Source organism: Achroia grisella, unplaced genomic scaffold (genome assembly GCF_030625045.1).
Source record: "Achroia grisella isolate CSIRO2021 unplaced genomic scaffold, CSIRO_AGI_Agris_v1 utg149, whole genome shotgun sequence".
Classification (NCBI taxonomy): Eukaryota; Metazoa; Arthropoda; class Insecta; order Lepidoptera; family Pyralidae; genus Achroia; species Achroia grisella.
Genome location: NW_026712644.1, coordinates 1,563,580 through 1,635,668, shown reverse-complemented (window position 1 = coordinate 1,635,668; position 72,089 = coordinate 1,563,580). Strand labels below are relative to the sequence as shown.

Here is a 72,089-nt window from a genome sequence, read left to right as displayed (position 1 = left end):
TGGGACTTGTACCCACTAAAAAACCACACGGTATACCTCGAGGTGCCGTGGGCCGAAGTCCGGGGTTCGCACTTGGCACTCTACCCAGACTTCGGCGGATTGGCCTGTCCTGTAGATGTTGTAGGACAGGCCCCCTCTCTCTGGTTAGGGTGCTATGACTTGCACCCTACCTTCTCGTGGAGGCGCGTGGGTACACGCGCACGCCTCCAGGGGCCTGGTTGTGGGGTGATGCCTCCCTCAAGGCATGCACCCCGGCCCCCGGGGGGGGTAGACTCGGGACGGAGTTGGGCTCGTCCCGACGTCTACGCGTGTTCCTCCGGCGGCGGATCATTGGGGCGGAAGGATCATACTCCCGGTCCCTCTCCGCCGCCTCCTTCTGCGAAATAACTTCATCGCAGAAGGTGAGTACTGCCAGCCACGACTCCTCGCTCCTAACCATTGCCCGAACTATATTCGGCAGCGAGAGGTCGGCCCCCACTTCCGCGACCAAGACGCGGCGCTCCTCTGCGAATGCAGGGCACTCCTCCAGAACATGCTGCGCCGTGTCTTGGTCGCATCCGCACTGGTGACACATTGTCGTCGGCTCCCTCCGAGCGACATTACACAGGTACCGCCCGAAACACCCATGTCCGGACAGCACCTGCGTAAGTCGATAGGTCAGCGGCCATCGTCGCCTGCCCATCCATTCTTTGAGAACTGGACGGACAGCCTCGACGGTCCTCAGGCCGGCCGTAGGGTTGGCCAGCCTTTCTTCCCATTTCTCCCTGAGGACACGTCGGAGGTGGGATCTCCGTTCCCCGAGTTCCACTCCGGAGGGCTCCCTTCCTTGGGCCCTCTCATCCGCACGCCATTGGTATAATGACGCGCGGGATTCCGCTACTAGGTCCCAAGGTGGGGAGCCCGCTAACAGACACGCCGCCTCTCTCGAGACGGTGCGGTACCCTCTGATGACCCTTATGGCCATTGCTCGCTGCGGACGCAGGAGCAAGGCCATATTTTCCCTGGACAGGGCCCCATGCCATATAGGGGCCCCGTATAGGGCCATCGATTGTACCACACCCATGTAGAGGCGGCGACAATTGTCCCCCGGCCCCCCGATGTTAGGCAGCAGCCAGCTTAAAGCGCCAGCCGCCGCCATAAGACGGGGAGCCAGGTTCTTGAAGTGGAACCGGAAACCCCAGCGACTATCGAGGTCAAGCCCTAAGTACCTAATATGTGGCTTGACCTCGAGCCTATGACCGCTGACCACTGGGCTCCTGGTGGCGGCGCTCGTCGGGGCCCATGGAAACAAAGGACCTCTGACTTCTCGAGCGCCACCTGGAGCCCTAACCTCCTGATCCTGCCGACGACAAGTGCCACACTGGCGGTAGCAAGACGGGCAGCCTCCCTGTAGTCCCGCCCGCGGGACGTTACCAGCGTGTCGTCCGCATAGCAGACTACGCTGGTCCCGTCGAGCAAGGCGCCCCGCAGATTCCAGTCATACCCGATGTTCCACAGGACCGGACCCAGAACCGATCCCTGTGGAACACCGCGCTGCATCTCCCTCTCAATCACCGTGCCGTTCCGCCCGATACAAACCACTTTTCGGTCCTGGAAGTAGGCCCCGACCACCTCCCGGAGGTAGGGAGGCACTTGATGGTACTTGAGTGCCTCCCTAACACAGTCAAAGGGAAGGGTGTTGAAGGCATTTTTGATGTCAAGAGACACCGCCAACAACACCCCTCCCCGGGAGACCACTTCGTCCGAGAGGGCACGAACCTGTGCGATCGCATCGATCGTGGAACGGCCCTCCCGGAACCCGAATTGATTCGGGGATAGGTCGGGACCCACCTGAACCAGGTGCTCGACGAGGCGGCGCACTATTATTCTCTCGAATAGTTTGCCGACCTCGTCAAGCAGAACTATCGGGCGGAACGCCGAGGGAGATATGGAATCCGCAGGGCGCCCCTCCTTGCGGAGCAGGACTACTCTGCCCGTCTTCCACTTCTTGGGAAATCGCCCCGACTCCATGCACTCATTGAAGAGGCGAAGGAGCCGGTCCCCAAGGGCACCTAGGGCCAAATACAGAGCCCGGCCGGGAACACCATCAGGCCCCGGAGCAGTTTTCTTGCCCCGGAGCTTGTCCACGGCCGTGGAGAACTCTTCCGTCGTTATCGACGGAACCCCAACTTCCCCTTGGATGCCGCCGCCGTCTTCCTCTGTTTGACGGCTGCGCGGCACCATAGGAGGGGGTGTGAACTCTGACTGCTCAGGGAATAGAGCTGTCAACACCCCCTCCAATTGTTGGGGCTGGAGACTCTCTGCCGCGGGAGGCGCCCAGGGGCAAAGTTTGCCCCTTGCACTCCTATATGGGCGCCCCCATGGATCTCTTTTAAGAGTCTCCAGGAGTTCCTCCCTGGCTCTTTCTTTGGCCCTGCTGATGGCGAGCTGGAGCGCTTTCTTCTTCTCACTGTAGTGCGCCCGCAGCTCTGCTTCCACAGCGGCGTCACGGCCCCGCCTGAGTCGGCGGTGCCTGGTGTACTGGCGTCTAGCGGCCATGCTTTCTACTCGCAAGGCCGCTATCTCTTCAGACCACCAGTACACCTGACGCCTAGGAGGGGGGGGGCGGGCCCGGGGCATGGCCGCATCGCATATGCGGGTCATGGCATCCCCGAGCCAATTGGCCTCCTCCTCAACCTCCACAGGCCTGGATGGTATTTGAAACCAGGCCATAAATCATTAAATTAAAAGGAGTACGAAAGCGCGAAAAGGCACGTGAGTACGGAACACAACTCCGGAGCACACTTCTTTAACATCAATGCCGGTATGCCGTCTAGCCCATTCGACTTGTGGACGTCAAGAGACAGTTACTCTCGTCGGACTCGCCGTTGCGTTACGGATATTTCCGGCATAGACAGTAGCAGTCCTGATCGTACTCCTATTGACAAACTAGAGCTCCAATACGGGAAATATTTGAAAAAATGATTGCCAAATTTCAGGAATATTTTACGCCAAGTGCTGAACTGACTTTAGATTAAAGCTTTTAGCATTTAGAGGACGCTGCCCATTTCGTCAATATATTCCGAGTAAACCCTCAAAATATGGCATAAAAGTATTCGCTCTTGTAGATGTTCATTACCCATATACACATAATTTGGAGATTTACGCCAGCAGCCTATGGGCCCCTTTCGATTGAGTAATGAACGAGCTAATGTAGTGATGAGAGTCCTCCAATCTATCTTTGGAAAAAACCGTAACGTCCATAGGTTTTCGTCTCTGCAGGTTGCTAAGCAACTTTTTGACAACAAACTACTGTTGGTACTGTCAGAAAAGATAAAAGGGAAGTTCCTTTGGAGTTTCGTATGGCATTCCACAAAATTTGGATTTCACACACCTTACACATTATTGTCTTATGTTGCAAAACCTACAAAAGTTGTAATTGTTATGTCCACAATTTGAATTATGTCCGCGATTTGAATAAACCAGTAATTATAACGTATTATAATCGAAGAAATAATGGCGTAGATTTGGTTAGACAAAATGTGCTCACTATACGATGTCTCAAGAAATTCTAGGCGATGGCCTTTGGCAATATTTTTCGATTTGCTGAATTTGAGCGTCTTAAATGCGTTGTGCATATATACGACAAATAAAAATTATGAAAAAGTTTCACGAAATTTTGTTTTATGTCTCTTGCATTGGCATGGATGAAGCCCTTAGACAAATTTAGCTAGTCTAGATGTCAAAATTAAAATATTTCTTAACCTTAATAATTACCTTAAATTAAATAAAATTTCACTGTATCACTTCATTGACGGCAAAGAATTACTTAAAGTTGGTGGCAGATTACAGGAATCTGAAATTCCGTATTATCAAAGACATCCCATTATTTTCCAAAAAATTCTCATATTACTCATTTAATTATCATGAATTAACATTTAAAATTGCATCATGCTTACCGAACTCATACAATGTTAACGACTTATCAGTATTTGTCAACATGTATATATCCAAGTTGAATATGTAGTATGAATGTATCCAAGTTGGTGGCAGATTAAAAAATAGCGTTCGATGCTATAATTAAAAGTGTAAAAAATAACAATTTTTTTTGGATGCGCCTGGCGGAACAGGTTTAACCTTTTTTGCCAGTTTATTATTGGCCAAAGTAGGACAATCTGGAAGAAAAGCATTGATCTTGAATGGATATACAGTGGAGTGTATTTCAAGGTCAACTTGTCTATCAACTGTCTGCTCTTTATTTGTTATTCCTATAATAGTTGTGTGACTTCTTTTTGTTGTATTAATATTTAATAAATCGACAACCTTTTGATTGACGAAAGAAGTCTGTGATGCACTATCCAATAAAGCCCTGGCATAAATCGTGGTAACTGAGTGTGAATATATTTTAATGCGTGCGTAAGTAGGTAACAATACCTGGGCCTGTGGAGTGCTCGATAGTAGTGATACAGATTGAGTTCCTTGCTGAGTTTCATCATAATGCAGCAGAGAATTGTGTTCCTTTTTGCATTCTGTACACCTAAAGTGGTATCTACATTTAGACTTGTGTTGCGACAAGCAAATCTTACATAATTTGTTTTGTGATGCAAACTCAACTCGTTTGTATGGTGCTGCCATTTTAAAAGACGGACATTGGAATAATTTGTATGACAACTTACATACTGTAAGTTACAGGACATGTTGGTGAAGCACTTGTATATGGCTGCACTGCTACAGCATGACTTGCAAGACGCTGTAGAGGTTGCTTCTGCATGCTGTAATCTGTGTTTTCCAGTGCAAGAGCAAGGCGTTTCAGATACCCAAGTAATTCATGAATTGTTGGACATATCTTGTTGTTATGTGCGAACGAGAGAAAAAACGATGCAGTCTGCTGCCAACATAATAAAGCGTTTCACTCACTTTTTCAGTCACTCCGCTTACCGTGATTGGCCTGGCGACGAGAACAAAATTGACGCGATGTTCGAATACGAACCAATCGGTGAACTCGATGTTTCTGGCGGCAAAGACCCGATGATCGCGACGAAAAAGATGGCTGCTGGCTCGAAATCGATCCTCGAAGGACCAACTTTTATGTTGGAGTTGTGGACTGTGGGTTTCCTCTTTATCGTCGTTCGTGTCGTTGTGGCAATGTTGCAAATGTTGCCAACAGGTACGATATCCATTTCCATGACAATGGACCCCCACCACCCGCACTGCGCCTCAGGGGAACTCCACGTTTGTGGACTAGTCGTCACTTGCTTGCGTAAACAACACTCGTTTATTGCATTGATGATTTTAATATTGTAATTAAATAGTAATTGAATTATTGAAGTGTGCGAATAATTCAAGCACCAGCAGAGTCCAATAGAGACAAACAAATTACCTACTTATCTTGAATCACAGTTAAGCGCTCACATCCCGTTATAGTGGATAGGCATATATGTATAAGATTTCTGATCTTATTTTAAATTATGACATCGATATGAATCCTAATATACGAATTTTTTTATGTATTATGGCTACACTATCTGTCAGTGTAGCGTCAGCAGAAAGGTCTTTCTCTACGTTGCGCAAAATTAAATCGTGTCTAAGATCTTTAATGGCTGAAGATCGCCTAACCGGATTGGCACTTCTCCACGTTCCTAAAAACATACCCATTGACGTAAATGACGCAAAAAAGCGTTTTGGAAGAAGACGTAAAAGAAAAATTGATTGTGTTATTTAAATATATGTATTTTGTCTGTTTCAAACCCTTGTCTCTTCACTTTTGCGGAATTTTGCGTCATACACCTCGACATACCTCTAGCTGTTATGACAAATCGTTCACCACGGTTATGGAATATAAACAGGCTGCCTCATTCCGTGCGTGATAGTGCTTGTCTGGATGTCTTCAAGACAAGATGGCAATATGTACTTGTATATGCACAAGTTATTATGTTTTAAGTTTTCCAAGTGTACAATAAAAAATAAATATTTTTAATTACAGTACTTAGTACATTAATACATTATGTACCTACTTTTTACTTATATCTATTGTTATCGAAATTAAATTATACGTTCTTGACTTGACCACGACTATGTGATCCGCCCTTGGCATATATACAGATAAAAGATAAAACTCGTAAAATCTGAATTAGAAATGGAGAAGAAAATAATTATTTCTTAAAAACGAAAAGCTGATTACCAATCGAAGTATAGGAAAAAGCAAAAATTTTGCTATTTTAATGGATATAAATGTACTAATTGGTTCAGACTACCTAGGCTCTATATTACAAAAATAACATTATTCTTTACCTTCTTTTGCAGAATATCTATCTTCACTCTTCTCCTGCTTACTTACTACCACCAGACAACCTGCTGTTGGAACCACCTCAGACGAATCATTTTGGCTATAATTACCCTACTCTCTGCCTCACTTCGGTCTTTAGGTAGTGCAGTAAATTACAGATTCTCCCACTTTATTTGGACCCCTTCTACAACTCTTCTACACTTTCTATAATACCTTACTTTTCCCATTCTGTAAAGATGTTATGATAGTCATTAAGCTTTCCTGTCGACCACAATTTTATTGTGCAACTGTTTAATCGTTTTTGTGCTACTACATAGTTTGACATTAGTTTAGGATGTCTTTCCACAGCAATGGCACATCATAACGTCCTTCTTGATTAACTGAAATGTTAGTACAAGTATCATTTTTCTTTTTATTATAAGGATCTGTTATATCTAATCTTCCTAATATAAGAACTCTCAAGAATTATCCATATCTATCACAAAATTTGTCATATTGCTATCACAAAATTTGTGTAGACTACATTTTCTATAAGTTCGCTATAAGTATTTACAACAACTTAGACAAGGTTTCAAAACGAGTATTCAGCCCTAGAAAAAGGCAAATAGTCGCGAACCAAAGGTTTAGTAAGGAGAGAAAAAGGAGAAAATATACTTATAGAAACAGATAAAAGCATAAGTCTAAAAGTCTAGAAACAGATATAAGTCTAAAAGTGCTTATAGACTTAACTGGCATTTAGATTTAATAAAGGAAATTTACAAGGGTAAAGATGGGTTAACCCGAGTGGCTAGTGTTCAGACTGCATCGGAAATAAAGAGCTTATCAAACATTATATCCTCTAGAGCTCTCTACTATCTCACAAGATTGGATGTACAACATTCCTACAGCTAGAGGTGATAAGCAGAATGCTCAAAAGGAAATAAGTAACTCAGTGTTGGTATAATATAGCTATATTATACCAACACCTCTGCCTTCAACTACTAGGTCAAGTTGCGCAATAAAAACACCATTTAGATTTATGGAATATTTTATTTTGTTGTGAATTTCTAATACTGTTAATGATTGAATATTATAAGAACTATTATATGACACTTATGTCATAAGCACAATGAATACATTGTATTCATTATGCTTTTATTTGTTATTAAAATAAATTGATTAATTGCTTAAAATGTGAAACAAATGTTTGAAAGTACAGAATGTTTTCCTTTGTCGATTTCTTGATATATCAATTATTTGTAGAAATAGCCGTAATAGCTTCCATTTTATAAATATTCTTTATTGCACTTAAATACATTTATAAGTAAATTAATTACAGCTAATGTTAACAAAGGAGGACTTATCTCTAAAAGAGATCTCTTCCAGTCAACCCAATAGAGCGTGGCATAGGAAGTGTTGAGTGGGTTAAAATGTGCAAATTATATTTTTTATGAAAAATATAATTTGCACATTTCAAATGTCAAAGTAAAGCAATAATTATTTCACAATTTTGAGGTTAAAATGCCGCTAAAGTAGCGAGTCGGCTCTATCAACTTTACAGGCGTTTATTTGACGCTTTGACTTTATCGAACCCCGTTACGAATAACGTTTTTCACTATCAGAGGTTTATCATTCATAGGGTTATAGAACTGATTGCTATTGAACAGTTATAAGAGCTTTATAGCGCATTTATGAACAGAGATTTTTATAAAGACTTTATAGCATAACTATAGTGGACTTATAAAGGCTTCGTAAGTTTTATGAATAAGACCGTAAGATTCTTGGGTTTTAATAAAAGGTTGCATCTAATATTTTTATAGTTGTTTTCATATAGCTTATCAATGTGTATATTTTTGTTGTATTATTTTTAGTTAAACCCATATTTGTGAATTTCGTTTTTAGTTGGCTCTCTTTTGTAGGAGCAATATATGCCTAAAATATTATAGCATTTAATATTATTTATAACTAGCTATAATCCGCCCCAGTACGGTCCTTCGTACGGTGTACATATTACACATATACCTTCCCCTTGAATCGCTATTGCTAAACACTGCATTAAAATCCGTTATTAAAATATTTAAGCGAACAGGCTTAACAGACTTAATTTTATACTATGTAGATATTTCATTGTTTTAAAAGAAGATTCATATTAAACATCTCAAACTGGGCGTTGGTGAAATAATAAGAAATATTAGTTGAGGGGATTTAAGCCCACAATTCCGTAATAATGATAGTGATTGGTTGATAGATAAGGAGTATTTGCTAAATCATGTCGTGAAATTGCTGATATAATTTACTTGATTAAAATAGCCTCCGGTGTCATAGACTGTCCTGACTTACTTTCAAAGCTTAATTTTAATGTACCAGCTAAACGTACCAGAATTACTCCTTCTATCTCTATACCTTCTGTATCATCTAACTGTAGGCAAAACAGTTATATGTGGCGAGCAAGTAACAACTTCAATAGATTAACTAGGGTATTAGATATTGATTTGTTTTCTGATAGAATATCTTTAACGAAGGCCATGATGAGCAGGTAATTCTTTGATTTATATGTATCTAATTTAACGTTACTTAAAAAACACATTATATAAAATATTTGTTTTTTATTGTTTCAGCATGTTTTAATTTAGTAGATTGTTATTATTTTTGATATCTTGTGTGCTCGAGTATTGATATTTAGGTGTTATTTGTTGTGAGGGTCGAACTACAAAATCTCTTTGCCTCTCAATATTGCTGAGTTCCCAAATTGCATCAAAAAGTTAAAATTGCCTTAAAATTTCAGGAATCTCTTTGCATTTTAGGCGACATGGGGGTCCAACTATTCTCTCTGAAATTTGTTTTTTTTTAATTCCAATTTTGATAATTACATTCTAAATTCACATTTCCAAAGACTGGTAGGTTTTCCGGAATTCCTTAGCTTTTTTGCAATATTTGATTTCCACTTTGTTTGCATACTCTCCTCTTACCCTTTTTTTTCTATCTCGGTCTCCTGGACAGGATTTTGTGAGCCTATCTACTCATCTACGGTGTCCGATGAACTACTAGATTTCGAAAAACTCGAGCTGCCACCATTGGTGCTGCATGAAGTCGAAGACGGGGGTACGACCTTAGGAGTAGGCTTGTTTTTGGAAATCAATTGGAAATTGGGATCCTCATCGGAGTCGTCAATATCACTTTCATAGCTTCGAAATGGCGAAATATAATTATCCGGTACACCTGTCCTCCATTGTCAAGATGCGTTGGTCAGCGGAATGAAGCCCTTCGTCGCTCACCGAGTTGCTGAAATTATGGAAGACACGAAAACGAACGAGTGGATATGGGTGCCGACGGGCGACGCCGTCGCGGATGACGCCACACGCGACGTACCACACCACTTCACTTCAAAACACAGATGGTTCCGGGGGCCGCAGTTCCTAAAGCGACCAGAAGAAGAGTGGCCTCATGAAGACGATTCTCACCAGACGGAAGATACAAGCGAAGAGCGCGCCCACACAATACAAGATACAACGCTATTATCTCGAACGTTGCCCGATCCCGCGCGATTCTCTCCGACTGGATAAAAATCGTACGCAGTACGGCCCGCGTATTGCAATTTATAGACAAGTTACGACTACTCAAGCATCACTGCGCCGTCGCTACCTACTCTCGAAATTCGAATTTAATACAGCTTAGCTGCGGCGGGAGATATGTTCGCGACTGTTCGCGACAATTGTAAATATTCTTTGTTGATAGTTTAATAAAATTTATTATTCGTAGTAGTATTAATTCCCCAATAAGTAGATCATAAGAGTTTATTTATTTTTATTTATTTATTTTTTTTTTTTTTTTTTTCGGAAAACCAAGGCTATTTACAAACATAGTTATAAACATAATTAATGATAACGGCCACTTATAGGTTTCCACGGATAGAAACGTAATATAAAAAAAAAATTACAGTGCCAACACGAGAGGCGTGTTTGTGTTATAAATACATACTCATAAAATCATATATCAAACAATAACAATCTACTAAATTAAAACATATGCTGAAATTAACAAACAAACATTTTTGAATAATGGAAATGCATATAAGTAACATTAAATTTAATACCTATAACTCAAAGAATTGCCTGCTCATCACGGCCTTCGCTAAAGATATTCCATCGGAAAACAAATCAATATCTAACACCCTACTTAATCTATTGAAGTTATTACTTGCTCGCCACATATAACTGTTTTGCCTATAGTTAGATGATACAGAAGGTATAAAAATAGAAGAAGTAAATCTGGTACGTTTAGCTGGTACATTAAAATTAAATTTTGAAAGTAACTCAGGACAGTCTATGACACCGGAGGCTACTTTGATCAAGTAAATGATATCAGCAATTTCACGGCGTTTCTCAAGGGTAAGTAAGTGGTGTTTTTTACACATACTAATATAATGTTTAGTCATATTGCTGTTTGATACGGTAGGCAAGAAAACGGGACAAATTTTTTCTGCACATTTTCGATACGTGCAATGTACGTATCATATCTGGGGTTCCAAATCTGAGATGCATACTCCAACTTACTGCGCACCAGTGTACAGTAAAGTATTTTTAAAGTTTTAGCTTGTACGAAGCAGCTGGAGTTACGCATAACAAATCCCAGGGCGCGCATTGCATTATTAACAATATTGTTAATATGTGTGTCGAATATTAATTTAGAATCGAGTGTTATTCCTAAATCATTTATCTGCGATACTTTTTTTAGCTGTTGACCCTTAAGCAAATAATTATTATGAATAGAGTTAAGTTTGCGTGTAAATGTAACCGAAAAACACTTCGAAGGGTTCAAATCTAACTTGTTAGTGACGCAGTAGTTGTCTAGTCTATGTAAGTCAGACTGAATAGCTGCATTATCAGATAGATTTGATATTTTAGAAAAAATTTTCATGTCATCAGCAAAACACAGGAGTTTAGAGAAATGAAAGCATTTACTGATGTCATTGACGAAAATAATAAATAATAAAGGACCCAATAATGAACCCTGAGGAATGCCGCTGGAGATAGAAACCCAGCTTGAAACATAATTATTGACTACAACAGCTTGAGAACGATTATCAATGTATGACGAGAACCATCTAAGAAGATCGCCCCTAATTCCTACATACTGAAGCTTAGATAAAAGCAAACAATGATCAATGCGATCGAATGCTTTACTATAATCTGTATAAATAACGTCTACTTGGTGTCCATCATCCATGGCTTCTGTCAAATAGTCATTAAATAGAACAAGATTAGACACTGTAGACCGTCCACTGATAAACCCGTGTTGAAAGTGATGTAGGGAATTTTTTACCGCTGGATAGAGTTGATTATATATTAATCTTTCAAATATTTTAGCTATGTGACATAATTTAGAAATAGGCCTATAATTTTCAACTCTATTCTTTGGGCCTTTTTTGTGAACAGGGGTTATAAAGGCAGATTTCCAAATTTTTGGGACTATTCCATCGGCCAGAGAACGTTGGAATAATAAACAAATGGGAATGGATAAATTTTTAGAACAAGCTTTTAAAAAATATGCTGACATATAATCTGGGCCAGCCGATTTATATATATCGATTATATATATATATATATATATATATATATATATATATATTATTTATATTATATATATATTAAATAGAATTAGCTTAATTATAGATAACTAGCTTTTGCCCGCGGCTTCGCTCGCGTTAATTTATCCCCTTAGGGGTGGAATTTATCAAAATCCTTTCTTAGGGGATGCCTACGTCATAGTAGTGCTTTATGCATGCAAAGTCTCAGCCCGATCGGTTTAAAATTGACAAAGTTTCATACAAACTTTCATCCCCTATTTTATCCCCTTGGGGGTAGAATTAATCAAAATCCTTTCTTAGCGGATGCCTACGTCATAACATCTACCTGCATGCCAAATTTCAACCCGATCCGTCCAGTGATTTAGGCTGTGCGTTGATAGATCACTATGTCAGTCACCTTTGAGTTATATATATTTAGATAATAATGTTTAAATTAGTAATAAATAAAGAAGCTAGTAGAGGCGGTCCTTTTCGCGCAATCCGTCCCGCTCGCGCCAATATGCGTAACACAATCGTTACCTAGTACGTAACAAGGTGCGAGCGGGCGGTGTATAAATAGAGGTGCCGAACACGGCACAATTCTCCGATCGAACCCCGATCCAATTCAAACGGGGATCGAAATTACGACTCAGACTAAAGACTTATCCGTCAGGCAGGAGTTGGCCTTCAGCCGCTCCATAAGTCCTTCCGCGGGTTTGAAGTGCCATCTGCACTCGCCCCCTAACGTCCGGTGAAGCTGTAAAGGCCAGCTGCGGCCAACAGCATTAGAGTAGTCCGGAAAAAAAAATAGGCACAATTCTCATTCCGCTGACCGACGCGCTACCGAATGCGTATGTGCTCGCTAGACCCGCCGCAACGGCTTGATTTACAAGCTTCATCAGTTAGGTGACCCCGACAGGCTAGTACTCATTGTACGAGACTTCCTGTCGAATCGTTCTTATCGCTACCGTATAAACGGAGCGTTATCCGACCCGCACCCCATACGAGCCGGCGTCCCTCAGGGCGCCGTTCTCTCTCCGATGCTCTACTCGTTGTACACCAGCGATATTCCCAAATTCTCCGACTTAAAAGTCGAAATATCGCTGTTTGCTGATGACACGGCTCTCTTTACATCCGCCAAGTCCCGTGCGACAATAGCTAGACGGCTTCAGAAAACCGTAACCATACTGGGCGAATGGTTCCGTCGGTGGCGCATAGAAGTCAATCCCGAAAAAAGTGCAGCAGTGTACTTTAGCAGGGAATTCGACCCTATGAATCACCCGATCGAACTATTCGGCCAAAACATCCCGTGGGTTTCGAAAACGAAGTACCTCGGCGTCACCCTAGATAGGAAACTAACGTTTCGTCCTCATATCAAGCGTGTCCGCGACCAAGCCGCCTTTATATTAGGGCGACTCTATCCTTTTATTAACAAGCACAGTAAAATGTCGCTTCGTAACAAGCTGACATTATACAAGGCTTGCGTCCGTCCCATCATGATATACGCCAGTCCCATATTCCCAAGCAGTTTATGAAGGAAGCGTCTCGACGCTACTTCGACTCTGCCCAATCCCACCCTAACCCGCTTGTAGTCAGTGCGGTCGACTCGCACTGAGGAGTAATATCCGACATACGCGACAACGTCGCCCGAGGCACATTCTCATTAACCCCGACAACCCCATAACGGCAGGTAATCGCTATTACCGACCACCTCTACTCGAGACGATATTTCGAATATTGTTTTTTCTTGTTTCCACCTGCACCAGCAATCAAGTACGGGACTATAGAAGACTCCCGTACATATACGAAAGACTAAATATATATATATCTTGGTCAGAAGAAACAATGTGGAAGGCCATGGATGAAGCACAAATATCAAAAATAAGTTCAGCTTCAAACAAGTATAGAATTCCCATTGGTACTTTATATAATGTAATAACACATAAAAAAATGTGATGCTTCCAAAAATTAAGTAGATTTCTGCCGGTTTTCTCAAAAGAGCTTGAGCAGAAGATTTGTGCTATAATATAATACAGAATATGACACTGTTTTATGGGTTAAAGAAAAATAGCCTGCAAGAATTAGCATACGATGTGGCAATTAAATAATATTTCGTATCCTTTTTCGAACGAAAAGGCTGTAAGAGCATGGATGACTTTATGAAAAGACATTCCCAATTAACGTACCGAACGCCAAAACCCACTGCTTTTACTCGCTGCTCTGCTTTTAATCGCACTCAGGTAGAACACTTCTATGACAACCTATGGGACGCTATGTCACAACATCAATTTCTGATGAGACCTGACTATGACCTGAATATGGTCATACCATATTGTATATGTCGTCAGGTCTCATAGGTTGAGGGACAGAGACTAGTATCAAAACGAGCGCATCTCGACCACCAGTGTAATTTCTGTAAAAGGCAAGTAGGGGTTATTGCTACTGCAGAAAAGGGGCAACTTACAGGTATTGATACTTTGCATTCGAACGAATTCAATAGTTAATTGTAAAACTGTAATGAAAGCTTAGTAATCAGGTTTCATATAAAAATAAATATTGAATTCTCTATTTTTGTTTATATTAAATTGAATACCAATCACAATCAAAATGGTGGCCAGAACAGCTCCTGAAGTGGAACATCAGGTTTTGGCCTTTTTAAGTATTAAGTGGTCATACTCTCGAATAATAAAACACTTTAAAGGTCTGAAAATCAAATTGCTTAAGAGTACCATAACTGAGATCAAGAAGAGAAGTGAAAATGTTAACCAAATCAAGCCAAAGGGTAAACCGCCGGGTCGTAAACCACCACTAACGGAACGCCAATTCAAACAACTGGAAACTATGGTTAATAACCCAAACCCTCCGACACAAGAAGCGATGGCCGATATCTTGAAAGTGAAGAGACATGTTGTGAGGTATCAAATAGACAAAAAACTTAATAAAAAGTTGGCCCAAAAACCGAAAGTACAAGCATTGAGTCCGGGTTCGGTGCAAAAGAGATACTGCCGTTCTTGGCCTATGTATATGAAATTGAGATGTAATCGTTGGAAAAAGTTCATCACTACTGATGAAGCATGGTTTTACCTTGCTAACTGTAATCGTCAAACACGTGTCCAGTACAAATCCAGAGGACAAACTCGCAAAGACCTAGACGTATACCAACAACAGTCACATCCTAAGGGTGTTATGGTATGGTTGGGCATTTCGGCAAATGACTGTACTTCTCTCAGATTTGTGACACCCGGTGCAAAGATCAATACAGACTACTACATAAAGTAGATCTTAAAGCCATTTATTCAACACGATATACCAAAGTTGTACCCAAATAAGGACTGTGTCTTCCATCAAGACTCAGCCCCAAGTCATATGTCAAAAAAGACGCAAAAGTTCCTTAAGACAAGCAGAATTACTTTCATTCCATCTCATCAATGGCTACCAAACAGTCCTGATTGTGCTCCTATGGACTACTTTTGTTGGGGATATCTGAAGAGGCGAATGAACAAGCGAAAAGTGAAGACAATATTGTCGCTTAAAAAGATTTTACGGGAAGAGGTCAAGAAAATCCCACAAATAATGATCAACCGAGCTTTAAAGACATGGCCAAGAAGATGCCGTATGATCTACTATAATAAAGACTTTCATATTGAAAAAGATAATTAAAATTTATTTTAAAGTAATAAAGTTATTTAACTTTGAATTCGTTCGAATGCAAAGTATCAATGCCTGTACTACTGTCATTTACGCATGCAGTGCTACCAGTCGATACCAATCGATTTATTCCACCATGTTTTATTTTTAGACAAACAAAAAGGTAATAAGTGTCTTTTGGACAGCGAACCGCTCTCAAGCATGGTGCTTTGATTCCGGCTGGATAAATAATAGCACTTTTAACAATTGCATACAAATGTTTATTCAGAAAACAAAACCAATAGCAGATAAACCAATTTTTTTGTTTTTAGATATACACACACATTAGAACTTGGAAATCTTGAACTTAGCAAGGAAAAAATGTGATTAAGATTAGGTTTCCTCCACAAATAAGCCACAATCTCCAACCATTAAACGTGTTAGTCTATCGCTCATTTAAAATAGCTTTTGAACAGACGATTGATACTTTCCAAAAAAAATCATCCTGGAAGAAGCGTAACCCAGTTTGATGTTGCCAGGTTGGTATGCAAATCAGTGGGCTAATTATGTAACACGATATGAAGTTGTGATGCAATATAAAAACATTTCAATTTAAAAAATGCGATCAAGTAATCGGTCGAATGACGGCAGCATAAATCGTTTCTATCAATTAAATAGTCGAATGTTGTTAATCCGACCAATTTAAAAAGTGAGTGCAATGCCGTAGATGGGGAATATTAGTATGGTCCTAGATAGCTTATACATTTAGTAGGGTACCTTTTAATTTGATGGTATGATAGACTTCTTGACTGTTTTGAAACGATTTTTAGTCCTTCGAATAACAAACAAAGTGCCTACTTATTTACTTACTTGTCGTTTATGTATTAATTGATATTTAATAAAAAGTGTGATATTTCTAAATACAGGTATATTTTATACAAATAATCTACTTTTTTTTTTTTGTAATATACGCAGAATTTGTGTATAATATGCCGCCAAACCGCCAAATTTCGGGTCGCCAATATGAGTTGTTGGTACAATTTGCCGAAATCCATCGCGATGTCGCGATGGGTAATCTCGGCAAAGGTTTCCTTGGCCAACAAGAAGCCAATAAAGCGTGGGAAGGTTTAGCCGATAAGCTAAACTCTATTGGTGGAGGAGTAATGAAAACTGAAAATGGAACGTGTAAGTAGGGGAGGTAGGGGAGGGATGGGCAGTCGGGAGACATGGGCACCCCCCTTTTATTCTGATCCTGACATAGGTTTTTCTTTTTTCTTAATTTGGTAGTTTACTTTACCGTCTGGCAAAACTGTTCATCCATAGAATATCTGTTATTTCCGTCAGTTAAACACAGGTGCGTTTGAAGGTTATGCGCTCGTCAAGTGAATATTTTGTTGTGATTTTGTATCGTTATTAGGAACAAATTAATGAAAGATATGTCTCTTTTTTATTATATATCTATTGTATATTTACTAACTTATAAATGAAAGTGAAAAATACGTTAAAATACATGAATAAAAAAAAATACTGGTAACTTATGCTAAAAATGTGTACAGAGGGAGCAATGGGCATTCGGATGTGAGGGAGGTTTGGGCATGTCCAATGCTCCCTTCGACATGTTGAATATAGGAGGATTTCTTAAAATTCAAATTACCTAATGTAATATTAAAATTATTTTTAATTACAGAAAAATGCCGTTCAAATACAAAAAGAAAGGTTTGTGACGGGAAATTCGTAAAAATTTAATATTACGAGTCATAGAGGTATCAAAAGGATCAAAAATAAAAACAACAGCTCAACACCTATCAAATACCTCGTTCAAGTTTGCAACGGTACCTTAAACAAGATTTTGTAAAGGATTCTTCGCACAAATTTATAACCTCACAAATTTTCACCGACGAAGAAGAACAAAAATTGTCAAATTATATGATAGTTTGTTCTAAACATAATTATGGATTAACAAAAATACAAGCACGTAAATTGGCCTATGACTATGCAGTAGCCATAAAGAAAACTAATATTCCTGATAATTGGATCAAGAAACAAATCGCATCTAAGGACTGGATAAGGGGATTTTTAAATAGGCAATCTCACTTATCAATACGGACACCAGAAGCTACATCGTTGTCACGTGCGACAAGTTTTAACAAAACAAACGTGGATAATTTTTTTGAAAATTAAAAACAGTCTTTCAGCGACATCAATTTGGTTTCGAAGCTATATATAACATAGATGAAACAGGACTGACAACTGTTCAGCGTACACAAAGAGTGATTGCTTCAAAAGGCTCGTTGGCCCAAAAGTTGGGCAAGCAACATCTGCAGAGAGAGGCTCACTTGTCACAGTGTGCTGTGGAATTAATGCCATTGGAAATACAATACCTCCGTATTTCATATTCCCTAGAGTAAATGTTCAACCCTACATGTTTCATGATGCCCCCATTGGGTCAGATGGCTCCCGTCTGGATGGATGACAGCTTCAAAATTCGTAAAATATATGCATTATTTTGCGAAACATGCCAAACCGACGCCTGAAAGTACAGTATTGTTACTCCTTGATAATCATGAGAGCCATATTTCTGTGGAAGTCTTAGACTTTTGTAAAGAAGTTGGCATTGTTCTGATGACTTTTCCACCACACTGTAGCCACAAGCTACAGCCACTAGACTTAACAGTGTATGGACCATTAAAAAATTACTACAATCAAGCTTTAACAGACCGGATGGTCAGCAATCTTGGAAAAACTGTAACTATATATGATATCCCCAAACTAGCAGCCATTGCAAGACCTTTAGCTTTCAAACCACAAAACATACAAAAAGGATTTGAAAAACCTGGGATATGGCCTTTAAATTCAAATACATTCTCAGATACAGATTTTCTTTGTTCTTTTGTCACTGATCGCGATGCACCCGTAATTGATGAAGCGTTATCGTCTACACATGGCCCCAATCCAGCCAACTACAGCTCAAGTCTTTCCAGAACAGCCTGAGAGAGAAAATCAAAGTGAAGCAGATCCTGTTAATTTGAATAACATTACTATCGCTGATTCTTCTTCATGTTTTGCTACAGATCAAATAACAATTAAAGTCGCTGAAGTAGCCAGTCCCTGAAACAGTCAGACCTTACCCAAAGGCTTCACCAAGAAAACTAATAAAAAATGCAAGGAAGAAAGGAAAAACAAGGATTTTAACAGACACACCTGAAAAGAGACTGATAGAATTAGCAGAACAAGAAAAACAAACTAAGAACACGGCTAAAAGAAAAGGCAGGAAAAAAATATTTTATAAAATGCAGGAAAGAAACAAATTCCTAAACTTCAACCAGAACTAACATTGAAGAGAGTAAAGAAAAGACAAATGAGCAGCAGTGATAGTGATGAAGAAAATGTTCTACTCGCTGATAGTTCTGAAGGATCATTTGTAGAAGAAACCTTAGAGGATGAGGAGTTAGATGAAGATGATGTGATAATGATTGACAGAAATTTTCAAATTAACGATTTTGTGCTCGTTAAATTTGACACAAAAAAGAATGTTGTGTACTATGTCGGCCGAATCGAAGACATTAGTCAAACCATGGCTACAATAAAATTTATGAGGCTGAGTAAGATAAGGAACACCTTTTTTTTTCCTGAAGTAGATGACATAGCTAGTGTCCTACTAAACGACATTAAAACTAAATTGCCAGGACCAAAGACATGCAATAAATCCAAACGTGGTAGCTCTAAGTACACATTTGATAAACCTTTATGGGCAATACCTAATCTTAGATAAATTAAGATACTATTTATGATGTTTTTTTATTTGTTGTTAACTTTTATTTGTGGTTTCTATTATGAATACAAAGTGTTATATTGGCCATGCTCAAGCCTCCCCCAAATCTCCCTGCCATAGGGAGCATTGAGCACTTTTGTCAATTTTTTTTGAAAAATTCGTAATGTTGAGACTGATTATTATTATAAGAAAGTTCTTTATAAGATATCTAGCCAAAAGTATGGAGCAATAGGAAGTGGCAATAAATGTTGATTATCTACAAAATCTGATGTTTTATGCATTAAATTGTGAAAAAGTGCCCATCCCTCCCCTACCTCCCCTATATTTCCCTTTTATAGCATGGCTAAGGAGTGTTTTACTATTATACATCAAAAACCTTTTTGTTTGCCTCATTAACCTAAAACTGCTTGCATGATTTTTGTTTTTAAACTAATAAGTACTGGCATCTCATAAAATGCCGCACGAAAGGGAAAGCAGCCGATATTCGGAGAAAAAGAATGGCCACAGGTGGCGAACCTAACACCATAAATCCTCTCTCCGATTTGGAGGAGAGAATTGCAGCTGTTATCGGGAAAGTGGCCATAGAAGGCATCGCTGATGTTCAAATACCTGTTGATGTTAGTATTCTTATTTTAACAACTAACAATCATTGTATAATGCTAATTGCAAGGTACAAAAACAATAAGTTATTGTACCTAATCTATACTCATTATCATGCTACAGTAACTATACTACTATTACTATTTGCCAAGCAGCATGGTGTTGGCATGGCATTCATTACTTGTGTGTTTTCTTTACACTTATTGCAAATAAATATTTGTATAAAAAATAGTAATTACTTTGTTTTTCCATGTATTAGTACATATAACTTGGTTTTTTCTTGATTGTGAACATGTAGAAATTAGATCAAAGTACATTTGCTGTAAATTTATAGTTTCCTTTTATTTTACTCTCAAATTAAGAGTGTTGTAATAATATATTGCAGCTGTCAGATGAACTACCTCCTACCACCAGTGCTGCAGGTGAAGAGGCCAACCTAAATTAATAATGTAGGTGCTTAATAATTGTTAGACAAATATACATATTTTATGCATGAATAGATATTTAAAAAATTCTTACATAATGTTTAACTTATTTACTAAACTAACTTAACTTACATAATGCTTGTACCTGTAACAAATATAATTTTCCTTTTTCAGCCATAGCATATGAGGTAGAAGTCGAACTAGAACGTAATTGTAAGTTTTTTCATGACATAGTATAATAAATACATTATTAATAATTGTAACTTTTGATCACTATGTGTAGTATTTATAGACAAATCCAAAATAAACCACTCTAATATTAAAGCTACAATTCTAAAGTCCTCACCTTTTTTAGCTCACCATTTAGTTTTAAATAAATAAAAAGTATTTCAGGTGAAGTAATTGTTACCTAATTTAATTTTCATACTTTTCAGCTGAGGAACAGTCCAATCAGATACCGGACATATCATCTGTGGGATTCTTCCCTCCACAAGGTAAACCTCTACTATTTCCTGCGAAGACTTGTTCATCTTTATTACATATTTTTTTCTTTGTCATGTAAGTTACCATTACATATATTTTTTTTAATGCACCTAGAGTTACAATCGAGCTGATAACCTACCTGATGCAAAGGATAAGCACCTTGGTTATCACATGAAACCTGTGGTACCTCACAAAGGACATAGGACTTTTGCCTACATACTTTATTTCACCTTTTTAAATAATTATTTGGTTTTAATATGTTTGGATCCACATGTAATATATAATAAAATTAAAATATGTCTCTAAGGGTTCATATAGTACTTATTATTTTAAACATCACTGCAGAGCAACATCACCATGTCCCAAACCACGAGCCACCACAACATCGATCATCAACTGGATTTATTTATTAGGACCATATGCATAATGAACTTCCATTCAGTGTAATCCTTGAGGACTTGTGGGAATGCATAGAGCGTACAGATGCTGGAAAACCTCAATGCAATGACAAGAAAAAACAACAGAAGGCGTTGGCGAGAATATGCTTGAGCTTGAATCCTGTGGCGTTTGTACATGTGCGGAACGTCGATACTGCGCATGAAGCTTGGACGAATTTGGAAAAAGCATACGAGGACAAAGGTCTCACCAGGAGGCTGGGTTTGTTGCGTACACTTTTTAGTCTGAAGCTAGAATATTTTGCAGGTATGGAGGAATATTTGACTAAAATATGTTGCATAGCTTAACAACTGACAAATTTATAAAGAACAATGCCATGCTGTCACTTCACACAACATATTACCTCTTAACTTACAATGACCCATAAAGATACGAAAGAGACTATTATCAAGATGAAACGAAGGTATCGTTGATCCAGCTTTCATCTTGTTAATAAATACACCTTCCTTCCATTCTATACTCTTTAATTTTTCGAAGGTATCACTGTCGCTATTACAAGTTACTACAATTACTTACATACATACTTCATTACAATTTTCTGTTTTCTTTACTTTCTTTTAATTGTGTTGAAATATAATGTAGTCTATGATCGTACTGAAACATATATCATTGTCAAAGTAATTGTCAACTGAGTGCTGTACAAAATGTCATGTATATGTAACGAGTACTAACGAGTGCTGTGTGTTTCGTTCTCCATGATGTGTAAATGAAAGTCTACGGAAATAACTCTAATATTACTACCTTTGTCTTTATAAGTTAATAAGTTTAGTTGCTGCAATAAAGTGATTGTACAATAAACTGGCCTTTATTATAACATGGTAGCAATGCACGTGGTTTATGTTTAAAAAGTTTGAAAGTAAAAAATGGCCGGTAAAGACAAAGAAGAATTCAATCTCGTAATCTTCGATGGGACCTGCTATGATAAATGGAGGTACAGATTAAAATTATATTTGGACATGAAAGGATGCAGTCAGGCTATAGAAAAAAACTCAAAACCGGAAGATATTCCAGAGTGTGACTGGAAGAGAATGGAATTGCGTGCCAAGAATTATATAGTTAATAGCGTGAATAACAACCAGTTAGAAATAATAATATCGGAGGATAGCGCAAGAAAAATGATACAGAAATTCGATTCTATTTATTTGACAAAGTCAAGTGCGAACAAATTGCTATGCAAGAGAAAATTGTTAAAATTAAAAATGGCGGATAATGAGAACCCCGCAGAATTTTTAAACACGTTTGAGAAAAACATAAATGAGTTAAGAAACGCTGGTGAAAATATATCAGAAGAGGACAAGTTAAATCACTTATTATTATGTTTACCTGAAAGTTTCTCACATATAGTGGATATTGTAGATGCCCTGCCGGATAAAGAAAAATCAGTGGAATATATAAAGTCGAATTTATTATTAGAATATAAAAAGAAAGAGGAAACAGAAGAAGGAAATATTCAATCGTTTACAGTGAAAAAGAAAGCAAAGTTATGTTATGAATGCAAACAACCTGGTGACTATCAAAGGGATTGCCCGAATAAAATAAAACAATCAAATTGGAAAGGAAATGTTTCTCAGTCAACAAGAATATATAACAAATATGGCAGAAAAATATGATATTATTTATTCTAAAAAAAATATGAAACACCTTGGAGATAAACTTAAAAATTGAACAAGCTGAGAATATAAATGAAAAGATACAGTATAGGAATCTTATTGGAATTTTATGGTATATTGCAAATGGGACACGTCCAGATATTTCATATGCAGTAAACTATTTAAGTCGTTTTATTATATATATACAAAATTCATATGATGATACTCATTACAAGTATGCACTGAGAGTGCTGAAGTATTACACAAAGAATTTAAAGTTAAAATTTCAGTCAAGTTTTGATGAGGTAATGAATGCTTATGTGGATGCAGATTGGGCAGCAGATATAACTGATAGGAAGTCTACAAGTGGAATTATAATAAAAGTATTTGGAAATACAGTTATGTGGAAGTTTTGAAACAAAAAATAGTGTCTAGAGCGTCTACCCATGCAGAGTATTATGCGTTGGCTGATTGTGTTGAAGAAATTTTACCAATTAAAGGTGTATTAAGTGATATGGATGTTATTATAAGTGAAAGTGAACTATTTATGAAGATAATTGTGGTGCAATTTCATTAGCTAAAGATAGTAAATTTTGTAAAAATTCTAAACATATAGATACAAATTATCACTTTGTGCATGATTATGAGAAAAATAGTGTTATTAATGTTCAGAAAATATCGACTGAAGACCAAATTGCTGATATATTAACTAAGTCTTTAAGTAGAATTAAATTTCAAAAGTTTAGATATATGTTAGGTATTACAGATTGTTAAGTAATACTGATTGGGAAAATAAATAAAACAAGTTTTTTGATATTAAAATTTATTGAGTTAAAGTTGTGTTATATTTAGAGATTAAAAAGGATGTTTATAAATGAATAAGAAGTTTTTTGTTAATTAGAAGTATTCAAATATGATGGTATTATGTGTCAGAATATGTTAGTGTAGTTAATGATAAAAATAAAATTTGTTAAAGAATATTGTACAAGCATTGCTGGTGTAAACTGTTAAAGATTTTCAGTAGTATTGTATGTGTTTGAACATGTTGTGTTAATTGTAATTGATAATAAGGATATTAGATAGACTAAATTAAGATCGTACTGAAACATATGTCATTGTCAAAGTAATTGTCAACTGAGTGCTGTACAAAATGTCATGTATATGTAACGAGTACTAACGAGTGCTGTGTGTTTCGTTCTCCATGATGTGTAAATGAAAGTCTACGAAAATAACTCTAATATTACTGCCTTTGTCCTTATAAGTTAATAAGTTTAGTTGTTGCAATAAAGTGATTGTACAATAAACTGGCCTTTATTATAACAAATTGTACTTTCAATAATTAATTGATATTTTTCAATATCTTGAAGGTCATGCACCAAAGAAGGGATTGATCAGACAAACCCTTCAACCAACCCATGGCCATTCCAACCTCACGGTTATACTGGCCGAATCGCGGGAGGTGCGCTTTCGCGCATATCTCTTGACTCCCTACAAGTTATTTAATAGATTGCCCAGACAGTGTTATCGTCCCGCCAGGCCTTCCTAGATTCCTTGACCACTGGCTTGAAACAGCATTCAGGAAAGTGCAAACGATTAATTATCGGCCATACGGGCGGGCAAGAAGGATTCGTAGAAGACAGCTTATAACATTCGAAGCCAAAAAAATTAAAAAGACCATTATAGGCGGGGAAGAAGGATTCGTATAATACAGCTTATTAACATTCGAAGCCAAAAAAATTAAGAAGATTATCATCAAGAGATAAATGCCGATTCCTTTGAAAACAGGTTTAGGGGGGTCTTCCCAAAACTAAAACCAAATTCCGTAGTAGTGATGGAATGCCCCTTACCATTCCAGGAAACTAGAATCGCTGCCTACATTGTCTTGGATTAAACCATATAATATAATATAAGAGTGGCTAACGAGCAAAAATATTTCATTCGAAGCAACAGCGGTTAAAGCTACTCTTATAGACATTGTACGGCAGCAAAAACAAGAACATTGCGTTTTACGTCTGCCTGCCCCCATACCACTGTGAGCTCAATCATTGAGTTGGTATGGGCGCAGGCTAAAGGATATGTTGCAAGAAACAACAAAACACAGAAGAACAAATGACAGAAGTAAAAAAACTTTTTGAAGAAGGACTTCAACATATCAAACCTAAAAAATGGAGTAGCTGCATGTCTCATATAATTAAAGAAGAAGACAAAAAGTATGGTCTCGACCACATGGTCGACAATGTTTCAGACAGATTTATAATTAATGTCACTGAAAGCGATAGTGACGATTTTTTATCTGATGATAAATAAAAACAAATTATGTAATAAGCGATGTTTTTTATTTTCATTACCTACCTATAATTGTTATATTTTATACATCAATAATTTCAACTACATGATGTATTGAAAATGGCAATGTTTTCCTTAATGTTTAAAACACTCGCTATTCAGTATTGGTAGATACTATAGGAAAATAGTCGTCGAAATCTCGTTGGTATGTACATACAAAGCACGACTATAATATTCGAACCCCGTACCCGCTATCGGCAGGCAGGCACACTATCTATTCACTAGACAATCGAGGCAATTTCATTGATTCAGGAGTTTTTTCAATCATTCCCTTTGTAATAACGAATAGAATGTATTGACTATCGTCGGACATATATATTGGATGACGTTACACTTTTTATATTTAATTAAAACAGCCTATTCATAATTAAACGACAGCTGTCTGTTCTTGTTTAAAGCAGGTTCAAAATAAGTATATACGGTTACAAGAATAAGTACTTTATTGCTATGAAATTAGCTGTTTTACATTACGCCATCAACATCATTCCATTATCACTAACAAAATTTGAACCAGTAATGCCTTTTGCTTTTTCACTTGATAAATATAAAATTAAATCGGCTATTTCTTCTGATTCTGTTACTCTAGGAAGAGGTAGTTCTTTAACAAATGCATCTATAGAAATTTGAACGCCCGCGTTTTCAACGAAATCAGTATCAACTGGTCCAGGACTCACGACGTTCACTCTAACTCCTGATTTTGCCAATTCCAGAGCTGCACCTCGAGAGAAATGGTTCAATGCTGCTTTTGACGTAGCATATATTTGCAAAATTGAAGTAGGTGTTAAAGATCCTCCTACACTAGACACATTAACAATGGATCCTTTCGTTTTTGTAAGGTACGGTGCAGCCAAAGCTGTCAAATGAACAACGGCCTTTAGGTTTACATTCATAATTTCATCATACGTATCCATTATTTTTCCGTCAGCTATTGAACCCACTCTACCAAGTCCTGCATTGTTGATTAATATATCTAGTTTACCATACTTTTTTATAGTGTGATCAATTATTATTTTAACATCTGCATCTTTTGAAACATCTGCTTTAATTACGAGAGGTGCTTTTCCGATCTTCCCGCAGGCTGAAGAGACATTCTGGAGTTTGGTCGCGTTTCTTCCTACCATAACGACATTAGCACCTTCCTTAGTAAATAGTTTAGCAGTCGCTGCTCCAATTCCGGAACTAGCGCCTGTCACAATAACCACTTTATTATCGAAACTCATTTTTGTCCGTTGTATCCAAACTTAATATTAATCATTTCCACTTGTAATTCAGTTCAATATATATGTTCTATATTTCGTATATCAAAATAATTTCTCCTGATAAGATTACATTTTAGTTTTTTGTTGCAGATATTCTTGTAGTGTTCTGTCAGCATTGAGATTTATCAAATCTCCGATATGATACTTATGTATCTTATCATATAAGTGTTTGCTGGTTTTAGTTTTAGATTTTTCATTTACTTTTTAACGATAAAGATTCTAGATAGTACATTATATATATATATATATATATATATATATATATATATATATATATATATATATATATATATATAAGTTTTTATATTACTATACTATTGGTGAACAATATCATATGGCATAGAATAATTATAATAAAATTAAACCGGCATAACAATGTATGTATATTTTAGTAAATATATTATATTTATTATATAAATCGGGCGTGGATTGGCTGTCTATGTGTTAAATATTATAGTATAAACTTTAATTTGTATTTCTCCCATTTCTTATTTCTGAAAATAAAGTATAAGTGAAAAGATGGTATTGATATTAAATAAGCCCAAGTTTGTTGCGGACACAGAAAGTGTGTATTCTGTGTCAGAAAATATTGTAGAAATTTAGGGCTAGAACCGTTCAATAAAAATAATTATCGCTCCATAACCTCCGCCTGACTAGGACCAGCTTATAATTGGTTAAAAAGTTATTTAACAGACAGGAACAGACAGACAACATGTTGTAAGCGAATAAACAAAAATTATTTCTTGTATTACCCGCGATATACAAGAAATGCAAACAGACTGGAGGTAGATAGATTTTATATATATAGAAAATAAATAGGTTTTATATGTGTAGGTATACAGACTTATAATAGACTTCCAGAAGCCTTTTATGAACGAAAACATTGTGACTATTTTAAATTACTGTATTCAAATTGCTTCTGGATAAATGTTTCTGTTCAAGACAATTTTAACATAAAATAATTATAAATAGTTTTCTTTGTAATGGCTGTTGAATGAACATAGAGGTTCATATACATAATTTAGTTGGAGTTGTAGTGATTTAAAAAACCGGCATAACAAAGCGTCTATTGAAAACTTTGTGAATGACCCAATCAATTTGGCGTCGTCTCCAGAGATGTTTACAGCGAGAAGAGATCCACTAGCAAGCATATTTCGAGAATATTAGGAGGTATAATTGAATATATTATGACGATAAAGCTGTGGAAGATGTGGGCATAGAAGACAGATACTATGTGTACGCAATAATTTTACTTGTTATTATGTTAATAAATATTAAGAGTTTTTTGTAGTTTTACTAGTTCCCAAATAGAATATGTATAGAAATAAATATGTTCATAATATATATATTATATATATATATATATTGTTATAGCTGTTGCTAATACGGAAATTGCTGATTGGAGCCCGGCCTTGTACTTTGTGTCCGTACTTCGAAATGACAAATCAGCGCCCCATATCTTCGTTGACCCAACGCGCTGGGCAACTGCTAACTCGACATCTTAACTAGTGTTTCCGCGTCTCAGTATTTGTCTATTAAAATCAATTCGGTACCAACTTCGTCCGAAGATAGTCATAAGATAGTTATAGTCATATTTTATTTTTAATTAAATATATTAAAATAATTTTGGTTTTCTTTTAACTCCTCCTGCGACGCACGTAATTGGCGCAGCCGGTAGGATACTCGGGTTAGTGCGCGAAAAGACTTTTATCGCAATCGTTATACGTGTCGCTAATCGATTCCCAAACCGTAGCCGAGTATCCAGAACTACGAGTCCAGCCCCAGGAAGTATCCAGACATCGATGCTGCACAAAGAAAAACCGGAAATATATATGTGAGTTGCACAGAATTATCTCGTGTTGCTTTCCTTTTAGTTCCTAGATATTTTTCACAATTTTCCATCCCAGAACCTCGGGGACCCCGAAGGCTGTATCGCAACAGTCTCATCGGGCCAGTGTAGTCGATAAATTACGTAATATAAGTTTTTTAGAAATGGAATACGATCCAGAAAAGATTTTTAAAGCCTTACGTGTAGTGCCTGATTTTGACGGCAACCCTAATGTACTTCCGCGTTTTATCAAGTTATGCGATCAGTTGGTGTCGTCTTACCTAGTCCAAGGGCCAGGCAGCGACCTAAATAATTTATCGTTGCTTAACGGCATATTAAATAAAATAATAGGTAATGCAGCTAGACTTATAAACTCAAATGGTATTCCTGAAAATTGGTTAGGTATCAGGAATGCACTTATTAATAATTTTTCTGACCAGCGCGACGAGACTGCGTTATATAATGATATTGCATTACAGTCCCAAGGCCAGAATACGCCTCAGGAATTTTATGATAGATGTCAAACCCTTTTTAGCACCGTGATGACCTATATAACTTTACACGAGTCCATAGAAACTACTATCATGGCTAAACGTGACTTATATAAAAAATTAACTCTACAAGCTTTTCTCCGTGGTCTTAAGGAGCCACTAGGATCTCGTATAAGGTGTATGAGACCAGATACGACAGAAAAAGCCTTACAGTATGTTCAAGAGGAATTAAATATTATATATACCCAGCAACGTAATGACACTTCACAGAAACCGCATACAAGTACTAACCCTAGCTCTAAGACTATGTTTATTAATTATAATACATCGCCAAGTTTTATGCCTATGTTACAAAGACCCGCGCAGTTCAATTCATTTAAATAATAACCAACAACCTTCTCATGGCAATGTAACTAATTTACCACCTCCGATTAAGATGCATAATCAATCACAGTTCAGAATGCCGTCGCGTACGCACCAAATGTTCCGTGCGCCACCGCCTAATTATAACCAGAATAGTAACATGTTTAGATTACCACCACGTAATCTGCCACAAGCCATGTCTACCCCGAAACCTATGAGCGGCGTGAGTAATTTCGCACCGAAAATATTGCCACCAACCGGTCATGATTGGCGTAAGTTCGGCAACCCTCCACCGTCAAACTATTTTAAATCGCGCGACGTTAATTTTAATGAGTGTGCAAATTTTTATGATAATAATTATTGTTTCCCAGAATATTATGAAAGTGATTATAGTTATTCTGATCCATACGATTATTTTAATGAATACCCTATTTATTCAGACTATTCACATCGGTTTGACATGCCTATTGAGATAAATGAGATAGACCAACAGGATGAGCCTGAGCCGTCTACCAGTAATTGTGACTGAAAATTTTCAGAAGGTTATGAAATAAAAAAAGCCCATATAGAAATTAACTTGCAAACACAACGTCAATTGCCATATATAAGTATTAATGATCCACCATTAAAATTATTAATTGACACCGGAGCTAATCAATCTTTTATCAGTCCAGAAGCAGTCGAACAATTTTTCCCCCATATTATATTAAATTATGACCCCTTTGAGGTGACAAACGTACACGCCACCACGAGAAATAATTATTCTATTACTCTACCTAGTTTTACAGAATTTCAAGACAGTGATATAATTAAAATATTTGTGTACAGATTTCACAATCATTTTGATGGACTTATAGGTCTAGATTTACTTACTAAGTGGGAAGCAAAGATAGACTTAAAAAATTTAACCCTTACAACTAAGTACGCTATAAATCCAATCAAGCTTTTTAATGCAAGGAATGTCAACCTGTATGAGGATATAATACCAGCAAATAGTTCTAAATTAATCAGAATACCTATAAATACTCAAGATGGTGAAGTCATAGTCCCGGAACAGACTTTATGTAATTGCTTAGTTCATGAGTGCTTAAGAACTGTTACTAACAACCGTGGTGTAGTTGAGATCGCAAATTTTACTAATAATGACATCATATTATCCTTAGATCATCCAGTTCAAGCTAGTATTTTTAATGTTGAATGTAATTCCACTGTATATTCTAATAATCGCGTGCAGGACGTTTTATCTCGTCTCCGTACCGATCACCTTAACCCTGAGGAAAAAGCCAATTTAACTTCAAAATGTTCAAAATATGCAGATATATTCTATTTAGATGGAGAGCCTCTTACTTTTACCAATAAAATTAAACATCAAATAAAGACAACGTATGAAATTCCAATTTATACAAAGAGCTATCGCTATCCATTTGTTCACCGACAGGAAGTCAGTGACCAAATCGATAAAATGCTTACACAAGGAATCATTAGACCTTCAGATTCCGCCTGGAGCTCGCCTATTTGGGTTGTTCCGAAAAAGGCAGATGCAGCTGGCATACAAAAATGGCGTATTGTAGTTGATTTTCAGAAGTTGAATGATAAAACCATAAATGATAAGTACCCCATTCCAAATATAACTGACGTACTTGATAAGTTTGGCAAGTGCCAATATTTTACCACCTTAGACCTAGCTAGTGGGTTCTATCAGGTCGAAATGGAGCCTAATGACATTCAAAAGACCGCTTTTAATGTGGAATATGGGCACTTTGAATGCGGAAATTGCTGATTAGGAGCACGGCCTTGTACTTTGTGTCCGTACTTCGAAATGACGAATCAGCGCCCCACATCTTCGTTGACCCACCGCGCTGGGCAACTGCTAACTCGACATCTTAACTAGTGTTTCCGCGTCTCAGTATTTGTCTATTAAAATCAGTTCGGTACCAACTTCGTCCGAAGATAGTCATAAGTTAGTTATAGTCATATTTTAAGTTGTAATATTTTATTTTTAATTAAATATATTATAATAATTTCGGCTAACTGCTAACTGCTGCTGCGACGCACGTAATTACCTAATACTGCTTGCTTTGTAATAGCGGTATACACATAATTATAATAAATATTTGTTCTATTTGCAGACCTCGTGCTTGGGCTAAATATTGCTGGCCAAATGAAGACTGGGGCTTTTTGGAGTTCTTAAAGACTCTCTATAATAAAAACAAAGCTTTGTGCGGAAGACACTTTCATTCGTCTCAATTTTATGACAATCAACGGCAAAAACTTAACAAATTTGCTGTTCCTGATATTACTGATATAGAAAATCAGGTACAGTAACATTCTTTTGATAATGGAAGTGGTCACTTTCTTGAGGATGCTACTAATGTTAAGTTCATATGAAAGAGTAAACAACACAACAAGCATATACAATACTACACTTGTTGTTCATTCTATGTAATTTTTTAAGCGTTAATGAAAAAATAAATTGTTTATTATGTTTATCTACTCTGATGAGTCTCTTAAAATATAATGTAAATAAAAAAAATTTCCTGGACAAATAACAAAGCGCCATCTAGTCCCACGGTAAGCAGAGCTTGTGTTATGGGTACTAAACAACTGATATAAATACTTAGATTTTTTTAAATATAAACACATACATGGGGTACATAGAAAACACACAGACCGATACAAACAACCATATTCATGAGTACAAATGTTTGGACCATGTGAGTAATCGAACCTGCGTCTAACAATCAATCCACAACCAATTCTAAGTAAAATTTGTTTTTGATTGAAATATTCTATAATTTTCAGAACATGAGTCAACCTGCTGCTACTACAACAGATAATCCAAGGTCTGCCGTCCCTCTGTCAGAAAAGATTTGTGGATGTTCCAAGTACTTCTAAATCTACATACCATAAACAGGTAAATATTAGTACAAAATACAATAGTAGTACCACAGATAAGATAACCTTACATACATATACAGCATTCCATACAAGAAAATAATTCCTTTCTAACTTGGACTATATTATTGTTTGGGCTATTTTATTTAACAGCTATATCTGAATCAGTTTAGATTACTAATAGGTGCTTAGTAATAAAGTATGCTAATTGATATGTATCTGTATTGTAAACTAGATTGGGTATTGGGTATTAACAAGGTAGATATAATTATTTTCTATGATTTACCTACATAATCGTTAGCAAGCCCTCACAAATACGGCTCTCAAATCTACAGAATGTATTTTATTATTCAGATACAACATGCCTACTGTTTAACTCTGACGAAAAAAGAGATATTATAAAGTTTAATATATCTGCTTATTAGCTCCTAAATGGATAGATCCAGTTCATTATTTTTTTATATCAAATCTGATTTGATAAAGATAGATTTTACCTATTATAAATTACTGTACATAACTACATAGCATGCCTTATGTCATTTGCAATGTATTATCCCAATAAGAATTCCACAATATAAATTTAATAAAAGGAAAATAATATCTTTAAAACTGAAATCCAAGAAAAAGCGGTCTGTGTCCGTTTTATTAATAGGTACTTAGTTTTACTTGCAAAACTTTCGATGTCTCCACAGGTGTAGGTACCTGCCAGTAGTAAATCATTAGTATCTGATGTCTTTACCACTAGCAGTATAGAGGGTCTGTCATAAAGTGAAAATAATAACACAATATTGGAATCAAAAATATGTGTATTGATTTATAATTTTTACCGTTATTTTTAAGTAATACTTTTTATATGTGGTTTATTATCTATTAATGTAGTGAGTGTAACACCTTACATGGCTACACTGAACTTATTTGGATATTAAATAGAAATTATTTAAATAGATACTTGAATGGATGCCTGATCCATTAATTAAATAGGATAGGATGCAGGGACTATTTGGTTGTTGATAATGTCTCTGACTTTGAAATTGTAGTCTTGAGGCTAAGTATTTATTTTATTTGTTGATAGTACAGATATTGTTGCATAATAAATTTTGATAATTGTGTTGTATTTATCTGCCGAAATATAATTTATACTTCCCCTTGTTTTACTTCCAAACTATTATTTAAATTATATATATATTAAAGACACCAGAGGCAAGTTCATCAGTTATGTTAAGTATTATAGAAAAAATGTATGGTACCATTTCAGACTAGATCTACATCCAAAAGCACTTCAGATAATGCTTCAAACAAACCATCAACATCAAATATTCAAAGGAAGCCTGGAATTTTGGGCGAAATTCAAGTCAGAAAAAGTACAGAATTAACATCTAGAGAAAACAAATTATATAAAATATGTAAGAGGAAATTTAAGGAAATTATAGGATTAAGAAAACAGTTGAAAAGCAAGAAAATAAATATAATCAAAAAAATATCAGAAGATGAAAATGTGCAAAAATTTTGTAATTTAAATATATCAAATTCTTTTTAAACTTTATTACAAAGTCAATAAAAAAATTGTCCAAAACGACCAAAAGGACGACGTTACACAACAGAACAAAAGATAATGGCGTTAGCTATATACAAAAAATCACCAGCCTGTTACAGGCTTTTGAGACGTATGTTTGCTTTACCCGGCCAAAGTTGTTTGAAAAAATTATTGAATAAAGTGCCATTAAAACCAGGCCTAAACAAACATATATTTGTATCGTTAAAGAAAGTTTGTGAACAACAAACAAGTCATGAAAAGATCTGTATTCTGTCGTTTTATGAGATGTGTATCAGAAAACACTTATTTTATGATAGGAAAAATGATATAATACAAGGCTATCAAGACCATGGCAACCATGGTAGAAACGGTACAGTTGCCAATAAAGCCCTCGTTTTTATGCTTGCGGGAATTCGAAAAAAATGGAAACAGCCCATAGCATTTTACTTTTCGAACATACTAACCGCAGATAGAATGACAGTAATTTTGAAAGAGGTAATATTTTTATTTATTTATGTAGTATAACCGTACATGTATGTATAACCTAACACAACTACTAAACTATTGGTTTTATTCTTTCAGATACTTACGGAATGCTTCAATTACAATATTAATATAGTCGCAACTATGTGCGACTTATCAACCGTTAACTTGAAAGTGTTGAAAACACTTGGTGCTTCACCTGCAGAATCGATTTTCTCGGTTTAAGCTTGACCGATTTTGATGTAGATTTCAACAAAAGAATAGAATGTATTGACTATTGTCGTGACATACATATATATTGGATGACGTTACATTTTTCACATTTAATTAAACAGCCCATTCATAATTAAACGACAGCTGTCTGTTCTTGTTTAAAGCAGGTTCAAAATAAGTATATACGGTTACAAGAATAAGTACTTTATTTCTATGAAATTAGGTGTTTTACATTACGCCTTCAACATCGTTCCATTATCACTAACAAAATTTGAACCAGTAATGCCTTTTGCTTTTTCACTTGATAAATATAAAATTAAATCTGCTATTTCTTCTGATTCTGTTACTCTAGGAAGAGGTAGTTGTTTAACAAATGCATCTATAGAAATTTGAAGGCCCGCGTTTTCAACGAAATCAGTATCAACTGGTCCAGGACTCACGACGTTCACTCTAACTCCTGATTTTGCCAATTCCAGAGCTGCACCTCGAGAGAAATGGTTCAATGCTGCTTTTGACGTAGCATATATTTGAAAAATTGAAGTAGGTGTTAAAGATCCTGCTACACTAGACACATTAACAATGGATCCTTGCGTTATTGTAAGGTACGGCGCAGCCAAAGCTGTCAAATGAACAACAGCCTTTAGGTTTACATTCATAATTTCATCATACGTATCCATTATTTTTCCGTCAGCTATTGGACCCACTCTACCAAGTCCTGCATTGTTGATTAATATATCTAGTTTACCATACTTTTTTATAGTGTGATCAATTATTCTTTTAACATCTGCATCTTTTGAAACATCTGCTTTAACTACGAGAGGTGCTTTTCCGATCTTCCCGCAGGCTGAAGAGACATTCTGGAGTTTGGTCTCGTTTCTTCCTACCATAACGACATTAGCACCTTCCTTAGTAAATAGTTTAGCAGTCGCTGCTCCAATTCCGGAACTAGCGCCTGTCACAATAACCACTTTATTATCGAAACTCATTTTTTGTCCGTTGTATCCAAAATACTTAATATTAATCATTTCCACTTGTAATTCAGTTCAATATATATGTTCTATATTTCGTATATCAAAATAATTTCTCCTGATAAGATTACATTTTAGTTTTTTGTTGCAGATATTCTTGAAGTGTTCTGTCAGCATTGAGATTTATCACATCTCCGATAAGATACATAACTGTTTGCTGGTTTTAGTTTTAGATTCACGTTTACTTTTTAACGATAAAGATGTATAATAATGTATTTCTAGATAGTGCATTTTTTATATTTTTATATAATTATATATATATAAGTTTTTTTTATATTACTATACTATTTATATGGTAGAACAATTATAATATGGCAAACCGGAATAATTATATTTTAAATATTATTAATATAAATTATAAAAAAATTTCTTATTTATGAAAATAAAGTATAAGTGAAAAGATGGTATTGATATTAAATAAGCCCAAGTTTGTTGCGGACACAGAAAGTGTGTATTCTGTGTCAGAAAATATTGTAGGAATTTAGGGCTAGAACCGTTCAATAAAAATAATTATCGCTCCATAACCCCCGCGTGACTAGGACCAGCTTATAATTGGTTAAAAAGTTATTTAACAGACAGGAACAGACAGGCAACATGTGCGATGTTGATGATGATGATGATGCGAATAAACAAAAATTATTTCTTGTATTACCCGCGATATACAACAAATGCAAACAGCCTGGTGGTAGATAGATTTGATTTTTTATAGAGAATAAATAGTTTTTATAAGTGTAGGTATACAGACTTATAATAGACTTTCAGAAGCCTTTTATGAACGAAAACATTGTGAATATTTAAAATTGCTGTATTCAAATTGCTTCTGGATAAATGTTTCTGTCCAAGACAATTTTAACATAAAATAATTATAAATAGTTTTCTTTGCAATGGCTGTTCAATGAACATAGAGGTTGAATTGAGTTGGACTACAACTCCAACTCAATTATGTATATGAAATACATAATTGAGTTGGAGTTGTAGTGATTTAAAAAACCGGCATAACAAAACGTCTATTGAAAACTTTGTGAATGACCCAATCAATTTGGCGTCGTCTCCAAAGATGTTTACAGCGAGAAGAGATCCACTAGCAAGCATATTTCGAGAATATTAGGAGGTATAATTGAATATATTATGATGATAAACCTGTGGAACATGTGGGCATAGAAGACAGATACTATGTGTTCGCAATAATTTTACTTGTTATTATGTTAATAAATATTAAGAGTTTTTTGTAGTTTTACTAGTCCTCAAATAGAATATGTATAGAAATAAATATGTTTATAATATATATATATAGTGTATAAATACAGGTATCTATGCACTATATATATATATTGTAAACATATTTATATGTATAGACTTTTGATGGATCTATATCCAATGGACTAGCCATTGGATATGCCATCTGAGCCGGGCGATTTTTTGATAGGTAGCTGTTTAACTAGCGTTTTGACCTCATCAAGCGTGACTGGTGAGAGAGATTCGGTGGGCGGGGTGGACGCGATGCGTTCGACTTCGGTGTCTATCTTCTCGAGATGACCTGCCTCGACTGGGAGCGTGCTAGGGGAGCACAGAGACACTCAGCCCTATCCTCGTCGAAGAAGGCTACAGTCGGGTCGGACTAGCGGGGGCATGTCGTTTGTCTGTTGGTCCGTTTTCAGAGATTTCGCTATGCGCCCGTACGCGGTGTGGCATGGCGTTATCTCTTCTAGGAGCTTACCCCACCGGCCGTCCCGCATCTGCGCGATGCGCTCCTTAACGCTATGCTGTAAGGCTCGCTGGCGCACCCGGTTCGATTCGGAGGGGTAGCGATCGTACGCTCTAGTGGCTGCGTTCTCATCGCTTATTAACCTCCTTACGTCATCAGGGAGCTGCCAGCGACGGTCGTCCGTCGCCGGTACTTCCCTGGAGCAGTCCTTGACTGCCGACTGCAGGTGGTTAGAAGCGAGTCGATCGCAATGAGAGTGTCCTCGGTGGACTCTATGACGTCGGGAATACGGTTGAGTATCGGTGTGTCGGTCGATTCGAGAGAATTCTCGAGCCGTTGCCAGTCTGTTATTGTTTTGGTTGGTAGTGGCGTGACGGGCGGAGGGCCCAAAAGGAGGGTTACCGGTCGATGGTCCGAGTTAAGCTCGGCATGGACTTCTGGGGAGCTCACCCGTAGGGTTACGTTCCTCAGCAGCGCCATGTCGAGTATGTCGGGTCGGTGGTTCATGTTATAGGGATAATGAGTAGGGCGGAGCGGGGCGATTATCTCGAATTCGAGAGAGTTTGTTGTGTACACGTGGCAGTTCAAGCGGGTGTGTTTACAATACAAGTGGGCCGGGTCGATGTGCTCCCTCAAATATGGTTGAGTACAATGATGGCTGGCTCATACGTCATACTCGTGAACGGGTGCTGCTTGTGGGGACTGGTCTGTTCAGGTTGTGAACACTGATTAAATTTTTTGTTTTTTGCGATAGCATATGCTGGTGGTCACTCTATTCTCCCAAATTTGAATTTTAATAACTGTATTTATCATAAACATGTTCCACTATTATTTGAAAAAAATACGAGCTGAGTTTCTTGTCAGTTCTTCTCATCTCGATATCATTCCGAACTGACGGTAGATTTGACATATCATAAGAGTCTGTGATAGACCTATATGAATAAAGATATTTTGAATTTGAATTCAAATCGCCAGCCAGAATGGTGGCGCTGTTGATATCTAGGAGGGCGCGTAGGTCACTTTCCAGCAGTAGTTTGCCGGGAGGCTGATAAACGGATGCCACGGCGAGCGGTCGGTGGCCGGTCATGCCGACAAGACAGACGGACGCTTCCATATGAGTGAGAGGCGGTGTTTGTAGCGGGTATACAGTGTAGGGACCGTTTATAGTATATGACGTACCACCGCCTCTAAAGGCGGTGCGGTCGTTCCCAACTATGTTGTAATTGGCGATTCTAGGATCGCGGACTGAACGTTTCAGTAGGGTCTCCTGCACGAGGAGAATATCGACTTGGTGCTCAGTAAGAAAGGAGGCGATTTCCTCCTTTTGTTTTTTTAATCCGAACGCGTTAAAAAACGAAATTCGAACAGGCCGAGGCTTTTCTCTCTGAGCTCGACTACCCATAATTACAGGTTAAAATTGAGGATGGCGGTAAGTACGCCGAAGGGTCGATGGTACTGGCTAAGCGAACGACCAATGCGAAGTCCTGCGCGAGGGTGCTGCCGTTGAACTTAGGGGCCGCAGGCAGTGTTTTGGTGCAACTGTGGGGTGTGGGGGTATTGGCCTACGGCCGCAATCTGCGGTGGCGTGATCGCCTAGGCACTTAACGCACCGTGGGCGAGCGAAGCAATTACGGGCAGAGTGTCCGTAATTCTTAACGCACCGTGGGCGAGCGAAGCAATTACGGGCAGAGTGCCCGTAATTCTGACAACGGTGATATTGATGCTTTGTTTTTCCAGGCACTTTTGGTTGGCTGGGAGGTCTCGGGGTGCGACTTGCGTGCACTCTGGGTCTTCTTGGCACGCTTGTTGCCAACAACGATAAAATCGTCCTCGTCTGAGGAGACCGGGGGGATGGGAGAGGGGACGTCGCCGTCGCGGATGGCGTCGAGCTCCATACTAGGAGCGTCAAGCTCCGCGACGAAGTCGTCCTGCTCCATGGAGGGAGAGGCGGGTTCGGCCTGGTCGGCTTGGGTCGGGGGAAGCGGCGGGAGCCGTTGCGAGTCGTCCTCGAATTCGTCTGTCTGACTGTCTGTCGGTGGGGACGCGGGTGGCGAGCTGTGCACTACTAGTGCGGGGGCAGCCTTATAGGCCATAAATGACTTTAGTAAGCCGGGGCACTTCTTTTCGAGGAACTCGAAAAGCAGCGGGATATCGGCCGCGGAAAAGGACATTGTAAAAAAATAAATAAAAATAAAAGTAAAAACAAAAAGTAAAAATAAAAAAAATAAATATAGTAAGAGGACGGTCGTCGGCGGGTGCAGCCGACGGTGTCAGCGGGGGCCTCCCTGCCGGGTGAGGCAGGGGGGTGAGTGCCTATAAGTATGTGACCCCAATATGTAAGATCACTAATCTTATTGAGTGAAAAATGTGTACCTAAGCGAACCTACTTGGTGGCGTCGGCGGGTGGCGGCAGGCAGCGGCGGCGGCTCGGATCGGCGCGTCGCGCAATAGGCGTGACGCACCTCCCTTACTCACGACAGTCCGTGCCACTGAACGTCCACATACAACACTTCACTTCACTTGAACGAAAGAGTTCCTCCTTCAGTCCTCACAACACAGCATTACACTCGCGGAAAGTCCTGTAGCACTGTGTCGAAACGGATGCCGAGAGCGCGGTCGGCCGCGATGGGCTCGGGACACGGTGGCCCCGGGCATCTAACACGCGGCGAAGTATAAGAACGCGCGAACGTAACTGCGCTACGTGCGCGCGCGCGGCGGGTTGCTCGAGGGAGCGATAGACAGCGAGACGGCGGCGGGACTAGCGAGCACATACATGCGTTCGCTAGCGCGTCGATCAGCGGAATGTTGCACGTTCTTCGACTTCGCCCCGTGTTATTATATCCGTTCCGACACAGTACTACCGAACTTTCCGCGTGTGTAGTGTTGTGTTGTGAGGACTGAAGGAGGAACTCTTCGTTCAGTGAAGTAAAGTGTTGTGGGTGGACGTTCAGTGGCACGGACTGTAGTGAGTTAGGGAGGTGCATCACGACTATTGCGCGACGCGCCGATCTGAGCCGCCGCCGCTGCCACCAACACCCGCTGACGCCCGCCGCCCGCCGCCGACGCCACCAAGGGTCACATACTACTGGGCACTCACCCCCCTGCCTCAACCGACAGGGAGGCCCCCGCTGACATCGTCGGCTGCACCCGCCGGCGACCGTCCCCTTATTTTTGTTTAATTTATTTTACTTTTTATTTATTTTTGTTTTATTTTTATTTTGTGTACAATGTCCTTTTTCGAGTTTCTCGAAAAGAAATACCCCGGCATTTTAGATTCGTTTATGGCCTATAAGGCTACCCCTGCACATGTAGTGCCCAGCTCGCCCCCCGCTTCCCCAACGACGCAGGACGAATTCGACGACAACTGGCAACGACTCCCGCCGATTCCCCCATCGCTCTTAACGCAAGCCGACCAGGCCGAACCCGCCTCTTCGTCCATGGAACAGGACGACTCCTTCGCGGAGTCTAGTATGGAGCTCGATGCAATCCGCGACGGCTACGTCCCCTCTCCCATCCCCCCGGTCTCCTCAGACGAGGAGGACTTAATCCTTGTTGGCAACAAGCCTGCCAAGAAAACTCAGGTTTGAGTGCGCACAAGTCGCACCCCGAGACCAAAGCCCCGCCCCCCGTTATCATCCAGGACAAAAGTGCCTGGAACACGGTATCTAATGTGCTCAAAAATAAGCACTTTAACTTCAGCCATGCAAAGGCTACCTCACTAGGGATTAAGGTGACAGTCCCATCATCTGACGACCATCGTCGTCTCACCACCTTCCTCTGAAAAAAAAAACATAGGCTACCACACCTATGCTCTCGAGGAAGAGAGGAAGCTCCGCATTGTAATACGCGGCTTACCAAAGGAGCTGTCTACAGACTCCATTCTTGAGGACCTACAGTCTCAAAACTACCCAGCGCACGAGGTACATCGTATGACCTTGTACTAGTCATTCTCGACCTCTCCACCGAAGGCAAATCGATTTTTGATATAAAAAGCGTTTGCCAATTGTCATCTGTGACCGTAGAGGCGCCTCGCAAGCGTACCTACCCCGGACAGTCAGAATTACGGGCACCGCTGTCAGAATTGCGGGCACTCTGCCCGTAATTGCTTCACCTGCCCACAGTCCGTTAAGTGCCTAGGCGAAGTGATAGGCCGCGGATTGCGGCCCAATACCCCCACACCCCCCAGTTGCACCCTCTGCCTCAGGGACACACCGCAAATTACCGCGGTGGCTCACGCGCCCCACGTCCCGCCCAAAAGAAAGCCAACCATACCCAGGGCAACCGTGCTCCAGCACGTGACGCCAAGGCTCAAACACAACCTGAGCCACTCCTACCCGCCCCTCTGCCTGCAAACAATGCCTGGATTAAACCCCCGGCGATTGTAAGCCAGGTAGCAAAGTCGGCCCCGCCCATGCCGTACATTACAGTACACAAACCAATCCCTAAAACACTGCCCGTGGCCCCTAAGGTCAACGGCAGCTCCCTCGCGCAGGACTTTGCATTGGTCGCTCGCTTAACCAGCACCATTGACCTTACAGAGATTGCCCTTCTGGCTTCCAAGCTCCGTCTGTCTGGGCGACTCCTTATACAGATACGGAGTCGCCCCAAAATAGACTCGCAGCCATCTGCGAGCACATCAGCGTACTTACCGCCATCCTCAATTTTAACTTGTAATTATGGGAAGTCTATTTAAGAGAGAAAAGCCTCGGTCCGCTCGAAAAGCGTTTTTTAACGCGTTCGTATTAAAAAAGCAAAAGGAGGAAATCGCCTCCTTTCTTACTGAGCACACCAAATTGATATTATCGTTCTACAGGAGACCCTACTGAAACGTTCAGTCCGCGATCCTAGAATCGCCAACTACAACATAGTTAGGAACGACCGCACCACCTGTAGAGGCGGTGGCACTCATATACTATAAACGGTCCCTACATTGTATACCCGCTACAAACACCGCCTCTCATTCATATGGAGGCGTCCGTCTGTCTTCTAGACATGACCGGCCACCGACCGCTCGCCGTGGCATCCGTTTATCAGCCTCCCGACAAACTACTGCTGGAAAGTGACCTACGCGCCCTCCTAGATATCAACAGCGCCACCATTCTGGCTGGCGATTTGAATTGTAAACACACCCGCTGGAACTGCCACGTATCCACGACAATTGGCCACAAACTAGACAGACTAGCCGACTCTCTCGAATTCGAGATAATCGCCCCGCTCCGCCCTACTCATTATCCCCATAACGTGAACCACCGACCCGACATACTGTACATGGCACTGCTGACGAACGTAACCCTACGGGTGAGCTCCCCAGAAGTCCATGCCGAGCTTAACTCGGACCATCGACCCGACTCTCACCAGTCATGCTTGATGAGGTCAAAACGCTAGTTAAACAGTTACTCATCAAAAAAATCGCCCGACTCTAGACGGCATATCCAATAGACAAGTTAAGTCTGCCCCCCTCTCAACTATTACTATTACTCGTCACTATTTTTAACGCGGTGCTGTCCAACGCCATATTTCCCAATGCCCAATCCCCCACCATCAAGACTAACCCGCTTGTAGTCAATACAGTCGACTACGCGAGGAGACTATACGAGGAGACCCGACATACGTGACAATGTCGCCCGAGGCACGTTCTCATTGACTCCGACGACCCCATAACGGCAGTAAACCTCCCCACGGGCCCACCCATTCCGTACCGACCACACTTTTACACACAAACACGACACTGTCCTCGCCGGACCGAAGAAATGATATTTTATATTGTTATAAATACATTTCAGGACAGACCATTGAACTTGGCACCCATTTAGATCTCACTTCTTTTGTCGTAGAAGTCAACAATCAAGGTATATATCATAATATTAAACTCGGCTATCATTTCACGTTTATGTTTTTGATAGGATTTGATTTACGAAACTCAGCATGGGTACCTTGATACTTAGGGTACATAGATACAATCAATATACATCTAAAAGACGTTACAAGAGCCGGCGGCCACACATAGGGATGTAATGATACACCATACACGCACATTAGCGTGGAGCAACGTTAAATCGACGATCAGCGCTTGGTACGTGTAAACTTGTTTCTGACGTTCGCAACAAAATTTTCATGCCTTTATTTCGGACGTGATTACGAATACGCAAAAAAAAATCATGGGATGTAAATTAAAGTGCTGCCGTACATTGGATATATAATTTTCATAAGAGAAATAAAAATATAGCTTAAAGAAACCTGAATGTGTTTTAAAAATTTAGAAGATAATTTCGGCAAAATTCCATTTTACAGCTGGCCTTATTATTAATTTTGATGAAAACGGCATTACAACAGTTATGAATACTCCAAAAATCACACATCTCTCACGGGGAATCAAAAATATGAAGACATGGCTATATGGGCGTAGTTCCCTTTGCCTTTCCGAAAAAGAATAAACAGATAAAACAAAAATTTTAATAACGGTACTGCGTGTGACAAATATGTTTGCTTTTATTTTTTTATATATAAACTTTATAAAAGGTAAGAAATTTAGAAGTGTTTTTAAATGATTTTTTATTCTTAAATTTGTTCGTTAAACATCAATGAAAATGAACATCTAATAACTTTGATTTTATTTATTAGTTTCTATTTATGGCAAGCGCTAACAAATGTATTTATGCATTTAGATGAGTAATCCTACTATGGAATAAGTGGATACCCTTCTAACATTCCTAGCAGAGCACCAGGAGTTAGCTCGTGGCCACTGTAGAAATGCAGAAGGGCGAACAAGATCCACCCAATTATGGGTTTATCTCACAGATAAACTGAATGCATTGGGTGGATGCACTAAAACTGTGAAGCAGTGGCAGAAGGTAAGCACTCTTCTTAATATTTTTGTACGTGATATGCATTTAATATGTTAAGTAAAACTATTATCATTTATTAAAGTACAATTTTGTTATTGAATAAAATTTTCCAATACTCATACTTTATAAATTTTAGGTATGGGCTACAAAAGATATTTGACTATGCTGCTCGAAGGTCTGCCAGAGCCACTGGGAGTGGGCCATCATCTGCTGAGCCTTTAAACCCAATACAGAGCAGAATATTGGGTATTATGGGAGAGGGATTTGGAGAACCTCAGTCGGATGCATGTGTTCCTACATTTCCAGAGGTATGTTGTAAAACCATATACTAAAATAGTGCTAACTGTTATCTGTAGACATATATAACATCATGGATATCATCAAAATACATGGTGATTTCCATGGTATTCCTCATGCATTACCATTCCTGTTATAAGGTCATAGCTTTGTCCCACCTTTCAAACTGAAATACATCTATGCAAGAACACCTGCTTCATAGCAGAAATATGAGTTGAGACAGAGTGGGTACCTGTTGCTCTACCTCAGAGCAGATGACTGTTGTATTAAGACTGTCTGTTGCAATATCCTGCTAATATATTATGTGTCAAAGTAAACACATAGAATACTTAATATATTAATGAGTGAACGCATAGTCACGAGTTACAGCTAATGTATATAAATGTTTTTAGGTGCCCTGCTCAGCAATGAAACTCGATTACAGGAGATTCAAAATATAGAGCAGCACAGCAGCAAAATTCCCAGCAACCAATTTTCTACTCATTTTTCAATTAAGACAAGTTGCCTTAGTTATATTTGTACATTTTCAAAACATTTCGGGCATTTCATAATGTTGATTGAAACTATTTAGAATGATCAAGTATGTATTTATAATAAATTATTTGTTAATTGATTTGATGACCAAAAATATGAATGGACTGTGTGAAAGATGATGTCCATAAGAGTGCACCTAGGTGTAATAAATAGAGAAAATAGTTGGTAAGACATTTGATGACCAGCGCTGCATTATCCCTTAGTTAAGGCAACTGTTATATTTAGTATATTTGTGTTTCTAATTTTTAAATGTTAAAAAATATTATAGCAGGTTTTTGTGATCTAGATTTGCATTGCCTGGAAGTCCTGACATGGATTTTTCAGGCTGCTGATAATCAACTTTAAAAAATGTACTAAAGGCATGGAAATAAATAATTTATTTTATTATAAGTAGCACTGCTGAAGAAAAAGATGATAGTGATATTATCTTTATAATATGTCTGTCTTCCTCTTATTATTTCATAAATTCAATTTAACTTTTACAGTTTTATATATACTCTATTCAATATATACCTACACAGTTTTTCAATGTCAACTAAGAAGTAAAGATAAGACAGTACTAACAAATTCAACGGCTGCTACACGTCCAGAGCGACGACGCCGTCGAGAAGACGCCATTGGACCTCGCAGTGTACGCAGGCGTTTGTTCGAAATATAGGAGCGGCGAATCGCAGCGGAGGATCGACGGGTGGAAGAGTTAGGGCTGATTTGCCAATCACTCCAGGAATTAAATTTATTAATAAGGGATGGATCGGAGGGCTTACTTATAGAATTAAGACGAAGGAATAGATGAAGTTTTAGGTTTTTTTAAATTTGATATGATTAATGTTGATTTATGTTAGTTTGTTTTCTACTTTTTTGGTAGATACACCAATGCATTCATCGATTCATCCAGTGGTCAGCATTAATTTTACACCATTTTTTTTTCAAAGTGAGTTTTTAGGGAATAAGAATCACCTTAACATCGATGAGAGAAAACTTTATCTTTACTTTTTAGATTTTATATTACCCATAAAAACAAAGTTTATTTGCGTTATTTTTTAAAGAGATCAGAAACATATTAATTAAATTGAAACAGACATACAAAACATGATGAGTTCCATTTTGGGTTGCTTTATGAAGATAAATTATATAAAAACTACTCCGCTTCAGTCAATAGATCCAAGTTCAAAAATGCATAGGAAGAAATCCTATATAAAACATGTACCTGGACACAAACGGCAATGACATTGGAATTAAAAAAAAATGTTGTTCGAATGCGACCTAAAATTGCAGAATTCCTTAACAGATATCAATCATTTTTGATCGAACTGAGTAACCAATTTCTGCAAACACAGTACAAGATAATTTTTTGCAGGACTTATCATTCATTGATCCCCAAAAAGCAGTGTATGTTGAATTTCCAATTCTGATAAGAATACTCCAAAGGTTTTCTAACTTAGTTGCAACAGCATTGCATGTTTTGCAAATCGTTGACAATGAATATAGGGACTTCAAATTAGATGTTTCCGTGTCTAATTTATTGTCAACTTCTAGTTCGACCTCTGAAACTTTATGGATAAATTTTAGAGTGAAGTCAGCAAAATCTGTGATGCGAATAGGAAACTAAAGTATTGCAATTTATCCAGATTTGTGAAACAAATGACAATGCTACCTTTTGTCAAACGCTAAAGTAGAAAGAATATTTTCCGATTTTATAAATTAAATATCTAAATCTAAATCGATTTAATATTAAGAATGTTGCTGCAATAATCATGGAAAACAGGGGCTACGACAGTTGGAAGGAGCAGAATTGATCCTAAACAGAAATATGACCAAGTTAATGGACTCAAAACAACTTTATGACAATGTTATCCAACATAAAGACGGATTTCACTACTTTTTATTTAAAATTATCAAAAAAACATTGGACTCTTCAATTAATGGTGGTTTCTTTGTTACTTTTATTATTTTATCGTTTAATCAAGAAAATGAATGAATGTTTTATGATGTAACACGACCGCAAAAAATATAATAGACTTAGTATTTTCTCGTTCTCTTTAGGTAGAATTCAGTAGCTTTTAACCTCCACAAGCAGTAGATTCGTCAAATGAAATCTGGTACCACACTGGTGATACCACATCTAAAGAATTCAACAGTTTATCTAAAAGAAAGGAAGTAACAGTAGAATCTTTAGAATTTGGCCTTTGAATATTGCACGATTAAAAAAGGTTTTATGACAACTTATTGCATTTGTCGTACAAATTAGCACTCAAGGAGTGACAATTAAGAAACTAAGCTGATAAAGATATTGTCAAATGAAAAAAGAAAATTGAGAACGGACGTAACTAAAGCAAATTTTGTCAATTCTAATGGCGGGAATACCAGGAGATTTTTTGCTGATCATCCAAAGTCTACTTCAAGAACTGTTTTCTTTATACTACGATGGTGGAAATCAAGCATACGGCCCATCTGATGGTAAATGGTTACCGTAGTCTATGGACGCCTGAAACACCAGGGGTATCACGTGCGCGTGGCCGACCCATAAGAAACCTTACACACTTACTGGTACAGATATATGTAAATAAGTTTAAATTTAAAATATTTTAGAAGGCGTGTTGAGTAGACAAAAAATCAAAATGAAGCATGTCAAAATATGCTAGAGAGACTGAAGAACTATAAGTTCAATTATATGAATGGCATCCAGTGTCGCCAACTAACCACAAAAAAATACGACATGTAGCACAAGTAATTTCATCAGCTCTCGGTCAACTGTTGACATGTATTTAATTAGGTTTACTTTTATATCTATCTCTTTGTTACTTTGCTAATCAAAGTTGTTAAATGAAATTTACTTTTATACTTACCTTTTTGTTAATTTGATACTCAAACGCCATATACAATATATAAATAAAGATACCTTGATGTCAATTGCGAATAATTGAACAGAAAAGAGCATGTGCAGAAAAAAAAATCTGAGAGCGGAAGATTCTGACGTATTGTTCGGACCGAACGGAGAACGGGAAGATACCTCAAATATTTTTTAATAATATTGAGACGATTTACCGTATATACCGTATTACCGTAATAGGAGTAGGTATACAGAGCATAGGTATACCTATGCTTTGTATACTCCTACAAAACCACAAAGTTTGGACCACAATATTAAAGAGTTCCTCCAATCAACTACCCCGGAAAATATCTCAAAACACGTCGTGAGACACCGACAACCGAACGAGGAATATACCAACACAACACCCAGAGGTCTGTCCTCCACTGATCAGCACTAAAGAGACTCGCTGAGGCGAACCCCTGGTTCCTGCGTCATTGCTATACGGTCAGTAACCTCCTCGCAAGCTATAACCGTACATAGAAAGAAGATTCAATTAACCTTAGAATAACCACTAGGTTAAAATACTTATTCATTTTTTTATTACTTATACCGTTTGTCAATAAATCTCATTCCACAATCGCTCTCGATTTCTGCTGCTACCTGTCCTCCTAACGAGACACTGTCAGAAGAGAAGAATCACAGTAGAAGCACATAATAAACATTTCAGAGATTACTAGATTAGAATTATAAGATTTTTCTCGGGAGGTATGTAATCTTGACATTATATACAGACTGCTACTAACATCAAATCCTGTTGTCTGTTTTGTTAATTCAAAAAAGAAATCGAAACCATTTTATAAAGAGTACTAAAACTCTCAGTCCGCAATCCTAGGATTTTATTATAAATTATAACATCAACCACAACGCCACTGAAGGCGGTAATGTAATTTAGAAATGTCGCACTGATTGACGAACTTTTTGCAGTCGCTGTACGGACTATTTCGCTTCTGTGAAATACCGGTCGCAATGACGGCGAGCATAAGAGACATATTCGTGCAGATAAAAATACAGAACGACGATCAAACGGCACAGCAATTTTTGTGGCGAAGCGAGGACTGGACACAACCGCTTCAAAAATACGTCATGACACTAGGATTCGCAAATCTCTGTGTACGAAGGGTTCCCAATAAGTGGTTGAATCAGTGACTATTCAAAAGTGCTTATATTAAGTTTATTTGAATAATGTATAGTAGACATTGTCTACGGCACTACAATGGGTGGAGAGCTGTGAACGGGGCAGTTCTAGGTGAAGCGGGGCGAGTGGCGAGCAGATATAAATTATTATTAGTTAGAAATAAATGATTTCTATTTATTAAAACCATTATCAACATAGTGACGAGACGAGACAAATAGGCTTCTGAACCACTGGTTCCATAAGTAGTTAAAGCAATATCAGAAGAGGTAAGTAAATAAATGAATTGTTTTAACCTTTATACAATATCTGTAGTAGATTTTATATGTTCCAAATTCAAATAGAAATACAAGACTTGGGTCACCGAGTAATAGATATTAATCATTTTATATCAGAACCAATAATTTTTTCTCAACAATTATCTTTTTAAGTGCGGATTAACTACAATGAAATTAGTTTCTGAACGTCATAAATTGGTTTGCAATTTGAATTTACATATGTAGGGCGTGTTCAAAAAACAAATGAAACACAGATAAAGAAATAAAATGCGGAGAAATGCTGTCGGCCTTGCATTTGTCCACAACAGCTCGGTAACAAACCTACAATGATTAAAATATCGGAGTACTTAATGAGTAAAGTATAAAACGTTATGAGTATACTCTAAAATACTCTATAAAATATACACGAGTGTCCAAAAAATTCTTCGTCTTGTATCCCATACAATTTGTCAATCGCTCAAAAAAGGCTCGTGTCGATTGGTCGAAAGAAGTGTTTAAAAAATACGATCGCGGTGCTTCAAAACACGTCAAAGACATCGTGACGATCGTGGATTTACACGTATGAGCGAGAAAGTAAACATCAGTTCATTGTATGGGTATTTCAAGATGAGCCAATGTTGTTCGCGCACGAAGCACTTCCAAGCAAATTATCGCCTGTTGTTTTTTTTTTTTCACTAAAAACTGAACATGTCGCAACCGTACTACTAAAACAACGCAGAATATAGTAAATTCTGATTAGTCCACAACCATTTGTTTGCCAGTTGTCATCCAAGACATCACGAAAGCCAAAGAGGGATCACTCTTCACGACGACAATGCCAGCTCACACATCGGTTCAAACAACTGCATTTTTGAGCACTCGAAAGCATCGATTTGATGAGTCATCTGCCGTATAATCCTGACTTGGCACCGAATGATTTTTTTTATTCCACTAAGTAAAAAAGAAACTAAGATATCAACGATTTTCGAGATCTGAAGAAGCGGTTGATGCGTTCAGAATGTATATTTCAGAGATACCTCAATCAGAGTGACAAAAGTGCTTCCACAATTGGTTAAAACGCATGCAAAAGTGTGTAGATCTTCATGGGGACTATTTGAATTGAAACAATAAAGCTATTTTCGATGATTAATATTTGTTTTTGTTCTCTAATCCGAAATATAAAAGGCAACCCTCGTACTAATCAGCGAATTCAAATTGAATAAGATTTTTTAAGCTCCTTAAATTGCATTTTAAAATCCTAAATGACCTCTAAAAACAAAAATAATTAACATTTTAAAGATGAGAGTCGCCCAGTCGACCCTCCTTTGCGTCATGTAGTGCGTAAAACGGACAATTCTCTGATCATTCCATCTCAAACAATTGGTTAGAAATAGGACAAGTCACGGTTACCTTATCAAATTCATAGAGATACAGTTAATAGCTAGATTTGTTATCAACACTTAAGGTTATTTTCATTCTTTCTATGACAGATATGTATATTTACTTATGATAGAGGCTATTCTTGTAAGATCTCAATGTTCCTGTGTTTTTTATGTATATTTTTTTTATTTTACACTAGTTGATGAATGAATTTGGTTATTCCTAATCTGTATGGGGGTGGAATTTTGTTACACAGTGATTAATTTAAATGCAATTAAAAAATTGGGAATGTGATGAAATCTTGCCCTCTGATGTACGGGACGTTACAACTCAAGTTACATGAATTGATTGCGAGAATGAACGCCGGCGAATTTTAGTATTTGATAAGCCCTGAACCAGCGATCTAACGTGGTTATTAAGTAGGTGAAGAACTTGTTAATATTCCACCGAATGTACACATCGTATATAGTCTGGCCATAAATACTGTTACAGTAAAAACTAAACAAAATCTTATATTTAAACTGCCATCAAATTTCGGCAAAGAAAAAAAAAAGAGGCAAACCTGTACATTAGTTAAGCAAAAAGTTACACTAAGCAAGACTTTAGAGGCATGTGGTATAAAAATCTCTACACACAGATCACTTGTTGTCTGTCTATATAAAACACGAAATTCGGACCCCATACTATTTACAAATTAGAGCAGTTTTTAAATACATAATTAAAAATCAAACACTATCAGGAGACCCTAACATTGTTATCACAGGTAATTTTAATATAATACATTGAGACAAGGAAAAGTTAACAATTATTTGCAAGATTTATCCAAATTTTCTACAAGGCGGGACTCATGTATTGATCACACTGTCAGTAATATAAAAAACAACTGCTACAGTTTTACCACTATACTTGTCAAATTATGATACAACAACACACTAAGCATTCCAAAACAAGAATTGTTTATAACGTGACATACTAATGTATGTATATAGTATACAAGAACAAACAACTAGGTATAAGGGTTCTAAAAAATTTAGATCACTCTACTACATGGTATACCGCTCTACACGCGCGACCCGCTCCCGAGCGACCTACTCTCCACCGGGTGATCGCGTCACTTACGTGACGTGGCGGCGTTAAGCCAGCTCGGCGAGCGACTTATTGAATCTCGCCACACAATGCCCACAGCCGGATGCTGGTAACAGCTGAGGTGGTTCACCCCAGCAGAATGCCCGGGTAAGGAGCGCAAGCTCGGGGCCCGTACCCAGCTGTCCACATGGACCAGCGGACGACCCGGTATGTACCAGAAAACTTCTAGCGGCACACATGTTTTCTACAGGGTATTGCCAGAAATGTGAAATGGGACTTTTTTAAATGAAAATAGGAGAGTCTCGGGCCGGAGCTTCTATGTTTCGGTCGAGAACTGTGATTCTACCACACGCCCAATTGCCGCCGGAGTCCCGCAGGGCAGCTGCATTTCGCCAGCGCTCTACGCGACGTACACAGACGACATCCCCACCTTGAGGGATGAGCTCCGAGAGGGAGAGAGGGATGTCGTCCTCGCTCTTTTCGCCGACGACAGTGCCTTTCTTACGTCGTATCGCCGAGCCTACGCAGCCGCTCGCAAAATGCAGCGGCTGTTGGACCTGCTCCCCGAGTGGCTGGATAAGTGGCGTACCACCGTTAACGTGGGTAAAACGGTGGCGCTGCTTACCCGCCCCGGGTGCAAATGCCCGCCGCCCCTCTTACTGAGAGGCCAGCCCATCCAGTGGGAGCGCACAGTGCGTTACCTAGGGGTGGAAATCGACCGGTCGCTGCGTATGACGCCGCAGGTGGACCGGGCTGTTACCCAAGCCAAGGCTGCGCGCGCTATGCTGCGACCGGTCTTGCAATCCCTGCAGCTGCGGACGAAAGTAGGCATTTATAAGACCTACATTCGTTCGCGGCTCACATATGCCGCCCCCGCATGGTACGCACTGTGCTCGGCCTCACAGCGGCGGAGACTGCAGGTCCAACAGAACGCCGCCCGCCCTCCGTCTGTGCACAAATGCCGGACGGTACGTCCGTAATGACGTGATCGCCCGCGACCTCAAGGTCCCATCGGTGGAGCAGTTCGTCGTCCGGTTGACGCGCGCGATGTTCTCGCGCGCGGACAGCGGGCGCGAAGCGCACCTGCGCGACCTCGCCCCTCTCCACGCGCGCCCACCGGACGCCACTCGCGCGCTCCCGCGCGACTTACTCTCCACCGAGTGATCACGTCATTTACGTGACGTGGCGGCGTTAAGCCGGCTCGGCGAGCGACTTATAGAGTCCCCCCCCACGACTCCCCCAGCCGGCTGCTGGGAAGCAGCCGGCTTCCGGCCGGCCGGCAGGCCGGCCGGTAAACGAACGACGCTGGGGTGGTATACCCCAGCAGTATGCTCGGGTAAAGAGCGTAAGCTCGGGGCCCGTACCCAGCGGTCCAATTAGGACCAGCGGACGACCCAATAATAAATAAATAGGATATAGGCTTTCCAGTTTGCTGCTCGAAGTGCTAACCGTTGGTCGTGTGATCCTCTGTGAAATTCCGGTCCGCCGTTGAGTTTCCAGAGTGAGCCCCGCAACGGTGCCCTCCTGCGCAAACTGTCGAGAGCCATACGGTGCCATCCCACGCTGCTCAATTGTGTCCCCGGACTCGATTGCTCAGTGAGAGATTGCGCTAGGGTTGCAGTACAAATTTGTTGACGCAAATTTGACACTGCAATCCACCTGCGAACTCTTATACAGTGTAACCATTTTAACGCTATCCATAGCACTTAGGGTAGCGACACTCCCGTCCTTTTCAGGGCGGTTACCTGCCCTTCTCAGGGCGGTGTTTCTCCCGCCCTTCTCAGGGCGTTGTATTCCTGCCCTTCTCAGGGCGGAGGTCCACAAAGGCCTGACGAGGCCCAACAGCTCCTGCAGATCCTGAAGTGCACCACCGGCCTGCCGTACGCGCCCGTGCGCAACGCGACCGCGAACGTTGGTAGGCTAGGTAGGGACTGTAGGTTCGGCAGTGGGGTTCCAGCCCCCACACTACCCTCTCCAACCCCGCAGGTGTCGCCTCACGGGGAGGACAAGTGCACCTGCGTAAGGTTGGTTGGGGCGCGGCCTGAACCTCCATTTGGGCCATGTCGCTTTCCCATATTGTTCACCCTCTTGCAGGGTAAATGTCCCAACGGGGAAAGGACCCCCGCACAGTTGTGCGTCGGGATCTCGCAGACCCGACGAAAATCGTCCCCACGACGGAACTGGGGACGTTTTATTCTCGCCCAGCACCCAAGGGCAATCCCTCCGCCCTCGCGGGAAGCGGCAATGATGCCGCCGACCGGGAACAAGGCGGAGGGCAAAGGGCCGCACAACCCGGCCCCTCTAAACGGCGCACGCCGCCGTCGCCGCCCATTAGAGGCGACAAGCGGAGGGACACCGAGGAGTCCCCTCCATCTGACCTCGACCTAGAAAGGTCACCACCGAGGCCGCAAATGCGCCTCGTGGACAGGGACTACCAGCCCCTGTCCGTGTCTAGTACCGTGCGGCGATTGTCGCTAACCCCCCCCCCCCCACCGCGCTCACCCTCACCCCCGGCCAATAGCGGGGGTGAAGAAGGCAGGGAGGATGAGTATTACTACGGCGGCGCTTATTCGTCGCCACAATCCCCGATGCCCACTCCCCGCGCATTGCCCCGATCATTCACACTGAACCGGGGCGATTTCGACGCGACGTCATACACGGGCATTCAAACCGACCCGTCCACCGAGTCGGTCCCACCTCCCGTCCCGTCGCCGAGGACGAGGACCCCACCGTCGTTCGCAGCGGTAGCGGCGGGACCGCCTACCCCGACCGCCGGCACAGTAAACGCGCCGGTAGCGTCGGCCCCCCCCCAACCCACGGGGAGTGAAGGGCCTGCCACACAGGCGGCGAAATACCCGCCAATAGTGGCAGAGAGGTTGCCCAATTGGACCCGTCACTTTACAAACCTGACGAAGGTCCTGGGTGAGGCACCCAATGCTCGTCCCTACGGCACGGGATTCCGGTTTCTCCCGAAATCGGACACAGAATTCCGTGCCGTACAAAAGTACCTAGTGGAGGCCGGGGAACGCGACCCGGCCATAAGCTGGTATTTCTACAGCCTGGCCTCGGAGCTGCCAACCAAAACAGCCATAAGAGGCCTCCCAGCCGATACCCCCATTGACAGCATTGTGGAAGCGTTAGAGCTCAAGGGGTTCGGGGTGCGTCTGGTGCGCGGCATACCGGCGCGCCGCGGCCGCCCTGGGGCTGTGTGGAAACCGCACACAGCCAACGACCGCAAGTGTGCGGTCTACAAGAGGGAGGCCAGGCAGAGGGGCATGAAACCCCGCCCCCCCTTCCCCCCAGTGCCTAATACAGTGCCCAGGGCGCCTCAACGTCGCGGTATACCCACCGCGACGCCGCGCACATACGCGGCGCAAGTCCCCCCGCCAGCGGTTATTGTAGCGGTGGTCGCGGGCGCCTGTCTAATGGCGCCGGCAAACGAGCCGACGCAACGCGGCGCCGGCGCCGCTGCTCCCAAAAAGCGGCGCCGGCGCAGGCGCGCTAAAAGAAGGACCGGCGGCGAGCCAGTGAAGGCGTCAACGCCGATCCCCACTCGCCATGTCCAGACAGCCACAGTTACAGAAAAGGGCCCCCGAGAATTAACAGTAACAACTCAAAAACAGCGGGGCCCGCAAGCCGCGCCTCGCCGCCGCCAGGCGGCGCCACCAGCATATAATACGCCGATTGTGGCTGCCGGGCCGCTATTGGCTGGCGCACAAAACGCGCCCCCCGCACCTCCCGCACCCCAGGTAACGCGCTCGGCGCGCAGATTGCCCGCGACCCAAAAAACACACAAGCGCCCGTCAACAGTGCATTAGAAATGCTTATTAGCCTGTTGACGGAGCTGCTACTCGCGCTCGCGGCCGGCGTAGACATCAAGTCGGCGGCGATAAAAGGATTGGCCAAAATAAACCCGTACACTAATGGTGTGTGAGCTCATATTTGTGTACTGGAACCCCGGGGGAGTGAAGGATAAAATCCAGGACCTCCGTCACCTAGCTCGCACCCAGGATGTACATATTACATATAGCCAAGGCCGCACGCGCAATGCTGCGACCGGTCCTACAATCTAGGCTGCAGCTGCGAACGAAGGTAGGGATCTACAAGACCTACATTCGTTCCCGGCTCACATATACCTCCCCCGCATGGTACGCACTGTGCTCGGCCTCACAGCGGCGGAGACTGCAGGTCCAACAAAACGCCGCCCTCCGTCTGTGCACTAATGCCGGACGGTACGTCCGCAACGACGTGATCGCCCGCGACCTCAAGGTCGAATCGGTGGAGCAGTTCGTCGTCCGGTCGACGCGCGCGATGTTCTCGCGCGCGGACAGCGGGCGCGAAACGCACCTTCGCGACCTGGCCCCGCTACACGCGCGCCCACCGGACGCCACTCGCGCGCTCCCGCGCGACCTACTCTCCACCGAGTGATCACGTCGCTTGCGTGACGTGGCGGCGTTAAGCCGGCTCGGCGAGCAAAATATGCCTCCCACCACATCACGCCTATAGGCGCCTGCCGAAAAGCAGGCGCCTTCCGGCCGGCTGGCAAGCCGGCCGGTAAACGAACGACGCTGGGGTGGTTCACCCCAGCAGTACGCCCGGGCAAAGAGCCCTGCTCGAGGCCCGCACCTGCGGTCCGCAAGGACCAGCGGACGACGTCGACCTGAAAATAGGAGATCGGCTTTCCAGTTTGCTGCTCGAAGTGCTAACCGTTGGTCGTGTGATCCTCTGTGAAATTCCGGTCCGCCGTTGAGTTTCCAGAGTGAGCCCCGCAACGGTGCCCTCCTGCGCAAACTGTCGAGAGCCATACGGTGCCATCCCACGCTGCTCAATAGTGTCCTCGGACTCAATTGCTCGGCGGGAGATTGCGCTAGGGTTGCAGTACAAATTTTTTGACGCAAATTTGACACTGCAATCCACCTGCGAACTCTTATACAGTGTAACCATTTTAACGCTATCCATAGCACTTAGGGTAGCGACACTCCCGTCCTTTTCAGGGCGGTTACCTGCCCTTCTCAGGGCGGTGTATTCCCGCCCTTCTCAGGGTGGTCTATCCCTGAACTTCTCAGGGCGGAGGACCACAAAGGCCTGACGAGGCCCACCAGTTCCAGCAGTTCCCGAAGTGCACCACCGGCCTGCCGTACGCGCCCGTGCGCATCGCGTCCGAGAACGTCAAAAGGCTAGGTAGGGTTGCTAGGGACTGTAGGTTCGGCAGTGGGGTTCCAGCCCCCACACTACCCTCTCCAACCCCGCAGGTGTCGCCTCACGGGGAGAATAAGTGTATCTGCGCAAGGTTGGTTAGGGCGCGGCCTGAACCTCCATTTGGGCCATGTCGCTTTCCCATATTGTTCACCCTCTCGCAGGGTAAATGTCCCAACGGGGAAAAGCCCCCCGCACAGTTGTGCGTCGGGATCTAGGAGACCCGACAAAAATCGTCCCCACAACGGAACTGGGGACGTTCTATTCTCGCCCAGCACCCAAGGGCAATCCCTCCGCCCTCGCGGGAAGCGGCAATGATGCCGCCGACCGGGAACAAGGCGGAGGGCAAAGGGCCGCACACCCGGGCCCCTCTAAACGGCGCACGCCACCGCCGCCGCCCAGAGGAGGTGGTCGCCGGCGCCTGTCTTATGGCGCCGGCAAACGAGCCGACGCAACGCGGCGCCGGCCCCGACGCTCCTAAAAAGCGGCGCCGGCGCTGACGCGCTAAAAAGACCGGCGTCGAGCCAGTTAAGGCATCGATGTCGATTCCCCCACAACATGTCCAGACGACCACGGTCGCAGACAGAGGGCCCCCAGTAGCAACGGTACCGACCGAAAAACAACGGGGCCCGCGAGCCGTGCCTCGCCGCCGCCAGGCGGCGCCACCGGCGCATAATATGCCGATAGTGGCTGCCGGACCGCTATTGGCCGGCGCACAAAAAGCTCCCCCCCACCTCCCGCACCCCGGGCTGCGCGTTCGGCGCGCGGATTGCCCGTGACAGAAAAATACACACAAGCGCCCGTCAACAGTGCATTAGAAATGCTGATTAGCCTGTTGACGGAGCTGCTGCTCGCGCTCGCGGCCGGCGTTGATATCAAGTCGGCGGCGATTAAAGGATTGGCCAAGATAAACCAGTACACTAATGGTGAGTGAGCTCAGATTAGTGTACTGGAACCCCGGGGGAATGAAGGATAAAATCCAGGACCTCCGTCACCTAGCTCGCACCCAGGATGTACATATTATACTCCTGGGTGAAACGAAGTGCAGTTGCAGCGAGTGCAAAGGAGACGTTGAGGGTGCCTAACTACCACGTGTATAGACACGACGAAACGTCGCCGACGGGCTACGCGTATCGCGGTACTGCGGTACTAGTCCGCCGGGACGTGGTCCACGTGGAGTTAGAGCGCCCCGATTTCCGCGTTATGCGCAGCACAGGGGTCCGCATCAACGTCGACGGCGCGGAACTGAAGGTCCTGGCAGCATACCCCCCCCCGGGTCCCGAATTTTTCCCCACCCATATCCGGAACGTTCTGGATGGGAGGAGCCTACCCTGTTAATGGGCGACCTCAATGCGAAGCACACGGCTTGGGCTTCCCGTCGTGATTCGCAGGCGGGTCGTAGGCTCCTCCGGGACTCACAAGTCCATGGGTATGAGGTGTTGGGGCCCCCGCACACCCCACCCACATACCCGCAAATCCCAACCACAGCCCAGACGTTCTGGATATTGCCCTAGCGCAGGCTGTGCCCTGCCCGGTGACACTGGAGGTGCTGTACGACCTCGATACGCAGCACCTCCCTGTCCTAGCCACGCTTGACCTTGAGTTGGGGACTTTTTACGCTCGCCCGGCATTGGCGGGCGTACAAAATGCGCCCCCTGCACCTCCCGCACTCCATGCGACGCGTTCGGCACGCAGAATGCTCGCGTCCGCAACCAATATACAAGCGACCGTCAACAGTGCATTAGCTTCAGAGGCGGCCATTCGACGACTTTGCAGTTGACGCGCGTGCTCCACCACCTTGGTATCGAGCACAATCGTGGCCAAAGGAAGAGAGAGATGTCGTCCTCGCTCTATTCGCCGACGACAGTGCTTTTCTCACGTCGTCTCGCCGAGCTAGTTTGTTGCTTGAAGTGCTAACCGTTGGTCGTGTGATCCTCTGCGAAATTCCGGTCCGCCGTCGAGTTTCCAAAGTGAGCCCCGCAACGGTGCGCTCTTCCGCAAACTGTTAAGAGCCATATGGTGCTATCCCACGATACCCAATAGTGTCTACGCACTCAATTGTTCAGTGAGTGATTGAGCTAGGGTTGCAGTACAAATTTGTTGACGCAAATTTGAATCTGCAATCCACCTGCGACTGCTTATATAACCATTTTAACGCTACCCATTGCACACAGGGTAGCATTCCCGTCCTTTTCAGGGCGGCGGGCGGTTATCTGCCCTTTACACGGCGGTGATCCCCCCGTCCTTCTCAGGGCGGTGTAACCATTTGGGCCGTGTCGTACTCCCACTTTGTTCACCCTCTCGAAGGGTAAATGTCGCAACGGAGAAAAGCCCCCGCAAACCCCCCGACAGGGGGACCCCCGCACAGTTGTGCGTCGGGATCTCTCAGACCCGACAAAAATCGTCCCCACTACAGAACTGGGGACGTTTTACGCTCGCCCAGCACCCAAGGGCAATCCCTCTGCCCTCGCGGGAAGCGGCAATGATGCCGCCGACCGGGAACAAGGCCGCACAACCCGGCCCCTCAAAACGGCGCACGCCACCGTCGCCGCCCATAAGAGGCGACAAGAGAGGCCACAATTTCGCCTCGTGGGCAGGGGTCATCAACCCCTGTCACAACCTAGTACTGTGCGGCGATTGTCGCCCCCCCCGCCGCCGCCCCCTCCCCCCCGGCTAACAGCGGGGGTGAAGAAGGAAGGGAGAACGAATTCTTTTACGGCGATGCCTATTCGTCGCCGCAATCGCCTGAGCCCGCACCCGCGCATCGCCCCGTTCGTTCACATTGAACCGGGGCAATTTCGATGTAACATCGTATGCGGACATAATCACCGACCCGTCCACCGAGTCGGTCCCACCTCCCGTCCCGTCGCCGAGGACGAGGACCCCACCGTCGTTCGCAGCGGTAGCGGCGGGACTGTCGTCCCCGACCACCAGAACGGTGGCCGCGCCAGTAGCGTCGGCCCTCCCCCAACCCATGGGGAGTGAAGGGCCTGCCACAGCAGCGGCGAAATACCCGCCAATAGTGGCAGAGAGGCTACCCAACTGGACCCGCCACTTTCAGGAGCTGGCGAGGGTCCTGGGTGAGGCGCCCGATGCCCGCCCCTTTAGCACGGGATTCCGATTCCTCCCAAAGTCGGATGCGGAATTCCGTGCAATACAAAGATACCAAAAAAATCGCGTCAAAGTCGCTCAAAAATAAAGGTCATGTTGACTGTTTTTTTCGATTATCGTGGTGTTGTGCATTATGTATTATTACAGCCAGGCCAAACAGTCAACAAGGAGTATTCTTTAAACGTCATGCGTCGATTGCGTAACGCTATCCGCCTAAAAAGGCCGGAATTATGGAAAGACAATTCATGCACCATCCCATACTGCACTCTTAATTCGTGATCATTTCGCCAAAAACTCAATCCATATTATTCCGCAACCACCTTATTCACCTGATCTGGCGCCGTGCAACTTCTGGCTGTTCAGCAAGCTCAAAAGACCGCTCCGGGGATACCGTTTTGATACAATAGAGGAGATTCAAGCCGCAGCGAAGACGGAACTGAAGGCCATCCCAGAAAGTGACTTCAAACAGTGTTTCGAAAATTGGAAAATCCGTTGGCATAAGTGCATTGCATCGGGAGGGGATTACTTTGAAGGGGATGAAATTGATTTGGAAAAATAAATAAGGAATTTTCTAAATAAATATAATGTAACCTTATTTTTTGGACACAGTATATATTTATATAAAGATAAGAAATCAAATTTAATGCGATTGTCTGGTTGACAGTGTTATTTGGCGTTGGCTGAAATTTATGTTCGACATGTAACATTATGGCTACCGGTGGCGACGCAAATGGTGGTTTTTCCTTGTCAAATTCGAAGGGATGTAATGTCTACACCCCCTTTGAGAAGGTAGAGGGGGTTACTAATTATGCAACATGGAAATTTCAAATGAAAATGACACTCGTGATGGAACATCTTTGGTATTGTATTGAGGGCGAGGCAACAGTCGACGCCAGCAAGGATTTGCGCACACTTGCTCGTATCTGTTTATCAATTAAATCCTTGTGTATACAATATGTAAGAAATGCTAAAACAGCCAAGGAATCTAGGAGTTCCCTTAGTAACATTTTTGAAGACAAAGGATTCTATCGTCGTGTCATGTTGTTAAGAAAGTTACACAGTGCAAATTATAAAGATTTTCATAATATGGACTCGTATATAGAATACATTACGAATATTGTACAACAACTTGCCAATATAGGCAGAATAATTGAGGATCAGGAGGTCGCAGAACTTTTATTGAGCGGTCTATCACAGGAGTTCGATGTTTTGGTTTCGAGTTTAGAATCAGCCACAGGGACTGGTATGCTTACAAGCGATATAGTTAGAACGAGATTGTTGCAGGAGGAACATCGTAAATCTAATAATGAAAAAGGTGATGATGTAGCGCTTATAACAAAGCAACGTAAGAAACCTATCTGTTTCTTCTGTCAGAAGCCAGGATACGTGAAAACAAAATGTTTTAAATATAAGAAAAGTGCTGATAAATTTAAGAAATCGGAAGCATTGCTGGTAGCAGCAAAGTGTTATGCTGCTCTACAGAACTCTGACTAGATAGTGGACTCGGGAGCAACTGCACATATGTGTAAAGACATTAAGTGGTTCAAAAAACTAAATAAGTGTAAACAAAGTGTTTCTGTAGCGGATGGTGCTACTCTCACATGTTTAGGTCGTGGTGAAGTCAGTATTCCAATGAAAAATTGTAAATGTCAAATTGTTACAGATGTAATGTTAATACCTAGTCTCTCAACAAATTTAATTAGTGTCAGTAAATTGAGTGAGAAGGCTATTTCTGTTATTTTTGAAGAAAATAATTGTCATGTTTTCAAAAAGGAATCTTTGATAGTATCAGCGACTAAACAGGGTGGGGTTTATGTTTTAGACATTGTAAAAGTAATCTGTGGTTCTTCCGGTTTGTCTCTCTGCTTCGTTCGGTGCTGCGCCTCAAGTCCATTGATATATATTTATATAAAGATAAGAAATCCTGTTGTACATTGTAACAAATAAATAATAATTGATATCTACTACAACTGCCTGAGTAAGTCTGCATTATATTTTTCACCAACAAGCTGGGATTACTTCCATGAATCCTCCTCAAATTCATGACACAGAGTCCGAAGAGTGCGATTGTAAAAGCATGTTTTAATACTTGTGATTCATATTTAGGAACAAAAAATAACACAAACTCATAATTCAACAAAAACCATAATACTCTATATATTGTTATAGACTCAAGTTGTTACATAACTATCAATCATAAGACTCGTGGCACCTGAATTGATAACCACACGACCAGACTGTTGTGCATATATGGAAGTATTGATGATTCTACCGCATATTTAATAAGAGCCTATGATTCAGAATTAACTTGGAAAAAGACAACGAAATACATTTGTTAATTTCATATTTTTAACTATTTATTTCCTTTTTTTTTAATTCATCATCATGACAAATCCTCCTATTTTTTAAAGACAGTACACATGGAGAGCCCGAGCATTGCGATTGTAGCTTAGGCATGATGTTATAATATTTGTAAATTATATTTGGGCACAAGAAATAAAATAAAATACAAAAAACCACAAACTCAATCAATCAAAAACCATAATAATATAAATGTAGTTATAACCTCAAGTTAATTTTAAGAAAATAATATCAATCACAAGACTCGTGGCACCTAAATTTATAACCACACGACCAGACTGATGTGCATAGATGGAAGTATTGATCATTCTAGCGCCTATTTAACAAGACCCTTTCATTCAGAATTGACTCAGACGATGAAAACGAACTACATTTATTCATTTCATATTTTCAACTATATATTTCATATTTTTATTGACAAGTTTACAAATATGTGCCTTATATTTTGTAATTTTCTTGGATAAATATATATTTGATTATTACAATTTTTTCGGACTACTCTAATGCTGTTGACCGCAACTGGCCTTTACAGCTTCACAGAACGATAGGGGTACGAGTGCAGATGGCCCTCCAAACTCGCAGACTTAGAGACCGTCTGACGGATACGACTTTAATCGGAGGGCACGTCTAGGGGTTCAAACCTCGACTCAGGCCGTAGTAATATCGATCCCCGTTTGAATTAGACGGGGGATCGATCGGAGGAGCTACAAATATATAGAAAGTTTCGTTATATATAATTTAGAATTATAGATATACTGGCTGGCCAGTTGAAAAATGGCAACTGTCACCGGCTATGAACTTGCATCATTAACAACAAAGACTACACTGTAAACACTTATGATCTTGTGCTGCCATTCCTAATCCTTATTACACCTCCATACTACTTTATTTATTTGACATATAGGGGGTATCCCCCTAACACCGGACGGCAGGTAGTACCGGACAAAACACGTCGAAACATGAAATATTGCTCTTATTAGCGCTCGTGTAGGGAAAGATCTAGAACTCAACTGACGGAAATCCCCCGCAGCGCGAGAGGCGTCAGTCTCGTCTGATACGTTACAAATTTTGGGCGAGAATACTTCGTATCGAATAATATTAGCAACATCATAAACCACCACTAAGCGTGAATAAAATAAGTGTAGTGCTTGTGGTTCAATCATTGGTAAGTACGCTTTACATTGATATACTTTTTTGACGGATATATTAACAAACTTTATTGTAATCTAAGTTTTACTACTGCACGATCTGTCCCTACGTCCGTACAAGACCAAAGTCCCGAGTATCGGACAAGTATATTTTGGCAAAATAATGTGGTTGTTCTTTGTTACATTCTTTGTAACTCTACTATTTATCTTTTCAGATTATTTGACATAATGGAGAAGAATAAAAAAGGTATTTGGAGCCCAAATTATTTAAAATTAGCAATTGACAACGTATTAAAAAAATACAATTAGAGAAGCTTCTGAACACTTTTTGGTATATCAAAAAGCACTTTGTTTGACATAGTAAAAATATTGAATTAGGGTAAAGAAGCTGCTCTAAGACCTGTTATGGGGCGCTTTAAGAAAACATTCTCAGAAAAATATGAGAAATTGCTGGAAGATCACGTTGAATATTTAGCTAACCGTTGCATGCCTCTATCTAAGAGTTACGAGTTTTTAAAGCTTAGCTGACAATCACAAATTACCACATCGCTTTAACAATGACAAAAAATATTGCTGGAAAGCATTTTTATGATAAATCCATGAAAAGACATCCTAAATTAAGTTTAAGAACAGCAGAATCTACGAGTTTAATGCGTGCTGTTGGCTTTAATAAACCCCAAGTTGATATGTTCTTTGTAAATTTAGAAAAACTTATTAATAAACATAACTATCGTAAATCGAATATTTTTAATTGAGATAGAAACAGAGGTCACATCTGTGTAGAAACATGAGAAAGTTATAGCAGCAAAAAGTATAAGACAAGTTGGAAAATTAACATTAGCAGAGGACAATTTATTCCCCCTTTTTTCATATTTCCCCGACAAAGAATAAACGAGCGTCTAATAATTAATGCATTACCAGAAAGTGAAGCTGTAGCTCAGCCTAAGGGATGGATGAATAATGAAATATTTTCAAAATGGTTGTTACACTTTGTGAAATTTATTAGACCGACGAAAGAATCACCATTTTCTTGATTAGCACCCCACCGCATACTACACATAAGTTACAACCGTTAGACCAGTCTTTTATGAAGTCGTTCAAAAACGCTTATAATGAACGAGCTAAGAGAAGTAAAATCAAGAACACAATGTCGACAAATCACAAAATTCTTAAACAAATAACGTAATATCTATATATAAATGACTACACTAGGCTCCTTGATTATGTAGCGAACTCCTTGATAGGTTTTTATATTATTTTTGATTTTTTTTTGACATATTATTTTTGTTACATTCTATTATATATCGCTGTCATATCAATCGCATTTTCTATATCTCCGTAATTTTCCTCATAAAACTCTCAGTACCTCTCACTCATCAGACACATCACATACCTCCGCTTCAGATTCTTTTTTCCGTTTCCTAACGATTTAATATCAAAGAACAGCATAAAGTTAGTGATCCTACCACAACTCTCTAAACTTCCAATGGATTACTAGAAACATTCTTTAATATTTTTTTATTGTTACTGCATCAATTTATACATTCTCTGGATTGGCTATAAAGAATGAATATATAATATGATTATTACCTTTTTAAATATTGAATCACAAATTCTAAAAAATAAAAGATTACAAATTCTCTCAATAACAAAAACTAAAATCCACAACACAATGGCGACAAATCACACAATTCTTGTACAAAGTTACAAGAGACCTAATATGCATATGTTAAGAACTACATTTGACTCCTTGATTCTTTCTTTCATTTCTCACCACTTTAATATCGAAGAACACAGTATAAATGTTAAAACCACAAATCAACTTTAAATGGATTAGTCGAAATATTTTTGAATTTATTTTTTATTGTTACTGCATTCATTATACTTTCTAGTTTATTTTTTGACTATGAAGAGAGAATACACAACATGTTTGAAACTTTTTAAATCCTATTATGCTGAATAGATTACAAATTCTCTCAATAACAAAATTATTAAGAGAAGTAAAATCAACAACACAATGGTGACAAATCACATAATCCTTGTACAAGTCTACAGAAAACCTAATATTCTTATGTAACAGCCTACATTTGGCTTCTTGATGCTTTCTTCAGTTTCTAAACACTTCAGTATCGAAGAACACCGCATAAATGTTATTGTTAACACCACGACTCTCTAAATTTCCAATGGTTTAGTAGAAACATTATTGAATTTAATTTTTTATTGTTACTATATTCATTATACTTTCTAGACTATGTATTGACTATAAAGAAAGACAGAATACATATACATATATTTTTTTAAATCCTATTATATGGAAAACGAGTAAGATTACAAATTCTCTCAATAACAAAAAGTAAAATCGACAACACAATGGCGACAAATCGCACAATTCTTGTACAAATCTACAAATAACCTAATATCCATATGTTAAGGACTATATTTGACTCCTTGATGCTTTCTTCCGTTTCTCAACCCTTTAATAACGAAGAACACAGTATGAATGTTAATACTACAACTGTTAAACTTTATGGATTAGTTGAAACATTTTTGAATTTATTTTTTATTGTTACTGCATTCATTATACTTTCTAGTTTATTTATTGACCATGAAGAGAGAATACACAACATGTTTTTACCTTTTATCAAATCATAAATACCATAATATCAAATTTAAATAAGTTACAAATTCTCTCAATAACAAAATTACGAAGAGAACCAAACTCAATAACAACAAGAACATGTTTCCCAAAACTTCAGTATCGAAAAACACAGCAGAAATGTTAGTCCTACCAAAAAGCCTTTGAACTTCAAATGTATTAATAGAAACGTTTTTGAATTGGTCTTTTTTTTATTATTACTGTATTATTTATACTTTCCAGACTGTATTACAAATCTACAAAAAAAAACCTAATATCCATATGATAAGGACTACATATACTACTCCTTGATGCTTCTCAACACTTTAAAATCGAAGAACACAGAATAAATGTAAATACCAACAACTGTAAAATTGTAAACTACTAATCCAGTAGAAATATTCTTGAATTTATTTTTTATTGTTACTATATTCATTATACTTTCCAGACTATGAATATTACGAAGAAAGACAGTAGAATATTTTTTTATTTTTTTTGTAACATTTGTAAAAATTACAAATTCTAACAATGACAAAAAGTAAAATCGACAATACAATGGTGACAAATCTCAAAATTCTTGTGAAATCTACAAAAAAAACCTAATATCCATACGTTAAGGACTATATTTGACTCCTTGATTCTTTCTTCCATTTCCCAACACTGTAGTATCGAAAAACACAGTATAAATGTTAAAACCACAACTCTTAAACCTTTAATGGATTAGTCGAAACTTTTTTGTATTTATTTTTTATTATTACTGCATTCATTATACTTTTTGGACTATTTATTGACTATGAAGAAATAATAGACAACATTTCCTTTTCCTATTATATCGAATTCAAACAGATTACAAATTCTCTCAATAACAAAATTACTAAGAGAAGTAAATTCAAGAACACCAAGAACAAGTTTTCCAACGCTTTAGTATAAAAAAACATAGAAGGAATGTTAGTAGTCATACCATTAATGCCTAAACTTCTAATGGATTAGTAGAAACATTTTTAAATTGGTTTTTTATAATTACTGTGTTACTTATACTTATACTTTCCAGACTATGTATTGACTATGAAGAATGACAGTAGAATATATATATTTTTTTAAATCATATATCAAATAAGCAATTCTCAAAAACAATTCTCTCAATAACAAAAAGAAAATCGACAACACAATGGCGACAAATCTCACAATTCTTGTTCAAATCTACAAGAAGCCTAATACCCATATGTTAAGGACTACATTTGACTCGTTGATACTTTCTTCCGTTTCCCATCATTTTAGTATAGTAAACCACAGCAAAAATGTTAGTGGTCCTACCACAACTTTCTAAACTTCCAATAGATTAGTAGAAACATTTTCGAATTGGTTTTCTTATTATTATTGTAATATTTGTACTTTCTAGACTATGTATGAAACTTGACTATGAAGAAAGACAGTAGATTATACTTTTTATTTTTTTAAATCCTATTATGTTGAATCCGAATAGATTACAAATTCTCTCAATAGCAAAATTACTAAAAGAAATAAAATAAAGCACACCAAGATCAAGTTTCCCACCACTTTAGTGTCGAAAAACACAGCAGGAATGTTAGTGGTCCACCATTACTCCCTAAACTTCCAATGGATTAGTAGAAACATACTTTAATAGATTTTTTTGTTACTGCTTCAATTTATACATTCTAGACTATTTATTGACTAAATTCAAGAACAACAAGAACAAGTTTCTCAACACTTATAATATCGAAAAACACAGCAAAATATTAGTGGTCCTATCACAACTCTCTAAACTTCCAATGGATTAGTAGAAACGTTTTAGATTTGGTTTTTTATTATTACTATATTAATTATACTTTCCAGACTAAGTATTGACTATGAAGAAAGACGGTAGAATATATTTTTTTATATTTTTAAGTCCTATTGTATCGAATACAAATAAGATTACAAATTCTCTCGAATGACAAAAAGTAAAATGGACAACATAATGGTGTCACCATTACTAAGAGAAGTAAAATCAAGAACAACAAGAATAAGTACGTACACTTCAGTGTCCAAAAACACAGCAAAAATGTTAATGATCCTACCTTAACTCTCTAATCTGCCAATGGATTAGTAGAAACGTTCCTCAATTGGTTTTTTATTATTACTATATTATTTATGCTTTCCAGACTATGTATGGAACTTGACTATGAAGAAAGACGATAGAATCTATTCTTTATTTTTCTAAATCCTATTATATCGAATATGAATAAGATTAAAAATTTTCTCAATAACAAAAAGTAAAATCAACAACACAATAGCGATAAATCACACAATTCTTGTAGAAATCTACAAACAACCTAATATCCATATGTTAAGGACTACATTTGACTCCTTGATCCTTTCTTCCGTTTCCCAACACTAGTATCGAAAAAACAGCAGAAATGTTAGTGGTCCTACCATTACTTTAAACATCCAATAGGTTAGTAGAAACATTCTTGAATTTATTTTTTATTGATACTATATTCTATACTTTCTCGACTATTAAGAAAGAATATACATATTTTTTACTTTTTTTAATCCTATTATATCGAAAACGAGTAAGATTACAAATTCTCTCAATAACAAAAAGTAAAATCGACAACACAATGGCGACAAATCACATAATTCTTGTACAAATCTACAAAAAACCTAATATCCATACTTTAAGGACTACATTTGACTCCTTGATTCTTTCTTGCGTTTCCCAACACTTTAGTATCGAAAAACACAGCAGAAATGTTAGTGGTCCTATCATTACTTTTTATACTCCCAATGGATTAGTAGAAATATTTTTAAATCAATATTTTTTATTACGACAACATTACACTTTCCAGACGATGAAGTGATTACGAAAAAACAATTTAGAGCATATTTTTACATTTTTTAATCCTATTCAAATAGTTTAGAATTTCTCCCAATACAAAATTAAACCACTGACAAATTCGACATTTTATATTGACCTTTAGACATGGTTACACTATGAAGGCGTTCCCTGAGTACCATAGCAAACAAAATTTTGTAGTTCACACATTGTAAGCTGTAGAAATCAACTACTAAACCCTTATTATTGTAAATATTTTATATATTTACATTCACATAATGACTATATCATATATAGGACAGAGCTCAATGGAGAGAGTTGTAGGAGGCCTATGCGAAAAGTCTGAGTTGTGAAACATAAGATGTACCCCAACCTTGGGGACAAAGATTTTATTACAATAGCTATATCCAACTCAAGATATAACATGACGTTTTAATCAACTTTCTTATAAACAGCCTTCAAATGCTCTGCAAGTGGATTATTTGCAGTTTCCATATGCAATGTTATTTCCAATGTATCGGGTTCTATTAATTTAATGAATCTTTTGAATTTCTTTACTTCGGGCGGTTTGGCGAATGACATTCTTGTAATGTTGACTGTCTCCAAAACAATTTCCTTCTTGTCAATATCTACTATGCCTTCTTCGAGAGACGTGAGACCAAAATTGTGACTGACCACAAATGCCAGTTCATTAGTTCCAGGTTTGATGCGTAGGTAGCCACGCTCTTGGTGCATCGGTGTATTCTTCTCGGGATGTCTTGATACTGATGTGAAGTTGAACATTGGTTGACCTGTAATGATAATTTATTTTCGATTTAGTGTGTGTTAAAGACATATATATACAGTATAGGTTAGTGATGTAATAATAGAATATTTACAATTATATTGATATCTGGAATGTCTAATTAATACAATTTGAAACTAGCTCTAAACATTGCCTTGCCGAAAAGTAGTGTCAGTGATTCAATTGTGTTCTGAAACCATTCAAATTCAAAATATATTGATTCATGTAGGTCAATTACAGACACTTATGACAAGTATCATTACATAATATAAAACAAAGTTGCTGTCTCTGTCTGTCTGGATTTTGAAGCACTATTTTTATAGATAGAATGATTCAAGAGGAGAGTTTTTATATATAATACTTGTACACCCATGTGAAGCCGAGGCGAGTAGCTAGTTTATTCTAATTAATCTACAGTGTATAAATGTGATAGTGTAATAATTACACAATTAGAGGATAGGTTAACATAACAGCATATTAATTGAAGAGCAAGCTTAAGCCTAATCTTAAGTGACAAAGACAATAAACAAAATAAAATCATTTCAATAGCTCCATCTAAGTGCTACTGAAATATACATTTACAAATTTTTAGCACAGGCCTGCATACCATGTCATGTTTATTCATACTAAATACTTCATAATATGTTTAAATTGTAACTACTATGGTATAATAGTTTCCCTTGTCGGGCCTGTGGTAGGCCATGCCGTTCTCATATCGGTTTATACAGCCACGAAAAAAAGCTCTTCACGGACCATTATGCCATAAATCGTCTATAATAGATGCATAGGCTATTATATATATATATATGGTATAATACCTCTATATCCTGTAATTTCACATAACAACTATCATTGGAAGCTACTTGGGGTTAAAATAAATAAAGACAGAGGTGGGTACCTCTGATGTGCTGTATACTGATAACTTTGTAGGAAGTCTAACCCCAATCTCATTTCTGTCAGTTGGTAGTCTTTAATGTTTCTTTACTAAGCAATTTCATGTTTAAAAGTAATGTATTTAAGTTTCTTTATTAATAAATGCAAATCTGGGAGAAAATGCCTCATGTTGTTAAGTCAGCCATATGCAGCTATATTTTTGTATTTGTGTATTAAAGTTTTAATAAATAAATATGTAGTCAACTGCATTAAGTCATGCTGATGGTTCACCAGTGAGCATTATTGTATTCTATACTTAACTAGTACAGTATACAATAAAAAATACATCAGAAATGTATATTTTATTCTAAATATGTGGCGAGCAAGTAACAACTTCAATAGATTAAGTAGGGTATTAGATATTAATTTGTTGTTATAGTTTTTTCCTGATATAATATCTTTAGCAAAGACCATGATGAGCAGGTAATTCTTTGATTTATAAGATATATAAGGTATTTCTAAGATTTATAAGGTAGATCATTATTTAAAAAAGTTTGTTTTTTATTTATTTTTTATTTTAGATTGTTATTTTTTGATATATGAGTTTATGAGTACTTATGATACATACACGCCTCTCATGTTAGTACTGTAATTTATTTTATATTATGTTTCTATCCGTGAAATCCTGTAAGTAGCCGTTCTGATTTAATTATGTTTGTAAATAGCCTTGGTTTTTCGAAAATAAATAAATAAATTTGTATTGTACATTCTTGTATATACTACAATATCTTGACAATCCTTACTAATATAAGTATATCTCAGTATTCCATGTCTTATTGTATACCTTCTTTTTATCTATATACATATAAAATAAAACTACAACAAGAATGAAGATAAAGGGTCGACTTCATCTTCATTCTCCTCATCATAGCTAATTAACCAAGAATTTACAATTGATTTAGGTATTATTCATCATACCGGGAGGTAGGACCATGTGGAGATTAATCTGGAACCAATCTCCATTAGTAATAATCCTCTCACATCCATACCACGTGTAATAACTGTACTTAAGAATGCCGTAAATTGGAATAGTATATACGCATGAAAATTTTCTTATTAAAATATTTGCAAATAATGCCCTAAAACTAACCTACAAATTACGCAGTTGTAAAAAAAATCAACTTACCGATGCAAATAAACTCCAAGTCATCGTGGTATTGAAATTCAGGTACATTGGGGTAGTAACCACGACCTTCTTTCGTAGACCACCGGCCGGCTAACCAAGATACTGCATTTAGAGCTTCGTGAATATTATCCGCCATTTCTTGAATACGATGAGATATCTGCTTCAATAATTCGCAAAATACAATTTTTAATATAGTCACGTAATCACCTTCAAAGTTATAAAGAAAGAAAATTAAACAAAGTAATTATAAAGCAGGTACACAGAAAAAAGTATCGAATAAACGAATGATTTTTATTCGAAAAAATTGATGTTCGGTGGATATACATCGATGTTAAAATTTTGATAGTAACAATATCAACTTAATCTGCCTAAAAAAACTAGACAGAAAAGTAGAATATTGTTAAATAAAACAACACTAATACATAATACAAGAATAGAAAACCCAAAGTTAAGCTAAAATATATTCCTGAATTAATATTTTCTTTATTAAATTAAAAAAAGTTAAATATCGATTAAACAGACAGCTTCGAGATAGAAAACAGAAAGTATCGATAGTGTTATCGATACTTATCATTCGATTTTTTAGGAAGTGAAGTCAAGGGTTGTCAGTACTGTAAAAACTTTACCCCAATACAATTTTTTTATTTGT

The 72,089-nt window shown here is 39.6% G+C and overlaps 4 protein-coding genes across 4 annotated transcripts; 1 reads left to right on the top strand and 3 right to left on the bottom strand.

Annotated features, from left to right (window-relative positions):
* Nucleotides 1-25,519: 25,519 nt before the first annotated feature.
* LOC131840773 (3-oxoacyl-[acyl-carrier-protein] reductase FabG-like) lies at nt 25,520-26,334 on the bottom strand. The gene has a single exon (XM_059188969.1). It carries the CDS (start codon nt 26,326-26,328, stop codon nt 25,576-25,578), a length of 753 nt encoding a protein of 250 aa, XP_059044952.1. The 5' UTR covers nt 26,329-26,334; the 3' UTR covers nt 25,520-25,575.
* A 7,980-nt stretch (nt 26,335-34,314) lies between these two features.
* On the bottom strand, nt 34,315-35,429 carry LOC131840772 (3-oxoacyl-[acyl-carrier-protein] reductase FabG-like). Its single transcript, XM_059188968.1, has one exon. It carries the CDS (start codon nt 35,197-35,199, stop codon nt 34,408-34,410), a length of 792 nt encoding a protein of 263 aa, XP_059044951.1. The 5' UTR covers nt 35,200-35,429; the 3' UTR covers nt 34,315-34,407.
* A 17,980-nt stretch (nt 35,430-53,409) lies between these two features.
* On the top strand, nt 53,410-55,128 carry LOC131840802 (serine/arginine repetitive matrix protein 1-like). Its single transcript, XM_059189000.1, has one exon. The coding sequence runs from the start codon at nt 53,410-53,412 to the stop codon at nt 55,126-55,128; it is 1,719 nt and encodes a 572-aa protein (XP_059044983.1).
* A 12,363-nt stretch (nt 55,129-67,491) lies between these two features.
* LOC131840775 (peroxynitrite isomerase THAP4-like) lies at nt 67,492-71,754 on the bottom strand. Its single transcript, XM_059188972.1, has 2 exons — nt 71,441-71,754; nt 67,492-69,388 (listed from the first exon to the last, which is right to left on the bottom strand). Exons 1-2 carry the CDS (start codon nt 71,574-71,576, stop codon nt 69,030-69,032), a joined length of 495 nt encoding a protein of 164 aa, XP_059044955.1. The 5' UTR covers nt 71,577-71,754; the 3' UTR covers nt 67,492-69,029.
* Nucleotides 71,755-72,089: the final 335 nt, after the last annotated feature.

Bases quoted from the DNA above. Each gene is read 5' to 3' on its own strand.
- LOC131840773 (XM_059188969.1), bottom strand. From the start codon at position 26,328: ATGAGTTTCGATAATAAAGTGGTTATTGTGACAGGCGCTAGTTCCGGA.
- LOC131840802 (XM_059189000.1), top strand. From the start codon at position 53,410: ATGTCCCAACGGGGAAAGGACCCCCGCACAGTTGTGCGTCGGGATCTC.
- LOC131840775 (XM_059188972.1), bottom strand. From the start codon at position 71,576: ATGGCGGATAATATTCACGAAGCTCTAAATGCAGTATCTTGGTTAGCC. The intron at 69,389-71,440 runs GTAAGTTGATTT...TTATCATTACAG, and splicing joins CTTGGAGTTTATTTGCATCG to GTCAACCAATGTTCAACTTC.
- LOC131840772 (XM_059188968.1), bottom strand. From the start codon at position 35,199: ATGATTAATATTAAGTATTTTGGATACAACGGACAAAAAATGAGTTTC.